This window comes from Miscanthus floridulus, chromosome 8 (genome assembly GCF_019320115.1).
Source record: "Miscanthus floridulus cultivar M001 chromosome 8, ASM1932011v1, whole genome shotgun sequence".
Classification (NCBI taxonomy): domain Eukaryota; kingdom Viridiplantae; phylum Streptophyta; class Magnoliopsida; order Poales; family Poaceae; genus Miscanthus; species Miscanthus floridulus.
This window is the reverse complement of record NC_089587.1, coordinates 63,932,073-64,004,161: the sequence shown is the minus strand read 5'-3', so window position 1 is coordinate 64,004,161 and position 72,089 is coordinate 63,932,073. Positions and strand designations below refer to the sequence as shown.

Genomic DNA, 72,089 nt, shown 5'->3' with positions numbered 1-72,089 from the left:
TGATGGTATCTTTTTATCGAAAACTAAGTCATTTCGTGTTAATCAAATAGACCAAATGATTGTGCTTGCTTCCATACAAACTTGAGGGTGTAAGTTGTGATCTATTTACTGAACCAAGACAAAAAAAATCAGCAGAGCTTGTTGGTGGACGTAAACCAATGAATGCATTGCCTAAGCAATAAAGCTAATTAAAGAGAATACTAGAAAGTAGAGGGAAGTGGAACTAGGCATCTGTTATTCTGTATCCATATTTAGTCTCTCTTCGTCTCTCGGCAGAGACTGAGCTCCTGCTTGGATGGCAAAGGGGTCCATCGAGCTCTCCAAGTTTTGGTAAAAAAACAAAGAGCTCTTCAAGTTGAACCCAAAGTCCACCTCCTTGTGTTGTACTCATTCACTCTCGTCTAAAAAAATAATTCTAGATTTAAACCAAATTAAATTTTCTTAAGTTTAATGAAATTTGTACAAACTGCTATCAATATTTATGTCTTAAAATATATGTGTTAAATAGTTCCTGGAAAGAAATTGCTAAATCAATAAGTTTTCAAGTGGCTAAAAAAATTTGGGATCACAATTATTGGGTTACTTCTACTGTTTTCAAAATCACGCTCCTAAACGATAAAAGATAATTTTGCATCCAAAATCCAGACTATTTACAAATCACATCAACTATTTTTATACATTTTTCTCTCTCATATATTTGCATTGGGATCCATGTCCTTACTCTTTATCTTTATTCTTTCTCGGGTCCCGTCAGTGCAGAAAGTGACCAACTAGTGAATATTTATAGTTTTGTTGTACGTTGTGATCGGATGTGGCCTAGCACTCAATGACACAGGAATTATACTGGTTCAGGCAACGTGCCCTACGTCCAGTCGGGGTCGATCGGTGACTTTATTACTGAGCCCAAGTGCTCAAAGTTTGCAGTGGGGTTACAAACGGGAAGGAGAAAGAGAGGGTGTACAAGAGGTCCGGTCGGCTCCGGTCAGAAGGGCCGAGAGTGACAGGAACTTCGCTACGAGCTAAGTGTTCAAGCGGGTGCTTGAGGTCCGAACCTGGTGGTTCTGTGGTTGTGAGCTATCGATCTAAGGAACTCTGGCCTACTGGAATCGGTCCTCTTTGTCGGAGGAAGCGCATCCCCTTTTATAGATAAAGGGGATGGCTTTACAAGTGAGAGGGTGAGGGTAAGTATGCTGCCGAGCCATGTTGTCCACACCTACCGAGCCTTGTTGCCCACACCGACGGGTACAAGATAGTGGTAGGTGCCTATAACATTGTTGTTGTCACTGTAGAATGTCAGATGCACACGTGAGGTCGTGCTGCCTTTTTCAGGAATGGTGGACGTCGATACCTGCAAATACTGTTTGATGCCTAGAGTCATGTGAGGAGTCTCGCTATATTCACCCGGTACAGTAAATCATGGTGCCCATATCGCTATCGATGTCCAGAGACAAGCAGGGGACCTTATCGTATGGGAGTTTTAGCGGCCCCTATAATACTATAGAGGGAGATGTCGGCGTCTACAATACTGTTTGTGTTAGGGTGGCTGCAGAGTACTATTATGTGCAGGGTATGGTCCTTGGTATAGTGGTTTTGACTTGTGAGCCTTGCCTTGCCTTTCTCCGCACGTCTTCTGGTTCCTACTGAGCGGGCGTCCCCGGTCGGATGGCTCTAGTCGGCTCTGAGTGCGCCGGTCAGAGAAGAGCGATGAGCAGGGTTCTTGCGATCCCCCGGTCGAAGATTCGGGGTTGGAGCCGGAAGTAGTGTTTTGGGCCAGGCCTTTCGATCGGAGAGGCCGTCCGGTGGCGACTGGAGTCGAAGCGAATGCTCCGGTCAGAGAGGTGGGCCGAAGCAGCCGACGGGCAGGCGCTGCTTCTCTTTGGCCAGACCTTCCGGTCGATGACTGGGCCGCCCTTCTGGCCGGTCGCTTCATACTCTTGGGTCGAGCCTTGGAGTGGAAGCCAGTCCCCGAGGGACCCTGGGTTCATGAACCCGACAGGAGCCCCCGAGCCCCCGGGTGATTTGGGTAGAATCGTCCGACAAATTTTTGTCTTGTCGGCGAGTGCGCGCGAGCGCACCCGTGGGTGTAGCCCCGAGCCCCCGGGCGGTTCGGGCAGAACCGTCTGGGGGGTTTCGTGTGTTGTCAATGGGGGAGTTTTTTTATTTTGAGACAGAGTTTTGTCGCCCAAGGCATCGTTGTGCAGTCGAGGTGGTTTTTAGTTGTTCTGAGAGATTGGGCGAGAGGGAGCTTGTGGATCCTGGCGTCGGTTCACGCCGTGGATCGGGCGAGAGAGTCAGTCAAGGGTTTTGGATGAGACAGAGCTTCACTGATCCTGGTGTCGATGCACGCTGTAGGATCGGGTGAAGCAGTTAGTTTTAGACGAGACAGAGCTCACTGATCCTAGCGTCGATGCGCGCCATGGGATCGAGCGAGGGAGTCAGTCTTGGACGAGTCAGAGCTCACTGACCTAGCGTCGGTGCGTGCTGTGGGATCGAGCGAGTCGGAGTTGTGTTTCAGATGAGATAGTGCTCACTGATCCTCGCGTCAGTGCGCGCCGTGGGATCGAGCGAGGGAGTCAGTCTTGGACGAGACGGAGCTCACTAATGCTGGCGTCGATGCGCGCCGTGGGACCGAGCGAGTCGGAGTCGTGTTTTGGATGAGACAGAGCTCACTGATGCTGGCATCGATGCGTGCCGTGGGATCGAGTTAGGAAGTCAGTCTTGGATGAGTCAGAGCTCACTGATGCTGGCGTCGATGCGAGCCGTGGGATCGAGCGAGTCAGAGTCGTGTTTTGGATGAGACAAAGCTCACTAATGCTAGCGTCGATGCGCGCCATGGGATTGAGCGAGTTAGAGTCAGTCTTGGATGAGTCAGAGCTCACTGATGCTGGTGTCGTTGCGCGTCATGGGATCGAGTGAGTCAGAGTCGTGTTTCGGACGAGACAGTGCTCACTGATCCTGGCGTCGATGCGCGCCGTGGGATAGAGCAAGGGAGTCAGTCTTGGATGAGTCAGAGCTCACTGATGCTGACGTTGTTGCGCGCTGTGGGATCGAGTGAGTTAGAGTCGTGTTTTGGACGAGACAGTGCTCACTGATCCTAGAGTCAATACGCGTCGTGGGATCAAGCGAGGGAGTTAGTCTTGGATGAGTTAGAGCTCACTGATCCTGGCGTCGGTGCGCGCTGTGGGATCGAGCGAGTCAGAGTCGTGTTTCGGATAAGACAGTGCTCACTGATCCTGGCGTCGGTGCGCGCGTGGGATCGAGTGAGGGAGTCAGTCTTGGATAAGACAGAGCTCACTGATGCTGGCGTCGATGCACGCCGTGGGATCTAGCGAGTCAAAGTCGCGAGGTGAGATCAGGGTCGTGGACCCAGATGTTTGGAGCACAGTTAGAAGCGTAGCCTGATGACGTGAGTTTGAAGTCGACGCGAGTTTAGAGTCACAGTCCCTGGTTTTTTGGAGCGTAGTCGGAAGTATAGTTAGTTGGTTAGTTTTACAGATCAGACGAGGCGGTGCTCACGGATCCTGGCGTCGGTGCGCACCATGGGACCGGGCGAGTCAGAGTCGTGGATCCTAGCGAGTTCGGGGTCACAGTCCCTAGGGTTTGTCTTGAGCCCCTGAGCCTTGGCGGGCCTTCGTAGGGGTCGATTGTGAGTTGTGTGCGTTACCCTATCCTCGATTCCTCACAACCGGAGGGGTTGAGTCTTGTCGCCTGTCCTGATCGCTCGGGCTCGAACGACGTCGCTCGGTGAGTTCGCTAACAGGTATGATCGACTGGAATTTGGGTCCGTCGTTCGTGACGGGGTCGGCATAGCCCTCTTGTGACATTCCACTACTCCTTTACCTGCAACCCGATAGATGCCTGGGTCGTTCCGGAGACTGACCCGGGTGGCCTAATGGCCTTCCCTCGATGGAGATTCTGTGGGTTTGGCGAGAGGTTCAGGATCGAACAAGAAGGTTGAGATGACCCGGTCTGCCTGACTAGGCGAGGGCCGTACGGGGCTCATCTACATTTTTCTCCCCTAGCTCTGTTGGTTGCTCATGTTGAATGAGGCAACCGCCGCTTTGTGACGCAACACGAAACGTTGTGATGCATTTCGCTGCACGTGCGATGCTTAGTTCCTGAGCCCCCGGGCGGTTCAGGGCCCGAATCATTCGGGAGGTTCGGGCATATGGAATGAATGCGCGTATGGATGTTTGAAATGATTGTAAGGAAATAGAGGGGTTGGTAATGCTGACCTTGATGGCTTTGAGTGACGGGGTTCGGAGAGCTTCAGTCGAAAATGTCCGACCGGGACCTACGCTCGTCAATCGTGGGTGAGTCCTTGTGTGAACAGTTTTTGTATTAATGAACACATGCTCACCTTGATGGCCTGAGTGACGGGGTTTGGAGAGCTTTAGTTAGAAATGGCCGATCGGGACCCGCGCTCGTCGTTCATGGGTGAGCCCCTTGATGGCTTTGAGTGACAGAGTTCGGGGAGCTTTAGTCGGAAATGGCCGACCAGGACCCGCGCTCGTCGTTCGTGGGTGAGCCCAGCGGGGTTTGAGCAGAGAGTTTGCTCAGAAAGAAGCGCAGATGCCGCGTCATCAAAGCCACACATTCTAGAGTTGATGGAGGGCACTCCTCCGATGGGTGCTGTGACGTGAGCCTCCTCGCAAAGATGTAGCACGCCGAGCCGGTCGACGACGAAGTTCAGGCTTTCGAAGAGGAAGGCCTGGGATGGCTCGAAGACAGGTGGAACCCGCATCCCAGCGGGTGAGAGTGCGGGAAACTCCAACGAGCCGAAGCGAATCGTATCGCCCGAGCCCGCCACGGCGAGGGTGGCGGAAAAGTGGGCCATCCGATGACCAAAAAAGTGTTGAACGTATAGCGTCCTCCCCACGGACGGCGCCAACTATCGGTGTAGAAAGTGACCAACTAGTGAATATTTGTAGTTTTGTTGTACGTTGTGATCGGAGGTGGCCTAGCACTCAATGACACAGGATTTATACTGGTTCAGGCAACGTGCCCTACGTCCAGTCGAGGTCGGTCGGTGACTTTATTCCTGAGCCCAAGTGCTCAAAGTTTGTAGTGGGGTTACAAACGGGAAGGAGAAAGAGGGGGTGTACAAGAGGTCCGATCGGCTCCGATCGGAAGGGCCGAGAGTGACAGGAACTTCGCTATGAGCTAAGTGTTCAAGCGGGTGCTTGAGGTCCGAACCTGGTGGTTCTATGGTTGTGAGCTATCGATCTAAGGAACTCTGGCCTACTGGAATTGGTCCTCTTTGTCGGAGTAAGCGCACCCCCTTTTATAGATGAAGAGGATGGCTTTACAAGTGAGAGGGTGAGGGTACGTATGCTGCCGAGCCTTGTTGCCCACACCTACCGAGCCTTGTTGCCCACATCGACGGGTACAAGATAGTGGTAGGCGCCTACAACACTGTTGCTGTCACTGTAGAATGTCAGATGCACACGGGAGGTCGTGCTACCTTTTTCAGGAATGGTGGACGTTGGTACCTGTAAATACTGTTTGATGCCTAGAGTCATGTGAGGAGTCTCGCTATATTCACCCGGTACGGTAAATCCTGGTGCCCATACCGCTATCGATGTCCAGAGACACGCGGGGGGCCTTACCATATGAGAGTTTTAGCGGCCCCTACAATACTGTAGAGGGAGATGTCGGCGCCTACAATACTGTTTGTGTCAGGGTGGCTGCAGAGTACTGTTCTGTGCAGGGTATGGTCCCTGGTACAGTGGTTTTGACTTGTGAGCCTTGCCTTGCCTTTCTCCGCACGTCTTCTGGTTCCTACCAAGCGGGCGTCCCCGGTCGGATGGCTCCAGTCGGCTCTGAGTGCGCCGGTCGGAGAAGAGCGGTGAGCAGGGTTCCTGCGATCCCCCGGTCGGAGATGCGGGGTTGGAGCCGGAAGTAGTGTTTTGGGCCATGCCTTCCGATCGGAGAGGCCGTCCGGTGGCGACTGGAGTCGAAGCGAACGCTCCGGTCGGAGAGGTGGGCCGAAGCAGCCGACGGGCGAGCGCTGCTTCTCTTTGGCCAGACCTTCCGGTCTGTGACTGGGCCGCCCTTCCGTCCTGTCGCTTCATACTCTTAGGATCGAGCCTTGGCGTGGAAGCCGATCCCCGAGGGACCCCGGGTTCATGAACCCGACAGGTCCTTCCACCCCTAGATCGATCAACCAGTTGATACAGGCATATATTTCCACGCGACTGGATCTATTTTGTGCCATAGATGTTATTACTTTTTATATAGATCATCAATTTCAAAAGTATTTAACTTATTAAAAAGTAAGAATTGTATTTTCTTAGAGAGGGTTGGAGTGCTAAAAGGAAAAGAAAGTAGATATGATGCTCTATGTATGAAAATGTGCAAGCAGGCCTAGTTCCACTTTCAGGGCGATATGATCTACGTCGATAGAGAAGGCTAGACCTAATCTCTAAGACCATGCCTGGCCCCACTCTAGGCGCAAAAACAGTTTATAAATAAAAAACAATATAAAAACTTTATGTACGACTGACGCAGTAGCATGGATGGATTGACCTGAGCACGCGCTTTTGGCTTCACCTTTGTCACGGGCTTCTCCAGAGGGTGTGAGTTGACTCCATGGACCTGCAAAACTAAAGCTGCCGATATAATTTGTAGACTCGTTAAGCAATCTTTTTCTTTTGGGTCCAGGGCACCTTTGCTCTGGGTGGATGTGGATGTGGTGCTATTTTTCTTTTCTTTCTTGACTGAAGTTCGATAGGATAGAATGATAGTGCGCATTACTGATAATCTATGGACATGTGGGCCATGTCTTCTTTGCACTCGTGCCTATCCCCTGTTACAAAAGTTTGAAAAAGGGACATGTAAAGTGCTCACGTATAGATATGAAAAAAAGACAATTGGCAGAGAAAGTAGTACTACTATATAGTTTAGTATTTTTGTTTTGTATTTTTTCTAAATTGTAAGTCGTTTTGATTATCTAGATGTATCAATTTTGTTATGAATTTAAATATATTTATGTTATTACTGTATATTTAGAAAATCAAAACGGCTTATAATTTAGAGCGAATAAAGCTAAAATAAATTATAAGAGTAAATTATACGAGCGGTCCTTAAACTATTACGCAATTCTCGTATAGGGTCCCTGGCAAGTCAATGGACGGGACGGGACGCGAGTCTGTGCAGTCTGCAGTCGTCTGTTCGGCTGTAGCGCGCGGCAACGCACGTCGGAGCTGAACCTGACCTCACATACACGGCTGGACGACAGCAACGTCCCTCCCTCCCGCCTCTCGGAGCTTCGTCTTCCGCGGTACCGCGGGGTGGGGTGGGGTGGGGTGTCTTGAGCTCGGTTCCAGCTACCAGGGAGGACCTGCCTGGACTGAGTGAGGCAAACAAACGGAGAAGACACAGCCATGTATGTATGCCTTGTATACTTTATTAAAAGAAAAGGCTCGTAAGGCCTTTTTCGGTTTCAACAATTAATACATTCTCTAGGAATAGTATCAGGATCTATGTGTGTGTGTGTGTATATATATATATATATATATATATATATATATACACGTGTTTTGTTGTACAACCTCCATCCTATAGAAGGAACATAATTCTACCAATGTATAGGGTCAAACTATCTTGGGTTTGATGAAATCTAAATGAAAGAAGTATCAAATATTTAAGATACCAACTCGGACTTATAGTGTATTTTCATACTATACCTATTTGATTTGATGTTATAAATATCAATACCGTTTTTTATATTGACTAAGGATACATCTAGGGCCCTCGGTGGAGGTTTCATGACCTAGTTTCTAAGACTGTCTTGTGTTGGAAACGGTGTACATAAGCTGGATTTCAATGAAACTTATTCATCACATGAAACTTTTATCATCTCTTTTTTTCATTTATATTATACCACGTCCGTTTATTTTAGGCTTAACTTTCATTAAACTTCACTAAGACGGCCGTAAATAGAGTATCGTAGAAGACTTCACTGGTCAGGTCTCCGTGTTTTGGCTGGAGCGGAACGCACGGAAAAGTTGCAGGCCCGGTCTACGACCAGCAGCGGACTGCATGGACGATCCAGACAGCAACTGCCGCTGCCTGCAGAGATGTGAATGTGCGATGGGTGGTGGAGTCTGCAGCGAGTCAATGGACAGTGCCTACTACCACAACACACACACACGTCTTTGTATGCACGCTGGCTCAACAAAACAACGAAAAGTTAGCCTTGCACACCAGGACATTGACCGCCTCCGATCCTGCACACCAGGGCGCATGGGCATTCTCGTAACTTGACTTGACAGCCTTCCAGCAGCCTACTAACTCCTGCTAAGTTTATTTATACTTTACTGACGCCCTTCGGAATGCGGGATTTTTTTTTTCCGTTCCTAGGTTTTCTTCTGCGAAAAATAAACGGAATCCTGTGAAATTCCTACAAAATTCCTGTGAAATTTCTACGTTCCAAAGGGGCCTGAAAGAGTTCTTCCCATTTTTAAGGCACCACCGTTGCCGAAAATGGTTCATTTCAAATCAGAAAATATGGAACTTTGTCTTTGTTTTTTTTAAATAAACTATGGAGTATTAATGCTCTATTTAGAGTTATTTTGACCTTATCTATTTGTGCTGCTGCATTTTTATTACTCATAGTCATAAACTTCAGTTATTTAATGACCTGTTTGACACGGCTCTACTCCGGTTCTAACAATAGTTTCAGCGGAGGAATCATACCAAACACTTTAAAAAGAAGAATTGTTTTCCACTGAATAGTACGGGAGCTGGCTCCGTTCTTTAGGTCTAGAGGAGAAACTGCAATTTGTGACTCCTCTTCAAGTGCTCCGCCTCCTTTGGACAAACACTTGAGGAGAACCCATGCCAAATAAACCCTAAATTATCATTTTGCAATCAATGTCGAAATAAGCTAGCTAGGAGTAATCACCAGAAGTCTGCATGACCCCATTTGTATTTGTACGCCACTCGACACTACTCCACTACGCTGTGCTTCTCACTTCTCTGGGATGACAAAGAGCATAATAATATATTTTATGATCTTCGCAGTTGTCTTCCTTTCGTCGAAAACAAAACGTGCAACTTTTCACACCTTTTCTCCAAAGTAAAAGCAAGCAAAAGAATATTGCCCTATTCACTTGGCTGATAAGCCATGGCTGAAAGTACTGTTGGCTGATTTATTATCAGAGAAAAATACTGTTCGTTGGCTGAAAAAGTACGACTTATAAGCCAAGCGGCGATAATTAAAGGATACATTTGGTTTGCTTTGTGTTAGCAGCAAAGGGGGCATGCAGCGGCGAAGCCACAGTGCATGTGTCGGGGTCATGCGACCCCGATAACTTTGTACGAATCAGTGGAACCCCACGTATTCCGGCCAGCTACGACCTCATTAGATTGAGTTCATGAATCTGTGCGACCCCGGCAGCAGTATAGTCTAGATTCGCCGCTGGGGGCAGGAACGGGAAGAACGGAGCATAGGCGAGGAAGATCAGCAGAGGCAGGATGGAAGACGAATATCAGGTTCAGAGTTTAGGTTTGTTTGATACAATAGTCATACCCATTTATGAGGCAGAGGCCAACACATATATGATAGCAATTCACACACGCCTCTCTAACTGGGCTCACTTGGCGACCCACTCTGACCTAGATACTTTGGTACTCTTTGTCTTGGTTCTCTTCATTCTTCCTTCCGCTTCAGCTCAGCTGAAGTCGACGCGCCCTGTTGCTCATCCGGCGCCGGCCCTGCGGTCGGAATCCTGACACTTTGCTTCAGTCCTTGAGAGATAGGGAGGCAAATCATAGTGTTTGCTTTGTCAGATTCTCGGTTCACATACGCACGCACAGGTAGTCGGCCTTCCGCCCTTCGCGGCCCTCTTCCAGCCCAGTTCTGTGACAAGCTGGGCCATGTAGTACTATATATAGCCCAAATTGTGAAACGGCCAAAATAAGCCCAGTACGCTATACTAGTAAGCCCACTAAGATTAGCCGGAAGGGTCCACACGGGCAGGCCCTGCAACTGCAATCCGTGGTTTCCATTTGCGTTGCTATGGACAAACAAAAATTAGAGAGATGTTAATAATTGTATAACTGATTTTTATTTATTTATTTATTAAGACGACCTATCTCATTCGCCCATTAGTCATCCGAGGGTCAACAATTAGAACACCTTAGAATACAAAATTAAGGCAAGATTTACTTCGAAGATTCACACATAGATATGTCAGTTAAAATAAAACCATGTCAAATCTGGGAGGCAAAATATTTGTGTTTGACTGACTGCTCCGATCCCAAACTGTTGTTTCTATTGGTTTGCTACCTGCTGCATCTAGAATGGACCCCAAATAAAGGATCGGATAGGCGATATCCCCGAACAAACTAGAAAAGCGGGGCGCGGCGTTGCCGCGCCATCCTTAATAGTGGCCAGTGGTAATTATATATAGGGCGCCAAAGATTATCTTTTGTAGCTCATGACTCCTGTTTCATTGTTTGCAATTTACTCCAGCCGCCAACCATGTAAATGGGTATAAACTGGCCCGTCAGAATAGATACACGAGAAAGATTATGTCGGAAGAAGTAGCAGTCACACACTGCAAAAATAGGATATCTATAAGTAGGCCAGAAGCGTACGTTTTTTGTTAGGGTTGGATAGAAATCTGAAAGTTTTAACTGAATAAGATATCTACATAAGTAGGCCAGAAGCTTGCATTTGTTGTTAGGCCATTCGGCACATGCCTCGGTTTGTAGAAGAATCATAGTTACCTCATGAAGTTACAGGATACATGAGGAAATCAGACTTATTGTAGCGTACACTAATGCTAATTCCAAAAAGAGTGAACACACTGACAATCTCATTATAAGACAAATTTAAATGACCCAAACCTGAAATTAGAGATGCATGAATGGTGGAATATTATTCTGGGAACTGTAGTTATAGTGAAATAATTACACAAGATGTAGTTATATCTTGGTCAAGAGTTACAGCATATAGTGCATATTGTAACGAAGCTGCAAGTTCTTGAGCAAACAATTTTATTTTGCTGAAGAAACTGGCTTGAAACCGTACTGACGTTCAGTATATGGCCACCAGGCAATCAGTTTTCTGCAATCGGGAAAGCTGAGCCTGTCTTGTTATTCCCCAACCTGTAGCATTTGATATTCACTGAATATTGGCCAATATCTACATGGTTATTTTCCCCTTCATCCAAGAAGCAGAGTGTGTAGTGCAATTTCAAACTCGAGACTGGCACCAATCAACGTGTTGGATACAAATTTGAACACTCCATCCCAATCAAAGTGAACGATGAGGCGTGGCCTCCTTCACCACCAAATACCAATTGAAGTACTTGATTGGAGCACTTCTTGAGATCTCTTAGGGACGAGCAGGAGTTCATTCTGCACTGAGGATGCTTGGCAGCTACAGTCGCTGTGGACAAGGCGGCGGCGGCGGTCGGAGCGCAGCAGGTCGCACGCCGCCGCCGTGATGCGTCGGTAGAGGACTCAGAGGCGGCGACAAAGGCCTTGGCTGCAGTGGTCAGTGGTGTGGTCCGCATTGGCCTCCAGCATGGCTCCGTAGGGGAACGACAGGTTGAGCTGCAAGGGAAGGCCACGGGATATTGGGCCGTGCTGCGTGGGGGATAGGGATAGGGGAGGATCGGTTGCCATGGGTGGTGAGCGGAGAAAGGCGCTAGCGGCGGAGCAAGCGGAGGGTGGACAATGGGAACCGGGTCGTGGGCAGAGCACGCGGGACCATCGGGAAGCGCGGAACTGAGGGGCGGCGGCGGCGCGGGTGAAGCTCTGCAGGTGGGGATGGGCCGAGCGGCAGAGCCTCGGGCGGTCAGTCGCGGAGGGGTTGACGCCGGCCGGCATCGCGGCCTGAGGTGGAAGGGGTGAGTGCTCAGCCGAGAGGATTCACGAGCATTCACGAATGTCCAGGCTCGCGACTTAATGGGTGAGAGACCCGCTATGGCTCCGATCAAACGGCTCATCAGCGTGGCCAGCCCCTCACATGGACACTATTCATATGAACCAGCTAGTAGTACTTTTCTCTTACATAAATGAATCAGCAACGATACGAATCAGCCAACCAAACAGGCTGCATATTGATTCTTCGCCGGATCCAACGGTTCATGGGTTAACAGGCGATGTGGCCCGATCCGCTGCTCGCGGTTTGGTGCAGGATTCGTTATGTAGAGAGATGAGAATTCCAAGCCTAGTAGATCCAATTTGAGCGGAAGAAAACTGACATGCAACAATATATAGAGCATTATTAGTTAAGAAGACTACTATATAAGAAGGTGCTCAAATGCATTTCTCATAGGGGACAATCTTTAGTAAAAAAAAACTAAATTATTAGTGTGTTTTGACATCCAAACCAAGAAAAAAAAAGGTTTCAAATTTCTTCGGTTTAATTTAAAGAAAGAAAAACGGTTAATTACTTGCAGACAACTTGCCTATTAGGGCAGTCTCAATGGTTGGTTTCATTTTACTGTTTATAAGACTGCCACATCAGCAAGCTTTGCATATTTAGATTGAGAAATGAAACTGACTCTGTCAGTGGATGATTTTATTGTACTGTTTCCAAGACAAGCTGCAGCCGTTAATATATTCATGATATTGGGATCTAATGTGCCATTTGGACTATGTAGCCATTTGAATTTGATAGCCGATAAGTAGGAACCATGTGAAAACACGCAGCGACGAAGCGAACTAACTCCTGGGATTTGCATGTCATACAATTGACATTTTTCATCTAGATGTGCTAGTGGGTTCAATATTCTATTTGCGGCCAACACCATGTAGCATCAACCGACGAGCCACAATAAACAATACAAGAATTTGCCTGAAATAACATTGTAACTTTTTCAGATACATGATTCTTCCTTTTTCAGAGCTTAAAACTTCAATATTTGAGATCCGTAGCCATCAGTTGACTGCTGCTTGTAGATCGATCCCGTCGATGATCAGCTTGTTCTTTTCTGTAGTTGTTTCAGAAGGTCTTTGCCTTGTTGGCATGCTCCTCATGCTCTTCCTGTGAGCCTTGTTGGAATAAAAAATACCATATCTATCACAAGGCTATAGTAGTTGACAATTGAATTGGACAGCAAATAGGAACCATATGAAAACATGAAGTGAACTTGGAATCAAAATGGAGACAGTTTAACTGCAGCCGAGTATTGGCATATCACATTTGCACCTATACACTCTTGGGTCAGACTATATCAAATATACTCTCAGTCAAAATAGACATAGCTTGACTGCAGCCGAGTTCAATCTTTCAGTTCGGTGACATATACCATCAATATACTTTCAGTTTCAGTACACTGGTAAGGTCATATGAATGCAAATGCAGATCTGAAACGAACGATGCTGCCAGACGCCATCAATATTCAACATCGGAGAAATCTGACGCAAAAACAAATCTGATGCTCCCAACCAGCTAGCGCTCATACACATCATCTGAACTACCATCTAATAGGAGAGGAGACGACAACAGAACTTGATGCGAAGATGAGCTTACCACATATTCGCTGATTGTTCTTGTGGGGAGTGGACTGCACCACCACTGCCGCCAGATCTGGACCAAAATCCTTCAATTGGGAAGGGGAATCCCGGCTGAGGCAGCGCAGCAGCCGGTGGTGCAGCCGGCGGTGGCCGTGGAACACGACGCCCACAAGCAGCAGCAGGCATGGAAGGAGGCGTGAGTATAGGATTGGGGAGGGAAGGATTTGGCGTGAACCAGGGAGGCGGGAGGCGGCGCCGGGAAGGAGAATCTCGCGCGTCGCAGGAGATCCGCCCGAGCGCGTTGGAATGAAACTCTCCGTGCTCAGTGGGCGTTTCATCGCCTGGGTTTCATCCGAACAAAACTCTATTCTTCTCTCTCTTCGTCGATATCTTGCAAACTCAGCAGTCTTGGTGACGTGTCACATTATTAAATAGAAATGAAAATCCTGTGAAACTGTCATTAAGACTGGCCTTATGTTTTTTTTTGCTAGTACGTGTAAGCAGATAATTTAATTATGAAGTGTGATATCAATTACCAAAAAAAAAGCCCAAAGAAACTGAGAAACAACAAAGGAAAAGGCCCAGGCACCACAGCTGCAACGCATGAATATCAGGAAGAAAATCACCGTGACAGAAAAAAGGGCATTTTATTCACGATCACATAACAGTAAAAAACATCAACAATTGATTATCCATACTACGACCTGACAAATGGTAGTGTTGATTGCTTTGTTGATTGCAACAATAATAACAAGTTCCGTGTTTCAACACATTATTACAAGAATGAATAGCAAGGAATTTATTCCATGGAGGAACTAATGTCATCGCCTTCAACCTTGCCGCCATCATCATCATCATACATTACATATGCTAACTATTTTTTCTTGGATTTTAACTCTGCCACTTTTTCCTCTGTGGCCTTTAGTGCTTCTCCATATATCACCACTAACTGAAAAGCAGTTTGAGTACATGCATGAGGTACATATATTCAACAATGAGCCATGACATATCAAACGTTTTTTTTCTTCATTTTTGACCATAAAAGAGAGGTATAGGTATCAAGGGTTAATTATATGCTGTGAATTTTGTTCTTACCTTATCAATTTCTTCATGGGAAATTATCAGTGGTGGGGACATTACTATCAAGTCTCCAAGAACCTTAACAATCATACCACGTTTCTTACACTCTGCTCCAAATATTTCACCAACGCCTGGAAATGCCATCAAAATCATTAGAACTTACTTTGTATGAATGTATGTTAACTGACTCCACTAGTGAGAGTTCCATTGGTACATGCACGAGAGAGGGCCCCTTTAGTCACAACTTCTGTTCATGTGTGTTTAGATGAACAAGAAGCTTTTGCTGCTCACCCGGCCCTCGGGGTTGAATCTAGCTATTTTATTATGCATCACATATATGGGACATAAATAAGGTATAAGCCACATTCCTTTCGGCACTTGAGTACTTGACCATCCATAGACATGATATGAGCATGTGCGGGCACACCACAAGATAAATGTAAATGGAAGAACAAAGTGAAAACATATATATTTCACAAATTCGGAGAAGCCTTTAATGAAAAAACCCCTACATGTTCAAAAAAACCAAACTGTACTTGTCAAATATAACTAAACAAAAGTGCAATAATAACCGATCTTTGCAATGGCCAATTTAACTAAAAATCATTCAAACTTCATTTGAACAGTGCTTGGTACGGATGGTCCAGCTAACATAGGACACTAGATTTAGGATGAAGCAACATTAGTCCCTCTCCATATATAGAAAATGCAAGTCGAGTATTTACCCTAGTTCAAAATTTGCCCTCCACAATCAATGGCTTGCTCTCTGTCTAAGAACATGGTATTACGTTTTAATAACTTGGCATATGTCAATATAATAAGATAAAACTTTAGTTTAAATAGGTCACATGTATGAGCCAAAGGTCTATGGTAATACACACAGCATATTTAACCTAATTATGCACAGTCATTCTTAGTTGTGGTCATGCTAATAGAACTCCAAGCAATATTAATGGGGACAAGCTAATAATTTACTAAATAAGAGCATGTGGTCTGTGGTCACTACTATTACTTACCCCACTCAAAAGGGAATAACTTATATGCGCCCTGTTTGTTTGGGCTTATTTGGCTCATAAGTCATGGCTGAAAGTACTGTTGGCTGATTTAGTGTGAGAGACAAATACAGTTCATTGGCTGAAAAAGTACGGCTTATAAGCCAAACAAGCCCAAACGAACAGGGCGATGATGATTTGTTGTCAGTGAACTCAGTTGCTATCAGCAATCCTACACCACGTGTCTGCATATACAGGAGCACAACCAGATAAGCCATGTTGTTTACTTGGTTAGAAAAATTAATCCATGCTTGTGTGGTACATGAGCACCATCAGATACTTGGAAGTGTTTGAAAAATCTGAACATAGAAATGAATACCTCCCCAATAATTGGACTTCTAGTTGCAAAGGCCTTGATTCCCTCCTGGAACCTTTGAGAAACATGTGCCACATGACCCGGAATATCTCTTTCCCTGGTACCAGTAATTTTGTAAAACATTTATCAAAAAATAAATAAAACCTATGCACCTAAAGTGGCCTTATATATATGTTTTGAGAATAGAAAAATGAGTGTACCGATAAATTTTTAGTGCTTCTAAAGCCACAGCACAGGAAACAGGATGGCCAGAGTATGTGAAGCCATGAGCAAATATACTTGTGCCAAAAGGCAAGAGCTCAGAATGTCCTCATTTTTAAGACTACAAACCACAGATGAGATCATATAATGGCATCACGTACCAAGCTTATTGATATGAGAATGAATCACGTCTGCTATTTCCCGGCTAAGAATTATTTCTCCAATAGGGGCATATGCAGAAGAAAGAGCCTATCAACGTGAATTAACAAGAGTCAATATTAGACTAAAAAATGTTTCAATGGTACTAGTAGTTTGGTACTAGAGAACTCACCTTGGCCAAGGATACGAGATGTGGTTTGATGTTATACAAATCAGATCCAAACATAGTTCCCAACCTTCCAAATCCAGTAATTACCTAGAATGGATGATGGTAAGTTCACACCCTTTTGCCAAAAAAAGGTATTATTGTTCTTTCACCTTCTTATATATGTGGATTCAGTAAGAAATAATGTCAACATACCTCATCTACCACAAAAAGAATGTCATGCTTCTTAACCACGGCTTGAATCTATAGAAATTAAGGCAACAAAATAATAGACAATGAACAAGCAGAATACAAATTTTATATGCGGTAAGACACTATTGCTAGCGACTCTGTAAACATCAATAGTTTCGTGGAACCACTAGGGTGCAATGAAGCTCAAAAATAATTCTAGTATGACATTAAATAAATGAATAAGATGGGTTTCTATACTAGTACAGAAAACATCTCTACTAGGCACCTTTTCAATTTCTACTTGTGGTTTTTGTGAACAACTAGTATGAAAGGCAAATGAAAACGGTGACGTTTTACTAGCATCCCTTAAGAACTATCTGTGTAAATACTTACACGGGGAACTGGTTTAAGGCTGCCACCGATATAAATAGAGCATTTATGCTGGTGGTAACCATAGGAAACCCACTAGTAGAGATGTGTCTCCATTGATAGTTCATAGCTATGGGCCCATAGTTTTTTCTACTTGCGCCTATTCTTTATGAACTGCCAGTGGACAAAAAGCCCTAGCATTGACAAAAAACCGTTTGTATACTAGTGCCACTTAGGAAAAAAAATACACCATATAACTTTAAATTATAACATGTGGAACCACCTTCTCAAAATATGTCTTTGGAGGAAGGATGACACCACCAGCACCAATCACTGGCTCAGCAATGAAGTCAGCAATCTAAGGGGAAAATATCGATTAGATCTGTAAAGTCTGGTATTAGTTAAGCTTATTTGAGGCCTATCAAAATAGCTCTACCGTTTCTGGTCCTTCTTTGAGGATAAGATTCTCTAAATTGTTGGCTAATCTACTTGCAAAATCTTCTTCCATCTCACCTATTTGCCACAAAAATCATTTCATCAAAAAAATTGTTGGGATAATCATAAAGCATAATTTTGAGGAGTACCAGGGAGATGGAAACGCCAGTAGTGAGGGCAGTCTGTGTGCAGAACAAAATTTCCTGGTAGATCAAAGTCTTGGTGCATGGCAGGAAGACTAAACATGTAGAAGGAATCAACAAAATGATTTCAAATATGAGGTAGTGATTTCATTAGTGAAATCTCTAATGTTGGATATATTTTGATCTAGCTAATTTTTTAAAAGAAAATAACGCCCACCCAGATAGACTAGCCGATATGAATGTTGTTCCATGATATCTGCAATAAACATTAAGCATGATATTAAAAGCGATTCCGTAAAACTTAAAAATAACATATACAAAATGGGCAATTTAGAGGTGATCAATTAAAATAAATGACACTGGATGTGCTATATAAAAAAGTGTACAAAAAACAAAATATAACAAAGTAAGAATTACATTCTTTGTGTGAGGCACATAAGTGGATAAATAATATATAGCTTACGATTGTGATCGTGCAATGATTTTTTTCTTCTTTGGCCTCCCCAATGCATTGTTATAATACCATACTAGCTTGACCTATAAAAGAATTGAATATAAATATATATAAACCAATATTATGAGAGTAAGAAGATCAATATGTGAAATCAACATTATGAAAGTTACAAATGAAGGAAATGAACAAGATATAAAAGCTAAGAGTATATATGTATCTATTATGTCTATTTCATCCATCGCAGGTATACAAAAGGCATAAACATGATTAAGGAAATAAAACAGATAAGAAATGAGAACCCAGAAAAAGTACAACAAATAAATAAAGTGGTAACATAGTATATGCTCTTCTAATATATGATACAACATGCAATCCTTGCATGAGAGAAATATAGAGATAGTACAAATATTGCAAAAGCATGATGTTTGAACTATGTGCAACCATCATGTAGACAGTATAAATTACAATCTCCATTATCTATTGGTACGTCTAGTCTTTAGATCACAAGGTCTTGCAATATTTACTCTTCACAAGGTCTTGCAACATTTACTCTTTCACGACGCATAAAAAAACAACTTTTAGTGATTTGAATTGAACTTATGTATATGAACATGGTAAGAGATGTACCATCGATAGTAATTTTGAGAGAACTGAATCATGACAATGGTAATATGATGTGTAAACCAACGTGTGGTTCTGCAGGTTATTGATCACATGTAATACTTGTGGGAGGTAGTAAGACTATATGAATACTAACTGGCTAACAATAGTTAGTTTGGCCTAAATTTATGTTTGGTTTTGATCATTTGTTCAGGAATCATCTACATTTCAATCACTACTTCACATGTATTTTAAAACCTAGTTCATTTCTTCCATATTTCATAATATTTATTAATTTTCACACATATTCAAACTTGAACTTGAAATGTTTCAGACTGTAACTCAATAGTTTGTTCTAAATGATACAAATTTTCTAGGTGTAAACTACAAGAATGGTTGATGCTTTAACATCCTTACTTGAGAGTCATTTGCTTCTGAACCACTGCATGTAAAGAATACTTTCGCCATTTCACTAGTTGTAAACATACTAATAAGTTCTTTTGCAAGATCCTGCAAGTAGCAACAAGGTTCTTGTCATAAGTGTTTGCATAATTCTTTGATATTTAAGGCATAGCTAACATTCAATCTTTTATTAATATTTTGAAAAAAATGAATACAAATGAATCAACAATTGATGAAAGATGGTTTTGAAAAAGTGAATGAAAATGAATCAACAATTGATGAAAGATGCAGGATATGTACCAAAGACGGTCTAGTTGTACGGTTCCAAAAGGAATGGTAGAAGGGCAACTTGTTTAATTGATCAGTTGCTGCTTTGACTAATCAAGGCTCGCTACCACCTGTAAAGTAGCATGAATGGTATGTCATATGAAATAATTAGCTTTTGCTTTCACTAATTAAGGTATGATATATGAAACAACCCCAGTTCACCCAATGTAAGGTGCCCATGCCTTCTGAGAACTACTTTTGACAAATAGTTAGTTCAATAACATGTGTATTATATTATATAAGTTAATACTTTGGATTCATACTTAAAAGCATTTTTCTATAGTTGTGATTTCTAACTATAACAAAGTTAACAAAGTTATACTATTAGTTTTTTTGTTTGTCAAAGTTAGACATTTGGAAAGTGCTGGTGCATTACATTGGAAGATCTAAACATTTGATGCATGACATTCAACAATTTATTTTTTTGCTAACGCCATATATGATTATAAAGTAGATAAGCCTATATGAAACACAATTGCAAACTGGTACCCGGGGTAACACAAGTTGTTGAGCTAAACAATTGCAGTTCAAAAAACCATTCAGCTAAGACTCCAAACATATAAGGATGTTCTTCCAATCCCAAACGCAATAAATCCTCATGTCTGACCACATCAAATTTTAATTAACTAGCATGTCAGCTCAAAGTGAATTGCGCCAACATCCACAAGTAACAAAGCTCTGAGTAATTTTTAATTCATCCAAAATTCTAGTTGAGCTAGCATGAATCCTAATTGATCAATTAGATAATAAAAAAATTTCTTTGCATTTTTCCAAAGAGAAGACTAGATATTTTATCCCACTCTTTCTTAAGTCTACACTTCTTTCATGGACTTATCCACGTTAGCGATTCATGAAATTTCTATTGTTGAATTGCGGTCTTTCTGCTTTCAATCCAAAAGTTCGTCAATTCTCAAGTAAAAGAAGTTCTTTTTCAAAAGCACGGACATACCTAAAGCTGTAGAAAACAATCCTGCTAGTGCATCCAAATACCTATTCCCGTTAGCATCATAAACATAACAACCCTGCATACAAATGTTACATATGTGGCATATATATTATAAGACAAAAGAAGGGAGACAAATGAATTTTGAAGACAAATGAATGTTTAAGAATGCTTTTCTAGGTGCACAATTTTATCTTTGCACCTAGATTTATACTATGTCTACATACATAGAAAAACCTATATATCTGAAAAGTTAGAACAGTTTATAATTTGGGATGAATGAAGTACCTTCTTTGTTTCAAGTAAGAGACTTGCCTAAGTAAAATATGATGGTAGCTTTATTCAAATTTAACCATTAATTTATTTTAAAAAGAATTTAGACTACTAAAGTGAAAAATCACATGATGTGCAATGCAAACAAGTTCATAATCATAATTTTATAAATTAGTACATATATTCCTACATCACTAGCTGCCCTCATTTGTCTATGCGCTAGAATAATTTTATCCTAACAAAATATTTATTCCCTTTTGGCAAGACTAGAATCACTTTTGGAAAAATTTGCAAAAAATTAAAAAATTGGGGAAAAATAATTCTTACATTTATATAAATTTGTAAGGGTACATAAAGAAGTGATAAACATATGTGTGACACACCCAAAATCCTAAAATTTATTTTTCCCTCCAATTATAGCTTCCGACCAATAATTTTTGTCATAAAGAAATAGCGCTGCCATTTATTTTGGTTACGAGTGAAGAATAATAGTATAACTGCGCCTCAGTGTTTAGTTGCCCTCAAAATAAAACACCACTAACACATGACCATGCCATGCATCGGTTTTCTTTTCCCTACTACTAGTACAATATTAGTTTTAGTGGCGCGCGTGTTTTTTATTAATAGAGGCGAGCAGACTAACCATCTCTATCAAATAACCTTTGTTCTGTCTAAGTGTCTTTCATGATTCAAACCCACATAACACTTCTCTACAACTGCGCTACATATTTGTGGGTGGGTATATATAGGACACTATTATTTTGTATCAACATTTCAAAATATTGTATTGAATATTTCAGCCTCTAAATGATTTGAAAGGGAAAAGTTTCACTAGAAACTTTTAGATCTTGGTAAGGTCTACAATTTTAATCATCCAAGATAGTTTGAAAAATTCATATATTTAGTTTGAAAAATTCATAAATTTGAATCTCAAAATCTGAGAAATTTAAAATGAATATTTAGAACTCTATTTTTTGAAAAAAAATAAAAAACTGTTTAACAGCAAAAAATTGTAGATTGTGTTGATAATTGCAAATGTGGTAGAGATTATGTCAATGTTTGATGTTGTTTCAAATTCCAAAATTTTAATTTCAACATCTTAGAACAGAATACAAATATTTAGGAATTTAGAGCACTTCAAATAGAAAATTTGCGGACTACAAAGTTGTGTAGACGTATTGAGAGACTTTTGTGCAGACTATGTCAACATATGAGGTTGCTTAAAATTTAGAGGTTTTAAATTTTAAAATCTAAGAGCGTAAAATCAAAATTTGGGATTCTTAATAGTTTCAAATAATTTTTTTTGTCAACTACAAAGTTGTAGATGGCGAGATCTATAATTTTGGTATTAAAATTTGTCTTCTCTGAGTTCATATGTAAGAGCATCTCCTAGAGACTCTTTATATCTTTCCTAATTTACAGGAATAGGGATTTTGATAAAAAAGTCCTCTAACAGTCTCTTCAATTGGATATCCAAATATATACGTCAAAAAAGTCCTCTAACAGTCTCTTCAATTGGATATCCAAATATATACGTCATCTATTCCGGATTTCTCGCTAGCCAAAGATGAAGAGCGAGGATGGCTCTCTTGACTGGGCTCAAGATATGGAAAAGCTATTGGAGATCACAAAGATGTAGAAAGTGATTTTTACTCAAATGACTTTCCAAATGATGATTTAGAGAATCAATTTTAGAAAGACTCTTGGAGAAGCTCTGAAGTTATATTGTTTTGAGATAACCATTTATAGAGGGGGGCCTTAGAATGGCTCCCTCTATTAATCGATTTGAAATATGGATCTATTTTTTGAAAAAATAAAAAACTTTTTAACAGCAAAAAATTGTAGATTGTGTTGATAATTGCAAATGTGGTAGAGATTATGTCAATGTTTGATGTTGTTTCAAATTCCAAAATTTTAATTTCAACATCTTAGAACATAATACAAATATTTAGGAATTTAGAGGACTTCAAATAGAAAATTTGCGGACTACAAAGTTGTGTAGACGTATTGAGAGACTTTTGTGCAGACTATGTCAACATACGAGATTGCTTAAAATTTAGAGGTTTTAAATTTTAAAATCTAAGAGCGTAAAATCAAAATTTGGGATTCTTAACAGTTTCAAATAATTTATTTTGTCAACTACAAAGTTGTAGATGGCGAGATCTATAATTTTGGTATTAAAATTTGTCTTCTCTGAGTTCATATGTAAGAGCATCTCCTAGAGACTCTTTATATCTTTCCTAATTTACAGGAATAGGGATTTTGATAAAAAAAGTCCTCTAACAGTCTCTTCAATTGGATATCCAAATATATACGTCCTCTATTCCGGATTTCTCGCTAGCTAAAGATGAAGAGCCAGGATGGCTCTCTAGACTGGGCTCTAAGATATGGAAAAGCTGTTGGAGATCACAAAGATATAGAAAGTGATTTTTACTCAAATGATTTTCTAAATGATGATTTAGAGAATCAATTTTAGAAAGATTCTTGGAGATGCTCTGAAGTTATATTGTTTTGAGATAACCATTTATAGAGGGGGGCCTTAGAATGGCTCCCTCTATTAATCTATTTTGAAATACGGATCCATAGAATTCTCACCTCTTCTGATAGTCATTTTTGGAATCTATCAACAAGGACATGATGACTTTAGGATGCACGTCTCTAAAAATGATTAAATAGAACAGGTGCTTGCCTCAAGCCTGACCATTTACAGTTGTCTCCTAAAATCCTATAGGTAGTAACCCACTTTTCCATGAAAAAGTTGGTAAGGAAACCGCTGCCTTTTATTGCAAAAAAGGTGTTCGTTAACTATTCCCCCGTGGCTCGTTTTTTTTTAGAAACGTGAGGACGTACTGATGGTAGCCACATAAAAAGGTATACATCGTAAACGTTATCTGTTTGTATATGAACGGAGGTATGATGTTCCAAGAGAAATAAACCAAAGTAGTGCGCTAGCTATATTTATGTGCGAATGAATTATAATATAAATTTAAAACCTCAGATCTCTCGATAATCAACGGAGGCGAGTTTGTAGTCTGCGAACCGGCTGTGAACGGTGCCAGCATGGCATGCTCTTTCTTAACCCTACAAGTCAATAAATAAATAAAATCAGTAAACAAACAACTGGACTTAAATACAGATCATTTGAACGCTGTATGTAAGCCTTTAAAACCTTCTGCTTTCAATACACGTAATAAGCAGGGCAATAGCCTTTCATCCTAAAAAAAGGCCTTTAAAACCAATTCTAGATTTCTGGTGCCATACAAGATACCCATGTTCTTGAGCAGAGTCGTCGGCCGCCGCTTCTGATTTGGGCAGTCGCCATCTTCCCCAATACAAGGTAGCGTTTGGTTGGGAGTTAAGGTGGAGTGGAATGGTTTCGTCTTTGATTTCTGGGATGGGACGTTTGCATTTTCTATTGAGAGAATTCCTTATTTGACACCAGATAAATGACCCGTTCCTTTCTTGTCCTCAAAAAAATTTCGTTCCCTATTTGACACCGAGTTCAACTTTCATTCCTTACATTTCCATCCGGCCACCGTTAACTGCGATGTGAAAAGACGATTTTGCCCCTATGGGCCCCACCACCCTTCTCCCTCCTCTCCTCCGCGCCGCAGCGCTATCCTGGTCGCGCGCCGCGCTGGGGCTCAGCCTCCGCGCCGTGCTCCGCGTCCCCTCCACGGCGGCGTCCGACGACGGCGGCGAGTGCAACGACGAGGAGGCGACGGTGGCCGTGCGCGTGCGGCCGTGGCTGCTGTGGCGGCGGCGCGGGTCCAAGCGCTTCCGCGTGCGGGACCACCGCGTGGTGGACCTGGCCTGGGACCTCTCCCGCGCGCGCTTCCCGCCCTCGGGCGGCTCCCCAGAGCCCTGCTCGGGGTACTTCGTCGCCGTCGTGGTGGACGGCGAGATGGCGGTCATCGCGGGGGACATGGCGGAGGAGGCCTACAGGAAGACCAAGGCGCGACGCCCGCCCGGGCCGGGCCCCGTCCTCGTCTCGCCCCGCGAGCACGTGTCCAAGCGTGACGGCGGAGGACGCGGGCACCGGACCTGGGTCGTCGTGCGTGGCAAGCAACGGGAGATCTTGGTGGATCTCGTCTCGCGCACCGCCGCCCAGGGCGGCCAGGGGCGAGAGCGGGACAGGGCCGAGGTCGGCATGTCCATCTCCGTCAACGGCGATCGCGTGCTCCACGTCCGCCGCCTGCGCTGGAAGTTCTGCGGCACCGAGAAGGTGGACCTCGGTGGCGGCGACCGCGTCCTCGTCTCCTGGGGGAGGACGCGGCGGCCTAGAGGAGGAGAGGAGGGAGAAGGGTGGTGGGGCCCACAGGGGCAAAATCGTCTTTTCACAGCGTAGTTAACGGTGGCCGGATGGAAAATGCAACGGAGTGTCATGTAAGGAATGAAAGTTGAACTCGGTGTCAAATAGGGAATAAATTTTTTAAGGGCCAAGAAAGGAACGGACCATTTGTCTGGTGTCAAATAAGGAAGCTCGGTGGCTAGCTTCTCCGGTGTGAGAGCTGCCCGCCCGAGTTCGATCCCTGGGATCGCAACTCTGGTGTCTCACTAGGGCAGTTGCCTCCTCACGTGGTGCTAACGTGGTCAGAACGACGTGCCCGTCATCTACGAAGCCCTCGGTGGCTCTGTCGATCTCATAATGGACGTGTGTAGTTGTAGGTCGGGTTGCGGGTGTTCACACATGTTCAGACAGCTGTGCCCAGTTAAGAGGCTAAAAAAACTAGGAGCAACTTGCACGACACCTCAGCCTGAGATATCGTCCTAGCGTTTACATACACGTAGGTACGGCGCGCCTGCCGCCGTTTGACGTCTTCGATCTCATCTTGTTGCTGGTGGTCTAGCTTCGTCCTCCTCACCATATATCTTCCAGCTTGACAAGGGGAGAAATTGTAAAGCCGTCGGTAGGCCTAATATATAACTAGCCACTGCTGCTTGTGCTTCGCTGCGGGTGATGTGTTTGGTATGGAAAAATCTTAGGAAATATGGCTCATATGTCTAATATGTTTTCTCAACACGTTGCTATGAAAGGTTAGTCTATTTGGTACATTAAATGGGAAAATATGGGAAGAAAAGGTAACATGTCTTTTTTCATTACAATGTTGTAAACCAACACAGAGGTTGGTTGTCATTACATGGTGCCTATTCTAGGCCAGCAAATCAATGACATGTTAGTGGAAAGAAGTATTTGATGGAGTTGGGCTCAAACAACTAACACACTTAGATTCAAAGCACAACATTGGCTAGGATTACATTATAGGTGGAAAGAGCAAAAACCACAACACAAGTACATCTCCTAACGCGAGGGTTTACAAAAGAGTGAATTAGGATCCACTCCCCTTAGGTGAAACTACAACACATTTCGTAAATCTGGAATTACACGAAAGATTACACGGCGTCGAACACTAAATTACACCAGGATTTAAAGTTACATGGTTAAGAGCAACCTAGTACAACCAAGGCTTACTGCAGAAGTCGGGATAGACGAGGGCAATGGAGAAACAACAAGATAATGATTATCCAAAACATGGCGTAAGACCAACAAATCTAGAAATAGGAGACTGAGAAGTTAAACATCGTGAACCCTAAGACCAAACTAACCAACAGTAGACTTGAACTTCTTCGAAAATCAAATCCCTTCTTCTCAGATTACACCATCACCTCTGTCAGACGAACCTAGTTTTACAATGACGACTGGATCTCATAGCTCTGCTTCGGATTCGAGAGGGATGGGGATGAAGAAGAAGAGCAAGGACCAAGGGCATCTTATAGTGGCGAATGGAGATGGGGCAAAGCGAACGGAGATGGAGACGGCATGGATGGGATACACTGCCGGTTCACACTGTGGGGATAAAGTCGGCCATGGCGCACTCCCTGCGCAAGCGAGCGGAGGGGGGAATAAAGGAGAGGAGAGAGGGTTCGCTCGGTTTTGTCGCCATGTGGCAGCTGTTCCATAGGAGCCCTCGGTTTTGTCGCGACACCATAAGCTATTAACGAAGCAACTACTACCAACTTACACGCAATGAAGACAGTGGGGTCATAGACCATAGAATCAGAGGAGTATTGCAAGGGAAGATTCAAACAACAAGGGTTTCTTTCGCAACAAGGGACACAGACTTCAAATCCTACAATGGATCTGATTTAAAGAGATTCAAGTGTTCTACTGGGACATCCACAATTAGTTGATACAGTGTCCTATGTTTTCCAATCACGGCTGGTCTGCTGGCATCCGAATGATAATTTCTCTTGTAACCCACTTAACATCGCCCTTGAAAACCCTAAGTACGTCTAACAAGACTTATGGTAGATGGACACAATAACACAGCGAAATAAATAAAATGCATATTCTGAACGTCCTTATGCTGGTACAACATACAAGCACTCACTCTCCTATTCTCGACACATCATTCACCTTTCCTAAGATCGGACTACCTCAACAACTATGGATGAAATACAACAGAAAGATTACAATACCGGTGGACAGCGACAAAAGAGACTACTAACTACAGGTACATCATCCCAAGGCAACTAATCTACTTTGGACCATTCATCTTTATTCCTAGGCTCGGTGGATTCTCCTACCGCCCTGGCTATGGATCTGCCTCCTCTCTTGGCAATGGCTGAGTGAGAGGAATCAAGGCTTCTACTTCTGACACTTTCGAGGGTGGAGGTGCTGGCGGTACTACAACACCAGTTCTCCTTCTTTCTGGTGGGTGGACAAGGATCCCCTCCACGATTAAGGGATCTTGCCGTTCAGCAGCCAGCGTCCTTCGCTTGGTCCTGGTGACAAGGTAGGCCTCTCCCAACTGATGGGCATGTCGATCTTCAGCCTCCTTTAGAGCTTCCAACATGGAAGTCTCCTGACTCTTAGCGGCTGTCGCACTGGCACGCGCTTCGGCAAGCTGCACCTGGAGCATCCTAGAGAAGATCTTGGCTTCCTTGGCTCGCCGAAGGCACTTCCTCAGCTCCGAGGCTTGCTAGTCATAATGCTCATCTAGAGCAAGCAGGTACGTGGTCAAGTGCACCACAGTAGGACTATCTTCTTACGCATCCTGCCCTTGCAAATCCTTCATGCGAGCCCTCCATGCCCGTCAATTCTTTTCCAAAGGTGGAAATAACCTCATGGGGGTACGGGCAATGGGCTCTTCATAGATATAGCAAAGGTAACACAAGGCTTTGTGGGCCACAACCTGGTGGGTGTCGACGAAGCGAAACTCGGTTGCGGTCACATTCCAGGCTTTAGTGATGTCGGGGAACTCTTCATTCTTCCCATTGTAGACGGTAACTTCACACCGCTCAGTGCCATACTTTTCATACTCACGGCCCTCATACTCAGGATGATCTTTGACTCCGAGCTTTTGTAGAGTGGCATACATGATCTTGGGAAAACCCTCAGTGTTTAGGCATTAATTACTAACCTAGGCTCCTGCCATCGTTGGCGATGGTTGTAAGGAAGGCCTGAGCGAAAAGCTGGCTCAAAAGGAAAAGCTAGGCGAGCTAAAGTGCACCGAGTGGTGGTACCAACGACTAAGCCAGACCCTGCTTATAAAGGCAGAGCAGTCAGTGGTCCTGGCGTGGTCCACCAAGGTTCCAGCATGAAATCACTATAAATGAATCGACCGAATTTTTCGCGCATTCGAGGCAAGCGATGTCTGAGGCCATTAATGACTAATACGACTACAGGACAAGGTTTCGACAAGAGCACATAAAAGAGTACGGGGAGACGCAGGTCACGACAGGCGTGAACCACAAGCGACGCGAAGCACAAAGCCATAGTTTAGCATTAACTCCAAAATAGGAACGAGTCAGTCGTGCACCATACGACACGCGTGACACCTATGGATGGCATATCTGCAAGCAATACATGCACTACAATGCACAAACAAGATCTATCAAAATACTATCGAACGACTTTTATTTATCGAAACAAAAGTTGCATTTTCATCTATTAAACCTGCGCTCCAAATTTTATTCAAGTACTAAATACAAGTTATATTTTATTTGGTTTATAAAAATTGCTTCCGTGCCAATGTTTAGAACTACTTATTCTACTTTCCACGTTAGGATTTTTTCATTAACACATATAGGCATTTACGTAACTAACTCACTATATTAATAGATCTATCCCTCAGGTCATAATCTCAGTGCTTAGTGAGCTCGTAACACCAGAGGTGTTACACCTTCACTCCTGACGCAAGGGTACTTCTGTTATTTATTTGACATATTACATTAGCTTTGTTCTAAGTCAAATATTATGATCCTTTACCATCATTAAATATTTTTTGTTTCACAATACATGAATTATATATTATGAAATCATTTCTCATAGTGAATTTAAAAATATATTACCTCCATTGTATAATAATAAAATCAATTTCTAGAATCACCAAATAAATAGTGGCATGAATCTATATAATTTTGATGGAGATCAATGGTTTAAAATATACAAATGTTTGACTAACAAAGCTAGGGGTGCATATACATACAGCTATGATTGGGTACTCTCGACCATATCCAACATCTTTAGAAAAAATTTAGCACGTATACACATATATGGTATTTTAGAGCAAAGTTCTTTTTTATCCTGAAAAGACTCTAGACGTAAGATTCTACACTGCTGCCATCGTACTCATAAAAATAGCCCACAGATGGACGCAGTTTATTCCCATCCGGCCCACCAGCAACTCGCGAAGGCCCAACGCGTCAGCGCATCACCAAATCCCACGACATCCTTTCTCAAACGAACAAAAACCGCATTCCCACCGCCACAATCCCGTCGTTGACCTCCCGTCCCCGACACTGCTGTACGCCGAAGCGCCGTTGCGCCCTGCGCCCGTGCGTCGGGAACCCTAGCGTTGCTCGGCTCCGGTGGTCCGATGGTCCTCCATCCGGCCTGGGCCTGCACTAGCACCGCCAGGCCCCTGGCCTCGGTTGCTTGCCCACGACCGCTCGTAGTCCGTCCGGCGCATGGCCTACAGCGGCACGGCGACACCCAGCGCGGCAACATGCTGGCGCCCTACCTCTCTACCCTGAAGGCGAGGTCGCCACGCTTGGCGGCGGTGGCTCCACACGAAGGCGAGATATGAAGGCACCTATAGTTTATATTGTCCTTACATGCATGGTCATGCATGGAGGTATGACTTCATGTGGGTCATGGACGCACTACATCATCTGGGTCGTGGAATTTCTATCTAACGCACCAACTAATTGGAACATACATGGACACCCTGGGAGGCCACCTTGATGGCGTGCCTTCATATTGAGGCCGCACCGCCTAGGCGGTCTCCGAGCGTGTCCACGTAAGCTTCATTTGAGTGGTACGTTGGATAGAAACTGCACCGCCTAGATGAATCACTCTGTTGTCCTTGCATGCATTCAGCCATTCACGTTGGTAGATGAACCAACAACTCATCCAAGTGGACGCATGCGCATTGAATGCAGCAGGTGTGAAAGGATCAAGATGCCCAAGAGGGGGGGGGGTGAATTGGGCTAATTCGAAATTCTCTTGCAATAATCAAATCCTACGGATAGCCCAATTAACCCCTTGTGCCTAGAAAAGTGTTTCTATTAAACTAATGCACAATGAACTCACAACCTATGTTCCAAACTTACTCTAGCAAGCAATTCTATGGATGTAAAACAAGTATTGAATTGCTCAAAGTAAATACTCAAGGTAAGTGCTCAAAGTAAATAGAGAGAGAAAGGAACGCGGCGATGTTTTGCCGAGGTATCGGAGAGTCGCCACTCCCCACTAGTCCTCGTTGGAGCACCCGCGCAAGGGTGTAGCTCCCCCTTGATCCGCGCAAGGATCAAGTGCTCTCTACGGATTGATTCTTCGACACTCCGTCGCGGCGAATCACCCAAAGCCGCTCACAACTTGAGCTGGGTCACCCACAAGCTCCGCCGGGTGAACACCAAACTCCCAATCACCACCAAGCCGTCTAGGTGATGGCGATCACCAAGAGTAACAAGCACGAACTCTCACTTGACCACGCGAAGCCTAATGAGAAGATGGATGCACACTTTGCTACTCTTGATTTGCTAGTGAGGCTACTCTCTTGGATTCTCAAATCACAAACACATCACTAGGACCTTGCTCTTCTTAGCACTCACAAACGTGTTTCTCAGCTGTTGGAATGAGCAAAAGTAACTCCACTCACGAGTGGAGCTTCTATTTATAAGGCAGCCTGAAAAACGAACCGTTATGAGCTTCTGCGGGATGACCGGACGCTCCGGTCGTGATGACCGGACGCTCCGGTCAGTTCAACCTGCAAACCAGTAGTAAAGAGTCGACCGGACGCTGGCAGGGTCCGGTCAGCACTGATCGGACGCGTCCGGTCGCATAAAACCCTTACTGGAACCTTACTGGACTCGACCGGACGCTGAACCCTCAGGGTCCGGTCAGTATCGATCGGACGCGTCCGGTCGCACTTTCTCAAGTCTTGACCCTTACTGGAGTCGACCGGACACTGGCCCTCAGCGTCCGGTCACATGACCTCCCAGCGTCCGGTCACACCAGACTTGTTCTTCACGGTCAAATGAACTGACCGGACCCTGCAGCCAGCGTCCGGTCGCACCGGAGCCAGCGTCCGGTCAGTGTTTGACCCTCCATTCACTTCCAACTTTCGAACATATGTGAATGAAGTTTGCTCCATAGGATCTTAGGCATTCATAGGAGCTACCTAGAGCTAGTTTTAACAAGTGTGCACCACACCTAACTCACTAGACTCAACTAGGTCAAGCTACCCGTTCATACCCCCCTTAATAGTACGGCCAAAGGAAAAACAAAGTCCTAAACTACTCTAAGTGTCTCTCCAACTCCAATCGACACTTAGAACTAGTTATCCTTAACCTTGTCGTCCATCCTTTGAAAACCAAAATGATTTCCATCGTAGGGGCATGACAGCCTCGATTGCCCAATCGATCTCAATTACCATGACCTAACTTAATTGCCTCTACAAAACACACGTTAGTCATAGTAATCTTGTATTGACATTAATCACCGAAATCCAACTAGGGGCCTAGATGCTTTCAATCTCCCCCTTTTTGGTGATTGATGACAATACCACCTCGAGTATGTTATGGAGTGAGGTTTTTGACGGGCTTGGTTCATATAAGCTTTTGTCGATAAGAACAAAAGTGTTAGGTAAGCTTATATGACCCAAGTCAACACAATGTACTCAAAGGATATGAATTAAGCATGAGTACAAATAACAAAGCTCATCTGCTTCGAAGTATAAACGCGGAAGCAAAAGCAAATGAGCATAACACAAGTGATATGACATATAGAAAATGCAAAGTAGAAATCACACATGTCAAATATCACAATCACGTAGATAGCACTATCACATATATATAATAGAATGCATGAAAGTAAACACACGAATGCATAAGTAATAGTGTATCACACAAATAAAACTCCAAAGTATATAATAAGCTAATACTAGATAACTAGCTCCCCCTGAAACTCGCTCCCCCTAAGTCTACATACTCAAACCCTCTCCCCCTTTGGCGTCAAACACCAAAACCTAAGGGTCGGTCGGCGGGGCTGCAGCGGATGAGTCGGGCGCTGAGGTACGTGGAGCAAGATGGAACTGGGCGCCATCATCATCTGACCCTAAGCTCTGAACTGACTGACCCTCTGTGGCAGGAAGTGTCGCTGAAGCGGTCTGGGTCTGAGCTGGGGCTGGTGCTACCTGTGAAGCTGCAAGTATGTCTATCGTAGGATCTGATGAGGCGACAGACGAGGGGAGCCTCTGAGTAGTCATGATAGCTGGAGCTGCCGTAGACAGACCGGCAGTATGCATGTGAGGTGGAGTAGGCATGCCGGTCAACTCGCTGAATGATGCTCCAAGACTCCTGGAGACTGACGTCTCAGGCATGAATAGCGAGGAAGTCTGCTCTGGTGAGAAACCCGTGTGATAAGGAGTGAACTGCGGGGCTACACCAGGTGAGGCTAACCACTGGGACACCTGTACAGGAGGTGAAGTAAACTGAGCTGGAGGCTATCCCTAACTCTGAAGCCCGATGGGCTGTACTGCTGGAGTCATCGAAGTGGTAGGAGGCTGTGCAAGCTGGGGCGAAGGCTGTGGCAGTGGGACCCCAATAGCTATCACTACATGCTGCATGAATCCCATGAGCTGCTGCTGCATAAGTAACTGTTGGTGCTGAAGGAGCTGCTGCTGCCACTGGAACTCGTCCTGACGAGCCTAAAACTGTGCGAAGTTGGCAGCTGTCTCCTGTGCCTGTCGTGTCTGATCCTGCTGCATCCGCTCAAGAATAGCTATGAGAGCAGGGTCTGTTTGCGGAGCAGGTGGAGCAGAACTGGAGCTACCGGCCTCTGCATCATGTCTGCGTGGAGGCATCTGAGGTATAGGCTGGTAGTCGTCGTCGGAGCTATCACTATACTCGCTCACCTCCTGCTGTGCCTCTAGCTCCTCCTCCTCAGTGGCTGCAATCCCTCTGATGATCTCATCCTGCTGAGCTACGGACTCTGGCACGTCGGGACGATGGCTAGGCTGTCTAGGTGCCTGAGGAGTGGTGTGTCTGATCCTCTGTGACAGGTTGTAGGCTGGGAACTCTGTGGTGGCACCTGTATACTCATCCATCATACCAGGGGGCTTATCAAGCACTATTCTGCAGATGAGGAACGTGATCCAGTGAGCATAGGGAAGCTGCCTGCGACCCTTGAATCCCTCAGCTATAGTATCCTCCATCTCTGAAAGAAGGAGGTCCCAGATGTCAAATACTGTCCTCTGCATGATGGCATTGAGAAGCCAGAGCTGTAAGCGAGTCAGGCCCTCCCTGTATCCCAACCTAGGAAGCAGTGTCCTCCTGATGATGGCCTCTAGTACCCTCGCTATAGGAGTCAAGTCACTAGGGTTCCTGCTCGACCCCTCACCAAAAGGCTCCTTGAAGCAATGCCGCACTAAATCTGTAGGGGGCACCTGCCCTCCATGAGGATGCCTGGGAGGCTCCTGCTGTCCATAGCAAACCTCATGCATCTTAACAGGCTGCTCCTATAGCCTCAGTATCTCTCTGGCTCTGCCACTCGTCACTCTGTAGTCTTTGCCTTTGAAAGCAAAGTGAATGAATCTGTGATGAGGATCTATGTAGAGTGAGGCATAAAACTGACGGACCCAAGATGGTACATATATGCCCGTCCGTCCAATCAAATCTGTCAGTCCTGGCAAATATGACAAGTATGGCCGAATGCTCTCTCCGGCTGCTGCCACAATAGACTCTATCTGACAGACCCTCTGAGATCTAAACACTGCCCCACTGTTAAGATATGCATTGTAGAAATCCTCCTGCAGTGGCGTGTAGAACCCCTCAGCTGCTCTCTCATCCCTCCTCGGAGGAAACCAAACCTCAAACTCAACAAAATGCAGCTGCTGAACCTGCCTGGCTGTAGCGGCCCTCAAGTCGAGGTGTACCACTGGAGGCAGACCCTGATGTCTGGGTGGAGGGCGTGAACCCCTGCGCTGTGTAACTGGCCTCGGTGGAACTATAGCACTGGTACGACTCGAGCGGCGTAGCTGAGGTGCCGGCTCGGTCTGCTCGGTCTGCTGGGTCTGCTGAGCCTGCTCGCTGTCCTGAGTCTCTACTGGTGGGGGCTGCTGCTGTGCTTCCTGCTGGGACTACCCCTGAGGACGAGGCTCCTCAATAGGCAGACAACGACCTGCCATCATGACAGTCCCAGGTGGACCACCATGACGTCGCTCAGCCTCCTCAACTGCTGCCCTCTGTGCTGGTGTGAGCTGTGGATCTGCTATGACCACGCCGCTACGGGCACCTCCTCTCTCAGCACGCTCTGCGGCCTCTGCAATAGCTGCTGCTCTCGCTGTCTCGGCGTCGGGGTACTTGCGCTTCTTGGATGTCAGCTGCTTGGTTGACTTGCCCTTAGATCTGGCTGGCTGGCGAGGCGGGGGCCTCCGATCATCATCACCTGGGCCACCACCAACATTCTTGGTGCGAGCCATCTGAACTGACAAGATGGTGAACTGCCGCTTTCGAGGCTTGGCCTCGATCCTTACTCGCGAGCTGGGCTCCGAGTTGACTGCCAACTGCCAGACGAAACACAACGGAACCGACTCGCTGCACGATAGAATAGATGGATATACAAATAAATACCATATGTCTAATAGATGCGAAATCCTAATAGAGAAAGCAATGTAGATGCGAACTTGAATCGAGTGGCTTTCTACTTGACGATCAGCGATCCGAGAAGAGATAAGATGTCACGCGGGGGATCTCGGAACCGGCTAGGGTTAGGTCAAACGCCCTGAATGCAATGGGGAATCAGTGCATTGAGAATTTGATCTAGGTCACAATTGTGGAGATCAAGATTGAAAAATAAAACTTGCCTTACCAATCAAGGGGATGGTAGGGCTAGGGCACTTCGGCGTGATGACCGGTAGCCTTGGCAACGGTGGAGCGGCGAGCTTGGGCGCGAGGAGGCTGGAGCACGGCGGCGCTGCAGAGGCGCGGCAGGCTGGAGCACGGCAGCGCTGCAGAGGCGTGGCAGGCTGGAGCACGACGGCGCTGCGAGATGTGCTGGCGCGGGTGAGCAATGGCGGCTAGGGAGGCTCGGTGGCTGCGACGGGCCGGCGTTGGCGCGGTGGCGCGCGAGCTGGCGAGCGGAGGAGGCATAGGGTTGCGGTGGCGCATGGCTAGGCTGTGGCGGCGTGACTCGGCGGCGGTTTGGGCTAGGTCACGGCGGGATGAGGTCGAACAGGGGTACGGCTTGCGGTGGTACGGTTAAATATCCCCCAAAACGCGACAGAAAAGGAATCGGAGAAAGGAGTCCTGAAACCACGCGAGATCCACTGACCGGACGCTCCGGTGGTAGCGACCGGACGCTACCACCCAGCGTCCGGTCGATTCCAGAGAGGTCCAAAACCTCTGGAATCAGGACCGGACGCGTCCGGTGGTCCATGACCGAACGCAGGCAGGGTTCGGTCAGTACTGCTTGTCCTTCCTTGATCGACCGGACGCTGAACCCTTCCTGACCGGACGCACAGACGCAGCGTCCGGTCACTCCTTCATCAGCAGTTCACCTCCTGTGAACTGACCGGACGCTGGACAGCAGCGTCCGGTGCACCTTTTCCAGCAAATCTTCAACTTCCTTCGCGCTGCCTGTTCCCAATCAAGTCCCAACTTGAATAAGATCCAAATAAACACTAATTGGGACTGATGTGAGTGACCTCTCTCAAACCCTCATATTTTTCAAAATATTTTGCCTTAGGCTATAATTCTTTTTAAGAAAATAGGCAACAAGAGGGCAAATGGAACAAAACGACAAAACAACATTCATGCATATGTAATACTTGTAAGTAAATCTAGTTGCTTGTCAAGTTTGATCCAAGGTTAAGCTTCTTCACACGCTTTTCGGCGGTTATCTTAACCATGTTAGACAAGCCCTATATGCATTGCCACAAATTAAACATGTTGTATATTACAATGAATGCAATGGACAACACAAGCTCAATTTTTAGTGAAGTTACTAAAATCAAGTACATTGAGCTCATTCCGCAATCTACAAAATGTAGCCTCATCTAGCGGTTTAGTAAAGATATCCGCTAATTGATCTTTGGATCTTACACCTTCTAGTGATATATCATTTTTAGCCACATGATCTCTTAGAAAGTGATGGCGGATATCTATATGCTTGGTGCGAGAGTGTTGAACTGGATTATTTGCAAGTTTTACCGCACTTTCATTATCGCACAAAAGAGGTACTTTCTCTAGAACTACTCCATAGTCTAGCAAAGTTTGTTTCATGTATAATATTTGTGCACAACAAGCACCCGCGGCAATGTATTCCGCTTCGGCGGTGGACAAAGCCACACTATTTTGTTTCTTGGAGGACCAAGACACGAGTGATCTACCAAGCAAATGGCACCCTCCGGATGTGCTCTTTCTATCAACTTTGCATCCGGCGTAGTCCGAATCGGAATAGCCAATTAATTCAAATAAAGCTCCTTTGGGGTACCAAAGGCCAATGCTTGGTGTGTGCTTAAGATACCTAAGGATTCTTTTTACGGCAATTAAATGTGTTTCCTTAGGACTAGCTTGAAATCTAGCACACATACACACACTAAACATGATGTCGGGCCTAGATGCGGTTAAATATAACAAGCTACCAATCATAGAACGGTAGAGAGTTTGATCAACCGAGTTACCTCCCTCATCTAGGTCGAGATGTCCATTGGTAGGCATTGGGGTCTTGATTGGCTTACATTTATCCATCTTGAATCTCTTGAGAAGATCTTTTGTGTATTTCTCTTGAGAGATGAAGATGCCTTCTTTCATTTGCTTGACTTGAAAACCAAGAAAGAATGTAAGCTCACCAATCATTGACATCTCAAACTCCTTAGACATCAATTCACCAAATTCTTTGCATGAGTCTTCATTTGATGATCCAAAGATGATATCATCAACATATACTTGACAAATAAAGATATGCCCATCAAGCTTCTTGGTGAATAGTGTGGTGTCGACCTTCCCAATGGTGAAGCCCTTCTCAATAAGGAAATCCCGAAGGCGCTCATACCAAGCTCTTGGGGCTTGCTTAAGCCCATATAGTGCCTTGGACAACCTATAAACATGATTAGGATATCTAGGGTCTTCAAACCTAGGAGGTTGATCAACATAGACTAGTTCATTAATAAAGCCATTTAAGAATGCACTTTTCACATCCATTTGATATAGTTTCATTTCATGATGTGATGCATATGCAAGAAGGATACGGATGGCTTCTAATCTTGCAACCGGTGCAAAGGTTTCTCCAAAATCTAAACCTTCAACTTGAGAGAACCCCTTTGCAACTAGTCTTGCCTTGTTCCTCACAACAACACCTTGATCATCTTGCTTGTTGCGGAACACCCACTTTGTTCCAATGACTCTTGCACCTTTTGGTCGCTCTTCAAGATTCCAAACTTCATTGCGAGTGAAGTTGTTCAACTCTTCATGCATGGCATTGATCCAATCCGGATCTTTAAGAGCTTCTTCTACCTTGGTAGGCTCATAGCAAGAGACAAAAGAGTGATGAGCAATAAATGAAGTAAGTTTTTGAGATCGAGTCATTACACCCTTTGATGGACTCCCTATGATGAGATCTTGTGGATGATCTTGTAGGAGAGGTGTATTTCTTCTATTGACCTCTTGAGGAGGAGGTTGTGGAGCATCAACATCTTGTGCTTGTACCACCATTTGCTCATGGGAGATATGAGTATCTTCATTTTCTACTCTCCCATCTTTTTCACCATCTTGTGGTACACTTGATGAAGAAGGTTGGTTAATGATTTGTACATCATCTTCATCATCTTTTGGCTTGATGTCTCCCACCAGAATATTCTTCATAGCCTCCCTCAATGGTTCATCACCTACATCATCAAGATTCTCATGTGCTCCTTGGGAGCCGTTAGATTCATCAAATTCCACATCATATGTTTCTTCAACCAAGCCGGTGGCATGATTAAATACTCTATATGCTTTGGACTTCAATGAGTAACCAACAAGAAAACCTATATCACAACGTCTTTGAAACTTCCCTAGGTGTTGCCGCTTCTTGTAGATGTAGCACTTGCAACCAAACACCCTAAAGAAGGAGACGTCCGGCTTCTTCCCATTGAGCAACTCATACGGTGTCTTGACAAGGAACTTTTGAAGAAATAGGCGGTTGGATGCATAACATGCGGTGTTGATTGCTTCCGCCCATAGAGCTTCGGGGGTGTTGTACTCATCTAGCATTGTCCTTGCAAGAGTGATCAAAGTCCGGTTCTTCCTCTCAACTACACCATTTTGTTGAGGAGTATAGGTTGCGGAGACTTCATGTTTGATTCCAACTTCATCACAATAAGCTTCTATGTTTGTGTTGTCAAACTCTTTGCCATTGTCACTTCTTATCTTCTTGAGCTTCACTTCAAATTCATTTTGAGCTCTCTTGGCAAACTTCTTGAAACAAGATGCAACTTCGGATTTGTCATGAAGGAAGAACACCCATGTATATCTTGAATAGTCATCCACAATCACAAGACAATAGAGATTTCCTCCCAAACTCTTGTATGTTGTTGGTCCAAATAAATCTATGTGTAGGAGTTCTAGCACTCTTGTGGTTGACATGAAAGCTTTGGTTGGATGAGTGTTTGCAACTTGCTTGCCGGCTTGACATGCACTACAAAGCTTGTCCTTCTCAAACTTCACATCCTTCAACCCTCTCACCAAATCATTCTTCATAAGCTTCTTGAGTGAGCTCATCCCAACATGAGCAAGTCTTCTATGCCATAGCCACCCAAGTGTTGTTTTGGTGAATAGGCAAGTCTTCAAGTTTGCATCTTCGGAGGTGAAGTCAACTAGATATAAGTTGTTGTATCTAAATCCATTGAATATCACTTGATTGTCATCTACCTTGGATACAACAACCTCCTTCTCGGTGAATAAGCATTGAAAGCCAAGATCACACAATTGCCCAACGGATAGCAAGTTGAAGCTCAATGAAGCAACATAGAGCACATTGGAGATGGAATGATCATTTGAGATTGCCACTTTGCCCAATCCTTTAACCTTGCCCTTTGAATTATCTCCAAATGTTATTTTCTTTTGTCCATCTACCTCTTCATCTAGTGAGGTGTACATACGAGGATCACCGGTCATATGTTGAGTACAGCCACTATCAATAACCCAATGACTTCCACTGGTCTTGTAGTTCACCTACACACAAGAGATTCAAGCTTTAGGGATCCAAGCTTGTTGAGGGCCCTTCACCTTCTCAACAAGTGACTTAGCCACCCAAATTTTCTTAGGCCTACTCTTGTTGGGGGGACCTAAGAACATGACTTTCATCTTTCCACTCGAATCTTTTCTAAGCATGTAGTGAGCATTGAAAGCAAAGGGTCTAGCATGCTTGGGCAAGGGTTGTGGTGGTGGAGTTTGACACTCATGAGCAAAGTGGCCTTCTTGTCCACACTCAAAACATCTCTTTGGCTTTGGCTTTGGCTTTGATTGTTGGTGTTGAGCTTAAGCCTTCTTCTTCTCTACACTTGCCATATATCCAATGCCACTTCTATCCATCTTCATGACGGTATTCATGAGTAGCTCACTTTGGAGATGCTTGCCTCTAGCAAACTTGCTCAATCCCACCTTGAGATGCTCTTTCTCCATCTTGAGCTTCTTGTTCTCTTCCTTGAGAATATCATTGTTCTTCTCCTCCTTGAGTTTCTTGATTTCTTCTTTTAGCTTCTCATTCTCAAGGATCACCTCTTTGTCATGATCAAGAGTTTCTAGCACAATGGTGTTGTGACTTTTCATCTCTTCAAGATCTTTCATGAGCTTCTCATTGTCACTCTTGAGCTTGACATACTCATCATAGTCATTGCACTCAACCACTTGCTTGCCCTTGCTACTAGATCCATGCTCAAAGCTTTCATCAATTAAATCATCACATGAGGTAGCTATATCAATCTTAACAACATGGTTAGTAGCATCATGTGGCTCATTTGGTAAGAATTCTTGTGCAATAATAAGGGTATCATAATTGATCTTTAGAGTTGTATATTCATCTTTTAGCTTATTGTGACTAGTGATAAGCTCATTGTGCACCCACTCAAGTTTGTCATTTTTATCTTTAAGCTCTTTCTTAGAAGATTTGAGCTCCTTGAGTTTGGATGATATAGAATCATTTGTTTCTTTGAGCTCATCATTAGCCTTTTCTAATATATCACACTTAGCTAAGAGTGAATCATTTTTAGCATCAAGTTTTTCATTTGTAGCTCTACTCTTTCTAATGATCTTAGTATATTTTCTTAGTATTTTGACAAGATCATCATATGTAGGTGAGTCATCATCATCGCTATCACTATCATCATCACTAGCATGTTCATCATCACTACTATCATCACTCTTAGTTACCTTGCGTTCACCTTTGGCCATAAGGCATAGGTGTGTAGAGGATGATGGCGATGGTGGCGGTGAAGATGCAAGATCAATAGCAATGGCGGCCACCTTTTCATCGTCACTATCATCATCGGATGATCCACTTGATGAATCAATGTCCGTGAGCCAATCACCGACAATGTAGGCCTTGCCACTCTTCTTCTTCTTGTAGAAGTCCCTCTTTTTGCCATCTCTCTTCTTGTATGGCTTGTTCTTTTTCTTTTCATCTTCATCGCTTGAATCATCTTTCTTGCCCTTGTTCTTGAACTTGTCTTTCTTGGGCTTTGTGCATTGATGAGCTAGGTGGCCAAGTTCGCCACAATTGTAGCAATCCATCTCGGAGATTGGCTTTCTTCTTGAGCTAGTGAAGAACTTCTTCTTCTTGCCATCAAACTTGATGCCACTCTTGTTTAGCCTTTTTAGCATCTTGGTGGTCTTCTTCACCATGAGGGCAAGGCTTTCTTCATCATCTTCATCACTTGAGCTCTCATACTCAAGTCTTGCTTTGCCCTTGTCTTGGCTAGCTTTGAATGCTAAGTCCTTCTCTTTCTTCTTTGTAGAGGATGAGCCATCTTGTGGTGTGATGTGCATGTACATCTCATGAGCATTGATCTTTCCCAAGATTTGTGTCGGTGTAGCGGCGGAAAGATCACCTTGATGTAGCACGGTCACAATGTGCCCATATTTATCAATGGGGAGGACACTCAAGATTTTTCTCACAACGTTGGATGGTGACATTTGAGTAAGTCCAAGCCCATTGACTTCCTCTACAAGAACATTTAATCGAGAATACATCTCATTAGCACTTTCTTTGGGAAACATCTCAAAAGAATTTAGCTTTTTAATCACAAGATGATAGCGTTCCTCACGCTCACTCTTGGTTCCCTCATGGAGCACACAAACGTCCGACCATAGTGCATGGGCGTCTTTGTGGTTCCTTACACGATTGAACACATCTTTGCAAAGGCCTCTAAAGATGGTGTTGCGAGCCTTTGCATTCCATTTTTCATAATTCACTTCATCGCCTTGAAGTTGTGCGGTATTCCTAGGTGTTGGGAACCCTTGAGAGGCGGCTCTAAGAATTCCAACATCTAGAGCTTCTAAGTATGCCTCCATGCGGATTTTCCAATATGGAAAATCATCTCCCTCAAAGATAGGAGGAGGTCCATCCCCGTGAGACATCTTGCTCTAAGCGATTAAGCTTAAAAACATGAGCACGAGGCTCTGATACCAATTGAAAGGATCAAGATGCCCAAGAGGGGGGGGGGGTGAATTGGGCTAATTCGAAATTCTCTTGCAATAATCAAATCCTACGGATAGCCCAATTAACCCCTTGTGCCTAGAAAAGTGTTTCTATTAAACTAATGCACAATGAACTCGCAACCTATGTTCCAAACTTACTCTAGCAAGCAATTCTATGGATGTAAAACAAGTATTGAATTGCTCAAAGTAAATACTCAAGGTAAGTGCTCAAAGTAAATAGAGAGAGAAAGGAACGCGGCAATGTTTTGCCGAGGTATCGGAGAGTCGCCACTCCCCACTAGTCCTCGTTGGAGCACCCGCGCAAGGGTGTAGCTCCCCCAAGGATCAAGTGCTCTCTACGGGTTGATTCTTCGACACTCCGTCGCGGTGAATCACCCAAAGCCGCTCACAACTTGAGTTGGGTCACCCACAAGCTCCGCTGGGTGAACACCAAACTCCCAATCACCACCAAGCCGTCTAGGTGACGGCGATCACCAAGAGTAACAAGCACGAACTCTCACTTGACCACGTGAAGCCTAATGAGAAGATAGATGCACACTTTGCTACTCTTGATTTGCTAGTGAGGCTACTCTCTTGGATTCTCAAATCACAAACACCTCACTAGGACCTTGCTCTTCTTAGCACTCACAAACGTGTTTCTCAGCTGTTGGAATGAGCAAAAGTAACTCCACTCACGAGTGGAGCTTCTATTTATAAGGCAGCCTGAAAAACGAATCGTTATGAGCTTCTGCGGGATGACCGGACGCTCCGGTCGTGATGACCGGACGCTCCGGTCAGTTCAACCCACGAACTAGTAGTAAAGAGTCGACCGGACGCTGGCAGGGTTTGGTCAGCACTGACCGGACGCATCCGGTCGCATAAAACCCTTACTGGAACCTTACTGGACTCGATCGGACGTTGAACCCTCAGGGTCCGGTCAGTATCGACCGGACGCGTCCGGTCGCACTTTCTCAAGTCTTGACCCTTACTGGAGTCGACCGGACACTGGCCCTCAGCGTCCGGTCACATGACCTCCCAGCGTCCGGTCACACCAGACTTGTTCTTCACGGTCAAATGAACTGACCGGACCCTGCGGCCAGCGTCCGGTCGCACCGGAGCCAGCGTCCGGTCAGTGTTTGACCCTCCATTCACTTCCAACTTTCGAACATATGTGAATGAAGTTTGCTCCATAGGATCTTAGGCATTCATAGGAGCTACCTAGAGCTAGTTTTAACAAGTGTGCACCACACCTAACTCACTAGACTCAACTAGGTCAAGCTACCCGTTCATACCCCCCTTAATAGTACGGCCAAAGGAAAAACAAAGTCCTAAACTACTCTAAGTGTCTCTCCAACTCCAATCGACACTTAGAACTAGTTATCCTTAACCTTGTCGTCCATCCTTTGAAAACCGAAACGATTTCCATCGTAGGGGCATGACAGCCTCGATTGCCCAATCGATCTCAATTACCATGACCTAACTTAATTGCCTCTGCAAAACACACGTTAGTCATAGTAATCTTGTATTGACATTAATCACCGAAATCCAACTAGGGGCCTAGATGCTTTCAAGGTGGATAAACGAGAAGAACATGTACTGCAGGTCATCTACCGCCACCGTCCACCACTTTGGTGTAAGCAGGTGGACAAACATTTAATGCTTGTTGTCCTGCACAAATAGAAATTTACTATCAGTAAGTTCAAAAAAAATGTATTATTAGTAAGTAAAAAATAGGTCGTGACTTTTAGGATCATAGTATTACCACACATCTCTCCAGCTAAATTCACGAGAGACATATATTGTGTAACTAAACTAACAGTACTTACTTTACACCCTGCATGGCAATATTTTTTTTTATGTTCGGAGAAGGTCGAAAGAAGGTGGGCACATTCAATGCCATCCTTTACATGCAGAGATTTTTTACACGCGCGAAGTAGGTCGAAAGCAGGTGAACACATTTAATGCCTCTCCTTTACATGCAGAGACTTTTCACATGCGTAGAGACGCCCGCTCCTCCTACAACCTCGCATGCCTACCGAGGCTTATCTTGCCAAGCACAACCAGCAGACACATTATATATGTCCCGTGGTTGCCTGCTTTTATGTTATGAGTAGACTACTGTTTACCTAGTCGTGTCATTGAAACACCATCGAAAACATAATCTAAGAGCAACCACAATGTTGCAGAAAAGTAGTCCATAGGCATTAGAATAGTCTACCAGCTAGCTGAAACATTGTAGACTTTGTATGTATCAGTATGTCTTTGGTTACATGACACACGACAGGTAAGTTAATGCACTTATAGAATGTCCCTAGCTGCAAGCAAGGTGCAGACTCCATATTTGCACTGATCGCTTGGGAGTTATGGAAGGAAAGAAATGCAAGATGCTTCCGAGGTGCAGCTACGCAATTGCCAGAGTTGCTGGCGTTGATCAGGCACCAAGCCGGGGCTAAAGGCCTGGGTTGCTTAATCCAGCAAGTAGTTAGCTAGCTGATTCAGGGTAGTGGGGAGGGACAAATGCTTTGTTGATCATCTGTAGAGCCCACCCATTGTACTAAACATTGCTTTCTCTTCTTAATACAAAAAATGCGCAAATCTTTCGCGTGATCGAGACAAAAAAATCATTCTTGCAATGCATCCAGGTCCAGTTGCTAGCAAAAAAAATTTGCATTCCAGTTGAATGGACACCGGTTGTAAAATATATATATATATATATATATATATTGAACTCAAAACTGTGAAGTACAGTCAAATCAGCAAGGAGACACAGTTAATATCAATAATCACGTTACACAGACCAACTGCTTCTCCTTAACCTACTATAGTCTACAGAGTGTCCACGATGATCTCCCGCAGCACGCGCCTTGACGCCTCCACGTCGCGCCGCGCAACGAGCGGATGTGAGAGCAGCTGTGCCACCGTGGCATGCCGCGCTGGCTCCTTGTGCAGGCATGCCGCCACGAACCCACGTAGCTCTGCCGATGCCTCTGCATCCTCCGGCACGGACGAGGGCTCCCCGTCGTAGATGGCCTGCTTCAGCTCCTCAGCAGATGACTTCTGTACTCTAGGCAAGAGGGAGAGTCGCCCTAAGAAGAGCTCCAGGACGGTGACGCCGAGGCCCCAGACATCTGCCGCCATGGCGCCGTGCGGCTTGGCGTGGGCATTGGGCGCGAACCGCTTGGGGCTCAAGTACATCCAAGTGCCGCCGGTGATGGGGACCTAGAGGCGCTCGCCGGAGCCACCGTAGAGGATCCTAGAAAGGTTGAAATCGCTGATCTTGATTTCCTCGCGGGTGTTGGCAAGGAGGTTGTCGGGCTTCACGTCGAGGCGCGCGATGCCGTGGGAGTGGAGCTAGGCCAGCCGCACGACGTAGTGCGCGGCCACCTCGACGACGGCTGCCTCCGGGATTCCCAGCCCCCTGCGTCGCCGTAGGAGATCGTCGAGAAACCCGACATCCATGTACTCCAGCACGAAAGCGCCCTTGCCGCCGGACCCACGGAGCAGGGCGTGGAAGTCGACGATGTGCGGCGCCCCAGCAGCGCGGCGGAGCACCTCGGCCTCCTCCTCCACGATGAGTGGGTCCGGGTCAAACGACAGCTTGAGCGCGAAGACCGCGCTGGTGCGCCAGTGGCGTGCCTTGTAGACTCTGGCTAAGCCGCCCTTGACGAGGTCGCCGATCCAATCGAGGTCCGACAGCCGCAGCTCCTCTGGTGCCGGCGCTGGAGCTACCACCAGCACGAAGGCCGTCATCCTCAGCTGGTGCGGCGGAGCGACACTGACCCAACAGAGTACAAATGTTCCAGGTGAATTGTTTTTATCTGACGGTAAGGAGGAAAGGCATTAAATGTGTCCACCTGCCCGACTTGTTTTTATCTGATGGTAGCATGGAGGGGAGGCATTAAATGTGTCCACTTGCTTTCGGCCCACCCTGCATAGGTGAAGATATCGAGTGCTTTTAAATTTACTGAGTGAATTTCTGAATAGTTTAGGGAGGCACTCGTGCATGCATGGAAATTTACTGCCTAGTATCTATTGATAGTAAATTCATTAATGTAAAAGAAGAAGGCACATGTGATGCAAATTCCTCCTGTCGTAGTAATTTTTTTATGTAAAAGACACGTGAAAGCACAGTGATGTAAATCCCCCTACCGTAATAACTTTTTGCATGCAAAGTACACCTATAGTTTATATTGTCCTGATATGCATGGTCATTCAATTTTTCATCTACTTCATTGATTGCGTCCACTTGCTTCATCTATCCACTACCGAATGCATGGAGAAAGGCTGGTTGTGACGCGCTTCATCTGATTCGTGGAATTTCTATCTAACGCACAAATGAAATAGAACATACGTGGACACCTTAGGAGGCCGCCTAGACGGCATGCCTTCATATCTCTAATATGACGCCATTGCTGTGTCGTGCCTCATATCAACGTGCCTCTTCGTTGTTTTACGTCTCTAGTGTTAGTTCTTAGTATTAGCATAAACAACGCTAATCTGGCTAACACATAAACATGATATTCGCTTAGTCTAAACATGATCACTAACATATGCTCAGTGAAGAAATTAGATGATGCATATATATAGGTGAGCCTATATATAGATGCAGTATACATGCCTCAGTGAAAAAATAAAATTTTGTGAGATCATGTGTGTGATGAAAAATTGGTGTTCGTTTGCTATTTATAGTGTGGTAATCATTTACTTTTTATTTAGTGTTCGTTTAAAAGGACATCTTTTGGTCTTCCCTCAAGTAATTTCGACAAGAGACTACCAAGCGCCTACACTGGAGACCATAAAATGGACCACCACGTGTCTTTTTTGGTAGTTCTTATGAACAATTTCTTTTTCTCTTTTAAATCTGCAGTTAAAATTTTGAGTTAGAGTCTTTCTCCCTCATGCTATACCTCCAAATGACTTGATTCTCTTTTTCCTCAATTTTTTCTAAAACGAAGCTCTAGCATTTCATGACTTTATTTATATATCTTTATTGATGTCTTTAGTTTTCTAGCATTCCATATTTTTGTCTATGTAAATGATTTAATTTACTTTTTTTGTCCTTTTTCAGTACTTAAATGTACTTTTTATCCGTTTATGAAAAATGCTTATACATCCTTTTTCAGGAGAGTGTCTTGTTCCAAACTCTTGTTGCTTATAGATCGTGACTACTCAGTAGGGCGCCAATAATGAATGATGGTGTTTTTCTTGCCCAGGTGAGATTTACCACGTTTTGCTGCCCCATTGGCCGTGCTCTGCTTTAACCCTAGATGTCTTTTTGAACAGCGCATGCATGCTGCATGAGAGCAACATGAAAATTCTGAAATCTAGATAAGGACGAATGAAGAACAGTACATGCATGCAGCATGAGGGCAACATGAAAATTCTGAAATCCAGAACTTAAAAAGAGTATTAATTTGGTTTTGTGTTTAAGGTGAAGTCTTAAAATTATTTTTCTAGCTTTTGCAGTCATTCACCCCCTCTGATTGTTTATATCTACTATACCTAAATAAGAGTTCTCCTGTGATTTCGTGAAGCCACATCATGCAGGTCCCACCACCACAAGTAGCATCAGAGCAAGTATAATAGCAGGCTGTAAGTCGACTAAATGCTGAGGTGGAGGAGAGAGAGGAGGAGAGAGAGGAGAAGCGGGCTGTAAGCTTACAGCCGGCTTGGGCACAAGAACCAAGAAAGTCTATGAGAGAGACAAGTGGGCCATGTATTAACAGTAAAGAGCTAACTACTGTATGAGTGGGCTAAGAGAAGGCTACAAGAAACCTTACAGCCAGCAAGCCGACTGTATTATTAGCCTTGCTCTCAGCTAGACCCACTTCTCTCCTCATCTGCCCACTCACGAGCGCACTTCTGCCTGTTTGCCTAATTGCCTTCACGCCATCCTTGCTGCGCACTACGTATGTGCTTGTCACACCCAATTTTAAGGATAAAATTGAATGCACAAAACTCGTGTGTGCCCAGGGATCAATCACACACACAAGCTGACAAATTACATAAAGTATCATCACGTGTCCTTACATCAGATTCATAATATAACATAGTCTTACATCACACAGCGGAAAATAAAAAGGATAACTCTCTCGGGGGCTTCATCACAGGGAAGGTCAACTGGTTGACCACAAGCCTAAAAATCCTCAGAAAATTCCTCATACCCGTTGTCATCTGTTACCCATCCGGGATTTTTATCCAAATAAAGAAATAAACAAGTGTAAGTACATCCCGTACTCAACAAGTTAACATAGGGTTATGAAGCTCAAAAAGGTTGACACTGGTTTACTGCAGTTAGCATTTTTAATAAGACAAGCTTTTATTATCAGGTATTAGCAAATTATGCTTAAGCTCCCATTTAATCCCATATGAACAGATATCAGGGTCAAGTGTATCATATATCATCATAGAACATCTTAAATGATCATCAACAAGTAACCAGTTATTCTGTGAGTTTTCCGGGCCGCTCGTGACCGTGAGCACGGCTGTTATAACAGTTTGTAACCCTCTGCAGAGGTGGTGCACATTCACCGCGAGTCGTGATTCCCATATGCCCGGGTTAATTACTCCCATGTCACTGCCAAGGTGAGCGGGTAGGGTACACTATGAAGCCATTTCATAGGTTTCTCTAACAAGTTAGGGCCGCTAGGTTTCCTCGGCAGGCAGATGTAGGAACCCCCCTTTCCTATGGCACATATCCATCACGGCTATACACATATGAACAGAGGCAGCCCTATACCCAACGTGGCAAGCTTCTTTTGCGCCATAAAGGTAACCTCTAACTAGCTAGAAAAGGTCCTATTACTGAGCTAAAGTCAGAGCCATATGACTCTCCCGGTTGCACTGTCAGTCCCAGCTTTTGCCGACAGATAAGTCCTTATAGAGGGCCGGGAGCAACATGATCAAAAGTTATTGGCACCTTCGCCCTATGGAACAGTTGTTATAAATCATGTTATACTTTTAGTTCCATAGAATCATTCATCATCGTATAGATCATGTTCAGTTAGAGCACTAGCAATCTACCCATATGCAAATAACCCATAGGAGACAAGGAACAGGATAATCATTCACTAGGATGTCCTTACGGGTATCAAAATTAGACACATGCAAATGAGTAATTAATAATGGTGAATAGGCATCAAGGTAAATCCCATGCTATACTTGCCTTGGTTCACAAACTCTTGCTGGTCCTGCTGGTCATCGAAGAATTCTTGGTCTCCAACGTTCTCCTCACCGTCTGAACGCGACCAACACGGCAACATACAACAATCCAAAGGCATTCATGCAAAGCAAACATTCCTATGATTAGAACAGTACACCAACAGTATAGAAAACAAGATAAAATGTTTGTGAAAATAATCTACGCTACGATCACGTCAACGCGAAGTTCACGAAAAACAGAGCTAAAATGCGAAAGTTATGATTTAAACCGGATTTCCTATAGCAATATATTTAATTAAATCTAACCATGAAATTTAAAAGTTGCAAACTTGATTAACAGTGGTACTAACATGTAGATTATGAAATTACAAAGCTAACGCAATTTGAACGGTTCAATGCGGAGCTAAAACGACGATTTTATAAGCAAAACAGTTCAAATGGCATTTATGTAAATACTGAAAACGTACTTTGAACTAAAACAGTTAACTTTACGCTTTCAAAACGAGAATGCGTACTCGGGGAAATACGCTAAGGACGGCGGGTTCAATTCATCCGAAACCGAGGGACTCTTTAGCATATTTACACGCGAATGGGTAACTTCTAATCCTGGCCGCAGATCTAAAAAAGGACGGCTAGAATTAAATCTGGGGGAGAGAGAAGAAGGGGTGGCCGGAACAGTAGCTTCTGTGGTGGGGCTGCCATTGCCAGCGATGTGGAGCTCGCCGGTGTGCGGGAAACTCGGCCTACGTACGGGCCACGGTGTGCCCAACCGAGGCCACGAGGAAGATGCGGGGACGATGGCGAGTTCACCCCGGGACAAAACACGACCGGGGGATGGCTCGCACGGCGCCCGCCATGACCGGCAGCGAGGAGGAGCTCGCCGGCGCACCCGAAAACGGCCATACAAGGCACCAATTGCCAAAGGAAACGGTCGGGGAAGGAGAGGAGGGCACGGCGAATCTCACCACAGGAAAAATGGAGGCGGGGAAGACTCGGGGACGGCGGACCACGCGAAGGGGAGGACGACGAACCACGGAAATCTTCGGCGCGGCGGTTTTCAGCTTCCATGGCTTGAGCGAGTGTGAAATGGGAGCGGGGAAGCAGCAGGGGTGCAGTGACGGGCTCGGGACCGCCTTTTGAAGATGCCGGGCGCGGGGGAGGACGCTCCCACGACTGAAGACGTGGGCGCTGAGCGGTTGGGGTCTTGACCGGCGCGGGTGCTGGAGGTTGGGGAAGGCACTGACGTGCGGGCCCAGGCGTCAGCGGCTGAAGAAGGAGGAAGGGGCACGGCAGCGGCCGCCTGGCCGAGCTGGGCCGCGCGAGGCTGGGCTTGGGGCGGAGGGAAAAGGCCAGCGGGCCGAGGAAGCAGGCCATCGCGTGAGCAAGGGAGAAGGCCGTCCTGGGCTGGCGCGGAGGAGTTTGGCCAGCAGCCAACTGGGCCAGCGGAAGGGAGAAGCCGAGTGGGCCAAAAGCAAGGGAAGAGAAGAAAAAGAAAAATTATTTCTTTTCAATTTTTCCAAAGCAGTTCTAAATACAATTTCAACTCAATTCGAAATCCGACTTCAAATCAAGCAATACAAAATATTATGCGACAGCATGAATGCACACTCATTGTTGTTAACCTTATAGTTGGTTTTATTTTTAATAAAATTATTATTTCCTAAATTCAAATTCCCACAAAATGCAGAATTAATCACTTTCTCCTATTTCCAAAAATATGAAAAATTTAGGGTGTTACAGTGCTCCTTTACTGCTGCAACCTACAGAGGCCATAAATATACATCTGGGCATCTGGCTGAAGCATCAAAAAAAAAAAAAAAACCCGAACAGTCATGTCTGCCTGTCGGTTTCCCTCGGTCTGCCCAGCTTCCTCACCTATATATATGAATCTTCTCTACACGGCAAATCGGCAAGATGCTCATTAGGCAGCCATCCTGATTCTGATTCCTGAAGCCCGAAGGCTAGCTCACTAGCCGCAACAAGCGTACTACAATGATAGACTTCACGGCCTCCTACTCAGTGAAGTCCGGCTAGCAGGTTTACATAGAGGTCATTGTCATTAGCTTAATCAAATTAGTAATTAGTAGTTTAGAATTCTATACTTCTTGCTTTCAAATTTAGGTAGTATAATAATTTTTCTTCTCATTCTTCTCATCAGGTCAGTTTGTATTTTTCTGACCTCAATGGTTCCTCAAAAGAAGTTCACAGCACATTCTGATATTATTTACGTGTGCTTACCATAGTCTTGTGCGACTACTTTTTGCTTCTTGCTACCAGATAAGCTTAATCTGGTGATGCCGACTATTCTGCTTCTTGCTACTAGGTAAGCTCCAGCAGGTGATGCTGACCAATGAAAATAATTTCATACACTACTTTTTCCACACCTCCTACTTTCAGAAAGAATGATTTATATTGCTTCATTAATTATTCAATATTCATAATGGATTGCTGCGGGAATTATAGCTTGCTCAAGGGTATTTGGATGCTGTTCTCTTATGTCTCATGCATCTTTTTCTATCAAGAGATAAATACTTTTAATTGAAAATGTTTTGTCAGGTTCCTCAGTTAGTGAAGATGGATCATCGCCTTCCATGAATGGAGATTTCAAGACAAGATCAGAAAGATCCATTACTTATTGAAGATGCCACTACAAATTACCTTGCACCAACTTCAATATTTTAGCGTTGGCAGCATAGACATTCATAATTTCCAAATAGTTAGTATATACCTCACAAGCTGTCACAATTAATTATCCTGTGAATGCAACCATGTGTGATGATATCGCTGCCACATGCGCCGAATTTCCGAAGAATAACACCTTTTGTTTTGTAATTGAACCGGGATGAAGTTTCTATAGCTGTTTTTTTTTAAACAGTGAACCACGATTATCTGTAATTTTCACTCAATGCCGCTGCTACTCTCCATGCTATCATGGTGGATGCTACATATGAATTTTCAAATTCCATGAATCCCCTTCCCCTTAGACAACACTATAAATTCCCGTAGCAACGTGCGGGATATCATCTAGTTAGTACGAATGAATCGATCCTTAGTCAGTCTAGGTTGAATACTAACTTCAAATATAGTAATGGTTGAATAGTCATAAACGATATCACTTTTCGAAAAACATTTCTTCCATAGGATGTTCCATCTTTGTCTTCAACCCTACTTGTATCTCAGGTCTCGTAAAATTTTATTTGGTCTTTGAGTGCTCGGTAGATTGGTATAAAATAAAGAGTAAATCGAAAAGGATTATGTGGTCTGTAATTGGTGACTCCTTCACAGTAATTTATGTATATAATAAGAGAATAATATTGGAAACTACCAACATGGTACCAACAACTGTGATCGCCCAAGTGGTTACTCTACTCAGCTGGGCTGAAGGCCTTTGTTGCTTCACGTTGTTATATTTAAGTTCGATTCGAATTCGAATCTCTTGGGAGGCTACTTGTTCTGTTTTCTTTTTCCTGTTTTCCCTTGTTTTTCAATAATAAAAGTGCCTGTTGGGCTGCATCGGCCCAGATCAAAGGAATGGTGTTGGGCTGTGTCTGCCAAGAGCAAAGGAATGGAGGTGTTGGGCTGCGTCGGCCCAGAGTAAAGGAATGGAGGTGTTGGGCTGTATCACCAAAGGAATGGTGTTGCAGTGGTGGGCTATATAGATTCAATTACATGCAAATTCAATAAGCCAACTTTACAACAAAATCCATAGTTACGAACCTACCATCTGTGGAAAAAAACATTATTTGTGTTCATCTCAGTCTCAACTAATTGGGCTAGAATCCTTTTAGTCTCAATCTGCATAAGTGCACCGACAAACAATCCAAGATCAACCAGAAGCATCAATTCAAATATCTAGATTGGTGGTTTACATATAGTATATGCTCTATTGTACCTGAGAAAGTTGAGCTGAATACGTGTCCTGTCATCTAATTGAGGGTAGACATTTGATGGAGGTACTGACCAAATTTGAGTGAAACGTGAGCGGCATCAGCTTGCTAACCCAAGTGTGAAGTGTAACAACTTGAGGTCAGATGGTGGAGGCACATTGTGGTGATGGCACCATATAGATTTTAGAATATCTGAGTACATGAAAAAAACAACAACCATTGAACTTAGCTGGTTTTTATTTGAATCCTTCGTTCTGCTATCAAAGCAGAAACGAAACTGAAAAGGCATAAATATTCAGAGATGCATTGAGTGTGCGTGTAAGATGTACCAAGAGAAAATTGTGCATCGACCGATTCATTCTCAGCTAGACATATATATCATTTGATCACAAAAGATCAATTCTCATATCTAATGCATATGCCATATATTTCACCTAGACCCATTGTTTGACATTGTTTTTCACGGCAAGATTTCATAAGCACATATCATATATGCATATACTACTTAGGCCCTGTTTGGTTAGGCTTTTGAATCTGTTTTTGCTTTTACAAAAGTCAAAAGCCAACTAAAGGGCCCAGAAGCCTCAGTTGCTTTAGGTCAAAAGTAGCTTTTGCTTAGTACAAAACTGAAAGCAACTTTTCTCCTGCTTTTAGCTGTTTTTGGGTTAAAATTACCCACCTACCCCTGGTTAGGCACGTACCGGTTCGTTTTTCCCCCTTCTTTCTTGGGTTAATTTGAACGGTGCCATTACAATTCAGTGAATTTAGAGAAGTATCATTACTATTCGTGATATTAAAAGCGCACCATTATAATTTTTACAGGTCTTCGAAATATACCACTACTTACCCATTCGACTCCTTTATCTGAATTTTTAGACCAAATTGCCCTCTTCTTCCTCCTTGCTCCCTCTCTTTTACAAGCTGGACACATGGCCGGGGGCGTGCAGCGCCACACCTCGCTCGTGTGTGCCAGCCTCGCTGCACCTTGCTTGTCGGCCCACCATTGCGGCCGCGTCGGCACACCAGCCCCGCGCCTCCCACTGCTCACCGGTTCACCACCATGGCACATCCACGACATGTCGGCACGTCGGCACCGATGCATTGCGAGCTGGCACCACGGCCACGCGGCCACGCAGGCAAGCTGGAGAGCCGCCGCCACAGCCACCCGGGCTCCCGTTCGAGCAGCAGCCACCGCCGCTACGTACCGTGCAGGCTGTGCTCGCCGCGCCAGCCATGGCCCTCGGAGCTTTTCCACGGACGCACGCCGGCGTGCCACCTAGCGTTCGCCTCGGCTCGCGCCTGCCGCACACGTGCACCAGAGGGCGGACCCCCGCGCCTCGCTGCTCGCCTAGGCCGCCATACTGCTGGCTGCGTCGACCTGCAGCTCGACCACGCCGGTGTCTACCACCTGTGTCCGTCTCGCACACGCTGACTGCGCAGGCTATGCTTGTCGACCCACAAATCTTGAATGCTGGTTCAGCTTGAATGCGTTCCTGATGATGAAACTGATGGCCTCAAAACCTTACTAAAAAAATCCACATGGCCACAGCGACCACGCGCTGGTCAGCTCGTACCAAATGGAAGAGGGAGCAAGGAGGAAGAAGAGGGCAATTTGGTATAAACATTCGGATAAATGAGTCGAAAGGGTAAATAGTGGTATATTTCAAAAACTTTTGAAATTATAATGGTATGTTTCTGATATAAGAATAGTAATGATATTTCTCCAAACTCATAGAATTGTAATGGCACCGTTCAAATTAACCTTTTTTTTCTTTCGGGTCCACGTGAGAAACAGAGCTCGCAACCGTCGAGCGCGGGCGAACCTGCCGTCGACCGCGACTCCGGCCTCTCCGGCGCTCCTCCGTGCTGCCTCCGTGGGCGCCCTCTCCCTCCACTGCACGGACGCCCTCTCCCTCAACTTTGGCAGCGACTCCGGCCTCTCTGGCGGCGCCCTCTCCCTCCTCTCCGGTCGTTGAGCACATCTTCTCCGGCGGTGGCCTTCTTCCTCCACTTTGGTGGCATCGTCGCTCTCCCCCTCGTGCATATCTAGGCCGGCGGTGGCCCTCTTCCTCCACTCCGGTAGCGCCGTCGCGCTCCCTCTCGTGCATTCCACTTCTCTAGGGTGGCGGTGGTGGCGGCGGGCTGCTCCCACCAGCGGCCCTGGCAGGAGCTCTGGCGCGCGGCCCTGCCCGGCGAGCCACGGTGTGGGCGTAGGTCCGGCAGGAGCCCCAGCGGCGGGTGAGGCCGCCACCGCAGGATCAGCCGCCCACGCAGGCCTACGCGGGCGTGGCCACCACAGCGAGCTGCGAGCCTCGTGGCTGCCATGGGTGAGCGTAGGATCCTACACGCTGTCTTCCAGAGCCAGAGCTGCCCACCAGCGCGATGGTCATCCCCGCCTCCCCCTTCTTCTCTGAGCCAAGTGGGCAGCTCCAGCGGAGCTCCTCTGCCATCACCGCTGTTCGCCGTGAACCACCCTCCACCGCTCCTCTATCCCTTCCTACTGCACGGTAATGCTTGCTCTGCTTCCTGTGTGCTCTATGCCTGCCGTGCTGTGTAATGGACCAGCAAGGCCGCACCCATGTCACCTCACCGTTTTCATATAGAAAAAATAATGAGTTAAATAGACTAGCAATCCTTAAACTTGTAGCGTTGTTCCACTTAGGTCCACGAACTCTCAAACTCAAAATTCGACCATCCGAACTTATTAAGTGATGCACCAAAGGTCCATACCCCTTCGGATGATCTTTTTTACAAAAAGCCCCCCTGTTGTAGACATGTTCTACCTCCGGCCGGCCTTAGCATCTGCAGCTGCCAGTCTCCCTTGTGCGCGGTGGCGTCCATGGCTGGCCGTCTCTTGTGCGCGGCGGCATCCGTGGCCGTCTGTCTCCCTCGCGCGCGGCGTCCGTGGCCGTCCGTCTACCTCGCGACGGCGTCCATAGGAGCTAGAGGCTCTGTTGGCGGAGGCGACGGCACCGGCATGAGCCAAGTCATGGCGGGAGGCATCGAACGCGTAGGGGCGGTGTAAGGAAAATGAACCCTATGCCTATTTACTTTGGATTTTGGTGTTTGATGACCAACACAACCAAATTGGACTAATGAATTTGCAAGTGATTGTTTTGTAGTTCAATAGGATGCAAGACGTGACTTGGACGAAGGCAACGTGATGATCCGATGATCAACACCATAAGCAAGACCCTAGGAGCACAAGAGAAGACCCAAGATATGAAGCAAAGTCCAAGCACGAAGATAGGAACCAAGCCGGACGCAAGATCGCGAAGAAACGAGCTCACAGAGGTGACCAGACGCTGGACCGAACACTGGCGGAAAGCCACCGGACGCTCCGATCAAGAGGCTCGACAGCAGCAGACGATCGAACGCAGGAGACAAACCTATCGGACACAGAACTACAGCATCCGGTCAAGTACAAAAAGGTTCTAGAGCGGCGAAATTATGACCGAACATGTCCGGTGGCATGTGACCGGACGCTGGCAGCGTCCGATCAGTTAATTGTAGCTCTAATGGTCGGGACGACCGGACGCGTCCGGTCAGGACGTGATCAGCGTCCGGTCAGTAGCAGAAAAGCGGGATTTCGTCCCTAACGGCTACTTTCTCAGTGGGGCTTATAAATAGACCCCCAACCGGCCATTTGAAAGGTGTGGAGCTAAGGAAACATACCAAGGGTGTAGATACACCATTTTAGTGATCTCCACTTGCATAGTGCTTAGTGATTCATTAGGTGATTAGCGTAGCTGCTTTGCGAAGTGCTTAGGTTGATTAGACCCCTGCTTATGCGCTTGCTCTAGGTTTAGGCCTAGTGTTTAGTGAGGTTAGCATACCTCTTACCACTTGGTGCTTGCGAGCACTATTGTTGTACATTGGAGGGGCTTGTAGTCTTGCGAGATCACCCCAACTGCGTTTGTGGTGTGGCTGCCACCGTGTACCGGAGGGACCAAGGCCCGCGACGTTTTGGTCGGAAGCTTGATAGTGAAGACGATGGGGAGCATCTAGGAGAGGCTTACCGGAAGGCACGTCAGAGACCCACTTGCACATGGGGAAGGCTTGAGGCTATCCACGGAGTTACCCGACCGGGAGCTTGGCCCTTGCGAGGGATTCCTTACGAGGGGCTCCAACGAGGACTAGGGGGAAGCTTGCGCGCTTCTCGATACCTCGGTAAAAATACCAGAGTTGTCGACGGGAGTTTGCATATCTCTACCTTGCTCTTTAGCTTCCGCATTTACATTGATTGTATTACTCCTTTTGCGGTAGAGATAGCAACACACTAGCAAAACTGTAGTTGCACATCTAGATAGTTTATCTTTTGCATATATAGGTTTTGCTAACGTTAGATAAAGAGGCCATAGTTTAGAGTTAGAATTTTAAGGTGTCTAATTCACCCCCCTCTTAGGCGTCACGGTCCCCTATAAGTGGTATCAGAGCCGGTTGGCTCAATTTGGACATTTGGCTTAACCGCCGTTGAGCCGACGTTATTTAGAGTGTTTAGGATGGATACCTCTAGGCCTCCGCACTTTGACGGCACTAACTTCCCTTACTATAAAGCTAGAATGGCTTGTCACCTTGAGGCGGTTGATTTGGGTGTTTGGAGAGTCACTCATGGTGGGATGAAACCCATTAAGAATCCCGATAAACCCACCAAGAGTGAAGAAAAGGAAATTCATTTCAATGCTAGAGCTAAAAATTGCTTGTTTGAATCATTTAGTATGGATGTGTTTAACCAAGTGTTCACTTTAAATACGGCACATGAAATTTGGTTAAAACTTCAAGAGCTCCATGATGGCACATCTAATATCCATGAGCAAAAACATTGTCTAGCTAAACAAAATTATGATTCTTTTACAATGAATGATGATGAGCTTGTTCGTGATATGTATTCTCGTTTGAATCTAATTATCAATGATCTCCATTCAATAGGATTAACAAAGCTAGATGATGCGGACATCATAAGGAAGATCATCTCCGTGTGTCGACACAGAATTTTGTCCGGTGCCGAGGACACACGTAGCAAGCCAGAAGGGTCCGCTTGATGAAGCAGATCCGTCTAGCTTCAGCGTAGGGGTGGTCGATCCTGCGCAATGCTCCCAAGGCGTGCCAGTCAATTTGACCCTGCAATTGACAAGGAGAGAAAGTTCATCAGTAATTAAGGGCGAAACTTGCCGGTGTTGCCAAACAGTCCCGAATGTACGGCTGTGAGAGCCGATATGGAAGGAAATTGGCTAAATAGCCGATCCCAGTATATTCATGAGAATAAGTCAGTCAGAGCTCATGGGGTCGTGTGAAGAGAATCGGTTATTATTCAGGATAAACATCATTTAAACAAATATTAATCAATGGCAATAAGATATCAATGATGATCAGTCCATACTGAGCCAATGATTACGAATAACCGAACTCCTTTTTATATAAAGAAACAATTCAACATCACTTAACCATTTAATAAAGATAAATCTAATGAATATGTTAGATCTCATCTATCGCCATGACCAGTGGGGCATGAGGCAGAATCATGCAGGCCGTAGAAACAACAATAGACTCGACGACCCTAACTCATTACTAATATCAGTGGGGCATGAGGCAGAATCATGCAGGCCGTAATACAATAACAAGATCATGGGGCTAACACATCTTTCAACTTATCTCTACTTCAATGATCTCGTGATGTGAACTATTCATGAAAGCATTCGATATCGGCTAAACAGCCGATTCAGGCATAGCGCACAGTTAAGGTCATGTCTTCTCAGGAACAGGTCTACCAACCAACGATCCCCACTCCACGATGCCAACAATGGGGTGAGAGGCAGAATCCCATAGGCCATGATGACGGGCCATGAAACAGTTCTCACTAACCGATAGATCTACTCAAGATCGAACATGCCTTAACCGCACGCTATGCACGATTAAGATTGACGCAAAACAGCCGATAAAAACATAACTCATCGCTTAAGATGTGGATTAGATCAGTTTTAGATTAGCAAACGATGAGTTAAACAAGATATAAGGCCGATCCAGATCAATCTCAATCGGGCAGAGTGATATTGCTGTAATTAGATAAACAATGAAAGTAATAAGCAATATCGGTAACTTAATGAATCTACCAAAGACTGCCACTCTAATATAGAGCTGATAACTTGACCTTGATCTAATTCAAGCAGTGGGGTGTGAGGCAGAATCACACAGGCCATACTTGAATTAGGCAAGAGTCGATAACTAGCTTATACTAGAGCCACAGTGGGGGTCGACCAGATCGATGCAGCCTTACGAACAGAGGTATAAACCATGACAGTACTTACAACAAGCAGTGGAGGTCGACTGGATCAATGCAGCCGTACTTGCTAAAGAACTCACCGAGATCTATTCTACTCCTACTCCTAAGGGGTGGTCGGAGCCGAAAAAAGTAATTGACTTGTATTTGATTGATTGTTGTCCCTTACAATAGCCGGGGTTTGGTATTTATACCCGGAGCCTAAACATGAATCCTACTCGAGCACGATTTGTTACAAACTTTGGCATAAAAATGAAAACATTCCTAATTTAAGATAACTTGGACTCTAATCTTTCCCTTTTTGTAGAGTCCAACATGTTTTCATCCTGGCATCGAGCGTAGCCTCTGTCGTCATCTGCTAGCGCTGTCCGAAGAAAGCCGATTCCTAGATTTTGCATCTGAATCAGCTATTTCTAATCTGCCGGCAACTGATCCCTTGATGATACGATCCTGGGAGCTTCTGGGTCCCTGTGACTCTCCTTCTAAATTCTGGTGTAAACACATGCCCCCCAATTTTGGGACAAAAGAAATTTTGTTCCAAAATTACCATGTCCGTGCTCCCGATAGGCCCGTAGCCACGGGCAAGGAATCTTGATCTGGGGTCTACTATTCACCGCCGTTCATATCGACTCATGAGCCCATGCTCCAAAACTTTTTCAGAGCATTATTGCTTCACGGGCGTTTTGGATTTATCCTTCCAAGCCGGCTATAAAAATGGCTATCCGACCTTGGTGAGAGCAAACTCAATGATTCAGCCATGTTCCACTTCTATCTGTCTCCTCGGGTGTTTCTGATCCTGCTGAATCCTCCGTGGTTTATCCTTTGGCTATGTAGATCTTGAGGGGTTAGGAAAATTCTTGTGCATAGGGTGATTGTGTCGCTCATTCTAGCGTCCTGTCGAGCAAGAGGATCAGCTATTGCAGTTAGGAGAATTCTTGTGATATCACCTGAGTCTTCTCTCCATGCTCGCAAAGCTGTCCTAGTGTTTGCAAGGGCTAAAATGTGTGGACACCTTCCCCTTGTTTACTTCACTGAATGCCCACTAGGAAAGCCACATGCTTCTCCCCCATGGTTTTCCGATTTATCGAAAATCGGTTGAATCTATGTTTAGGCGGGCGATTTCCTCTCTCCTTGGGCATAATGTTAGCAATAGGCCAACGTCAACTCGCCCTGCGACAGATTTTGGCCTTGTTGGGGCCTGGACTCCCTTCAATCCAAAATAAACTGGATAGGCTGATCTCTGGTAAAATCTCTGAATCTTTTTCAGATCTTTTGTAATTTGAGGAAGCAATCAATCCGAATCTGTTATGACTTCATTTTCCGCCTCCTGAACTTTCGGAGTGCTGTTCTGCTTCCGTTTCTGATTCCAAACTCACACCCCTAGCGAAATCTATCTTCTCGCCTTCCTGGGCTATATAAACGGGCCTTGGCAGTTGATCTAATGATAACTCACTTTGCCTCAAACCTTCTGCACCCTTAGCATAGTTCCTGCTTTCCCGTAGGTCAAAGATCATGGAGAACAGCAAGAGGTTTCCTAAGAAGGTCTTCATCGGATCTGCATCATCGCGTCAGCGCCTTCGTCGTTAGGAGGGTATATCCTGTGATGCCTCCGCTGCCTCGGGGAACAGGGCTGGCTCCGTTCGGCCTTCAAGGCCTTCCTCATCGATGACTTGTCGCCAGCCCCCTTGCCATCAGATGAGGTGAATTGATAATGACGATCTGCTTGCCTCCCTTGATCGACATGGCCAGAGTCTCGCTGAGTGTCTATCTCTCACAGAATTGGCCCTGGCCATGGTTCGATGCCAATCACCTCCTGTGGTCGATTTAGTGGAGGATAGGTTGGCCAAGGCCGAGGCTAGAATTGTGGGTGGGATACCTGTCGTAAACTCTGCTTCTTTTCAATTTTGTCTCCGAGACTCTGATCACCTCCCCTTTAAATTTTTTAGATCTATCTGCTCAACCAGAGAGCCTTCGATCAGTTGCGGATCATGTAGCGGGATTTGTCAATGCCAGGGGCGCCGTTCTGGTGGTTCATTTGCATGACATCCCGAATCATGTCAGGGAGGTTGCTCTCCATGGCGTTCCTCATGGCACTGCCATGGCGTTGGTTGCCGCCCAAGCCCGTTCGGGCCAAAATCTTCAGCTTCTTCCCCATGGTTTTCCAGACGCAACATACCCTGGGGAGAAGGAGCGCTTGGTTGAGGATTTCATGAGTGCCGCCAATTCTATAGCTTTTAATACCTTGGCCGATGACATAGTTGGCAAGGTTTTCCTTGGCCCGTAGTTTGTAATAGGCGATATTTAGCAGATAATTTTCCTGTCTTGGCACTATGCGCATTATTTTTGTTTATGCTTGCTTTTTCGGCTAAAGAGCCGATTTGATATAGCCGATCCAGGCCCTTGGTTTAACCAAGTCTGAAAACACGGCTTTTATTAAGAGAACCCTTTGATTTCCTACCTTTCAGTTGCTCAGTGCTGTATTTCCATCGGCATTAGTGAAGTGGTGCTTCGCCTTCCATTAATTGCTGTTGCCTTTTACACGTCCTGAGGCGCCCGTCCTTTTGCTTCAGGTCTTCAAATACCGGTTGGTGGTTTCGGCCTCGAATATATCCTTACTCGCAACTGTTTCTCCACTCTTCTCCGCTTGTCGAAACCCTGTAGCGGTTCTCTTTTTCCCTTTCGTAGATCCAATCGTTCTTCCATGACCGGCAAAGATAACTGAGGCAAGCGCGCGGCGGAGGAAATTCCGAAGGAGAGTATGCCAATGAACTAGTGTCTCCAACGCATGAGGTGAGGTCAACATTTCTTGTTCATGATGATGAATAGTTCTGACTCGCTTGTAGGTTTGTTGTGAATGACAGCCTTCGTCCTCTCTCAAGGGCCGACGTGCCTTCTGACGCTGTATCTTCTGTCCTGGCTTCGTCGTCGGATTCCTCTGACTCCTATAATGGAGACGACGCCTGGCGCTACCTTCATGAGTGGAGGATGGCCCAGAATTGTTATTCTGAGGTGACTTGGGAGAACGACCAATTAGAGATTCGCCTCGGGGTTTCTCTGGCCGCCCTTCATGCGGCCGAGGAGGAGGCCAGCACCGTCCGAGCGCGACTGGCCAAATCAGACGCCATGGTGGTGGGTAAGATGAATTCTATGAAGGCCTCTTACTCTGATTTTTATTACTCTTATTTTGATATTTTCCTTGTTTCGTGATTGTTAGCCCTGACAGCACAGTTGAAATCTCTCCAACTGGCGGCGAACGCAGCCGTGGACGCCGTCAATGCCCGGGGTTCCTCTACCAACATTCGTCTCCAAGATATCCCGGCCCGTGTCTAGGAGATTGCCCTTCATGGCGCTCGCCACAGGCGCATCAGTGGCTCTAACTGCAGCGCAAGTCCAGACCGGGCACGATCTTCATACTATGGAGGTTGGTTTCCCGATTAGTGATGGCCCTGAGGAGCACGAATACCTGCTCGAAGAATTCATCATGGCAGCGGAGGCCATAGTGGACATCACATCCGCGTGGGATGTGGTGAACAAGGTCTTTGAATAACTTGTATTTAGGGTAACCCTGATGAACAAAGACTCTTGTTCTTTCCATGGATGAACCTCGATACAATGCTCTTGTGTATGACTGTTTCTATCGTTTGTTTTTTGCTCTATAGGCTGATACATATCGTATCGGCTTTTATTGCCTTTGAAGATTTTCATTTTGAACTAGAGGCGATACCCTTACGGTACCGGCTATTAGAGCAAGAATGAATCGGCTATCGAAATGTTGCCCAGACGCCAGGATAACGTCCTAGTAGAACTTTCAATATCAAAGATTAGATGAGTAATCAACCCAGGTCAAGTGCCCTATTAAGCGAAACAGAACTTCTCTTAAGAAATCCATTAACTCTGAATCGCACTTACACTTTAACTAGCATTCACATACGTCGTCCTAAACCCATCTCCAAGACTTAATGCTCATTTTTCCTTCGATCCAACGGCCGATGTGAAGCTGTGACTTTTCTACTAAAACAAACTTTCAGAGCCGATCGCTTGCATTGGCTGTTGGCTTTCATTGCTGATTTTAATGAAGCCTCCTTCCCATGACTTGCCAGAAAAACACTCGAAATCTCCTAGTTCCCAAAAGACTGGATCGGCTGTTGCGATGCTTACGGACTCATCAGCACGAACCAGTTCGACATCATCTCCATGCCATTGAATCAAACACTGATGCATGGTCAACGGTATGCAACAATTCACATGAATCCAATCATAACCGAGGAGTAAACTATATGATCCTTTCCCATCAATGATAAAGAACGTGGCGAGCAGAGTTTTACTCCCGATTGTTAGTTCGACGTTTATTGCCCCCTAGGCCTTGGATGTATTTCCTCCGAAGTCTCTAAGCATCATGTCGGTCTCAAGCAAATCTCCAGGTCCCTTGCCAAGCTTACGGAAAGTGGTGTATGGCATAAGATTGACAGAAGCACCTCCGTCCACCAACATCTTGTTCATCGGCTTCCCATCAACAAAACCTTTCATGTATAAAGCCTTTAAGTGCTGATGCTTGACTGGCTTATCAAATATTGCTTGCTGCATAACCGTTAACTTTGCAACCATCTCTTCATACTCTGACTCATCGAAGTCTGAATAAACTTCCTGATCTGCCGGAGCTCTGAATTCTGATGGTAATAGAAAAGCCATTTGGATATTAGCCGATGGTTGCCTCTTATTAGCTATCTGCTTGGTACGCCATACTTGAGTTTTACCGGGTGCCTGAGCCTGTTCCATCTCTCTGTTCCTTAGGCGCTACACCCTTCTCTTTTGGCTTCTCGTCAAATCTCCTGGGCGCCACTGGCCTTCCTGCCATGTGTATATTCTTTCAGTGCCTTCCTCTTCATGATCAGCCCAGTTCTGTCCAATGACTCTTTTTCCCAACTGATCATGAACGCTTTTGTTTTTTAAGCGCCGATCCATGTTGTTATAATGATATGCATCTTGAGCATGGATAGACCGGCGGTTGGTTCGAGATTGCCTATACTCCCGATATTGATTGCTACATTCTGGACAGTCGTGTCTGGTGGGCAACTTCAAACCTCATTCTAGCAATGTCTAAAGAAGAGACAATTCCAATGTAATTCAGCTTGTTCCCTTTCATACTTCTCTTCTTCTAATTGATGCTGGTATGCTTGATCTTTTAACCAACGCTGATAATCCTTTTCCTTCTGCCACAACCATTTATTCAACAAAATCCAAGATGTGACCCGTGGCTTTGACGTCTCTGCTTTCGACGTCTTCCCTGCTCGTATCGGCTCTTTTGTTCGGCACAACGTCTTCTAAGCCCTCTATACTCATCAGCCGATATTTGCATTTCGGGATTGACTGTTCCAGCTTCTCTTGATTTGGTCGATGTTAGGACCTTGGTTTCTCCTTTGAACAGCCCAGCATTAACCATGTTCTGATCTCTTGGGAAAGGATTATCATCGACTTTCATCTTCCGAGGTGTATCGAATTTGAGCCTCCCTTGCTGAATAGCTCTCTGTATATGCTGCCTGAAGATTCTGCATTCATTAGTGGAATGAGAAGTAGAGTTATGGAATTTGTAGAACTTCTTGTTCTTCAACTGATCAGGGGGCAACATGACATGTCCATCGGGCAACTTGATCTGCCCCTTCTCAAGCAAGAAATCGAAGAGCTTGTCCAATTTGGTAACATCAAAGTCATAACTCTCCTCAACTCCTCTTCCCCAAGGATTTGGCACCATCACTGTCTTCTTGCCCCAATTCCATTCAGCTGCAGCAACCTCTTCTTCTTCATTTTCATAGCCGTCATCGACTAAATATGGATCGTACGCTTCGGCCACTGAGGTACTCTTCTGGAATCGGGTGTCTCTGCGTATGCTCTGGAATTCGCTATTAAGTGCTGCCACTCGTTGAGCCAATTGACCCAAGTTGTCAAATTCCTATCCCAGCAGTTTCTCTTTCCACATCGGCAGCATTCCTTGGATGGCTAAAGCAGCTAACTGATCATCGGCCAAGCTCAACGAGAAACATAGATTCTTAGTCTCTCGGAATCTCTGAAGAAACTCAGTGCCCGATTCATTAGTACTCTATCTCATGGTTGTCAAATCAGTTATTTTCTTCTCTTCAGTCCTAGTGTAAAATATGTATGAAACTTCTTCTCTAGGTCAGCCCAATTGGCAATGGAGTTGACTAGTAGTGATGAGAACCAAGTGAAGGCCAGCCCTAATAGGGACAAGGAGAAGAAATAAACTCGATGGGCATCCTCAACTGATGCTTTGCCTAATTATGTAAGATATCGACTGGCATGTTCTATTGTGCTTGTACCATCTTGACTAGTGAACTTGGCGAATTTCGGGAGCCTATAATTTGTAGGGAGGGTGACCAAATCATACCATTCTGGATATGGGCGTTTGTACAAAAAAGTCATTCCTTTTGGCTTCAGACCGAACTAATTCTTCATCATTTTGGTCACCTTGAGCAGCAACTCATCAGCTTGCGGATTCAGATTTCTCGGTACTTGCTGACCCATCTATGGATTGAAATCCCGCGTGCCTTGATATCCTGGATTTGGTATCATGTGGAGGGTGTTATAATCCATGACATAATGATAGCCTTATGGAATCTCAATCTATTGGGTCCTTTGCTGGCTTGCTGCTTGAAGTCTCTGATTATAGACATATGGATCTATATCTCTACGGATCCTCTGAACGGATGGTGCAATCTTCTGAGCCGACGATGGTATGTGGCCTGATGTGCCAAAATTGATCATCTGGTTTTGACTTTGCCCCGCTGGCTGCTGCACACGCTGTACTGACGATCCAGGATTGTACTGTATCTAATTTGTAGCAGTACCCGGAGTTTGTTCAGATGAACCTTGTAGTGTCTGGATGTCACCATTACCAGTTGGTGCTGCTTCTTGATGGCTGGTACTGACTTGATTAATCCCTTGAGTCGATGGATCTAGAATATTATAACAAGACGATCCAACCTGACCAACTGGAATTCCATGAATCGCCTCTTTCATGGCATTGTGAAATGCGTCAATGGAAGCTTCATTGTGGCTTGATAGAGCATCACGAACAGACTTGTCTATGGCTTCCGTAAAGAAACACCTTTCTTCAACTTCGACTGTATCTGTCTGTCCGTGTAGTAGAACTCTTGGTAGTGGAAATTTTTGAATAATTATGCTGTCACACATTTTGGTGTAGGACAGCAAACACTTCTTCTAAAATTCTTCTGTAGCTTTGTTGATGGTATCTTTATCTTCGTCAGGTAGGTCTTCATAATGTACCATAAGGATGTTGTCGTTGTTGTGAACCGCCATGACGATTGTGGTGTCCCACCGAGCATGCCAGAAACGTGTGTCGACACAGAATTTTGTCCTATGCCGAGGACACACGCAGCAAGCCAGAAGGGTCCGCTCGAAGGAGCAGATCCGCCAAGCTTCAGCGTAGGGGTGGTCGATCCGATGCAATCCTCCCGAGGCGTGCTAGTCAATTTGACCCTGCAATTGAAAAGGAGAGAAAGTTCATCAGTAATTAAGGGTGGAACTTGCCGATGTTGCCAGACAGTCCCGAATGTACGGCTGTGAGAGCCGATATGGAAGGAAATCGGCTAAATAGCCGATCCCAGTATATTCATGAGAATAAGTCAGTCAGAGCTCATGGGGTTGTGTGAAGAGAATCGGTTATCATTCAGGATAAACATAATTTAAACAAATATTAATCAATGGCAATAAGATATCAATGATGATCAGTCCATACTGAGCCAATGATTACGAATAACCGAACTCCTTTTTATATAAAGAAACAATTCAACATCACTTAACCATTTAATAAAGATAAATCTAATGAATATGTTAGATCTCATCTATCGCCATGACCAGAGGGGCATGAGGCAGAATCATGCAGGCCGTAGAAACAACAATAGACTCGACGACCCTAACTCATTACTAATATCAGTGGGGCATGATGCAGAATCATGCAGGCCGTAATACAATAACAAGATCATGGGGCTAACACATCTTTCAACTTATCTCTACTTCAACGATCTTGTGATGTGAACTGTTCGTGAAAGCATTCGATATCGGCTAAACAGCCGATTCAGGCATAGCGCACAGTTAAGGTCATGTCTTCTCAGGAACAGGTCTACCAACCAACGATCCCCACTCCACAGTGCCAATAGTGGGGTGAGAGGCAGAATCCCACAGGCCATGATGACGGGCCATGAAACGGTTCTCACTAACCGATAGATCTACTCAAGATCGAACATGCCTTAACCGCACGCTATGCACGATTAAGATTGACACAAAACAGCCGATAAAAACATAACTCATCGCTTAAGATGTGGATTAGATCAGTTTTAGATTAGCAAACGATGAGTTAAACAAGATATAAGGCTGATCTAGATCAATCTCAATCGAGCAGAGTGATATTGCTGTAATTAGATAAACAATGAAAGCAATAAGCAATATCGGTAACTTAATGAATTTACCAAAGACTGCCACTCTAAGATAGAGCTGATAACTTGACCTTGATCTAATTGAAGCAGTGGGGTGTGAGGTAGAATCACATAGGCCATACTTGAATTAGGCAAGAGTCGATAACTAGCTTATACCAGAGCCACAGTTGGGGTCAACCGGATCTATGCAGCCATACGAACAGAGGAATAAACCATGACGGTACTTACAATAAGCAGTGGAGGTCGACCGGATCGATGCAGCCGTACTTGCTGAAGAACTCACCGAGATCTATTCTACTCCTACTCCTAAGGGGTGGTCGGAGCCGAAAAAAGTAATTGACTTGTATTTGATTGATTGTTATCCCTTACAATAGCCGGGGTTTGGTATTTATACCGGAGCCTAAACATGAATCCTACTCGAGCACGATTTGTTACAAACTTTGGCATAAAAATGAAAACATTCCTAATTTGAGATAACTTGGACTCTAATCTTTCCCTTTTTGTAGAGTCCAACATGTTTTCGTCCTGGTGTCGAGCGTAGCCTCTGTCGTCATCTGCTGGCGCTGTCCGAAGAAAGCCGATTCCTAGATTTTGCATCTGAATCAGCTATTTCTAATCTGCCCGCAACTGATCCCTTGATGATACGATCCTGGGAGCTTCTGGGTCCCTGTGACTCTCCTTCCAAACTCTAGTGTAAACACCGTGCTATCACAAAAGAAATACGCAAGCATCATCACCATCCTTCACAACATGGAGAAGTTGAGCACCATGACCCCGGGCATAGTTATTGGCAAGATAGTGACATTTGAAATGTCACGTAAGATAGGTCAAGACGAAGCCTCTTCATCAAGCAAAGGCAAAGCTCTCGCATGTAGCGAGAAAAAGAAGATGAAGGGCAAGCAAGTTGAGACAAGCTCAAGCTCAAGCTCCTCAAGTGAAGAAGAAGAAGAAGATGAGGATGATGATGATGAAGATTCAAGTGAAGATGATCAATCTTCCTCCTTCACCTCCGACCTTGATGAAGAATCAATCAAACTAATCAACAAGGTAGAGAAGATGATCCAAAGGCTCAATGTCAAGGGTGTGCCCTTCCAAATCCAAGATTTCATTTTCACCAATCAAAGAAATGAGCAAAGAAAGAGAGGATGATATGGATGCGGCGAGTTGGGGCACTTTGTGGAAGTTTGTCCAAACAAGCCCACACCCAAGACAAAGAAGAAGGCATGCAAGAACCAAGCCCTCATATCAATAAGGTCATGGGATGATTCTTCAAGTGAAGAAGAACACCATCACAAGAGGCGAGGGCGCAAGCACTCATCATCAAGCTCTTCTCATAAGTGCCTTATGGCACGAGGTAACGAAAGCCCATCCTCTAGTGAGAGTAATAGTGATGATGAAATGCCTTCTTATGATAAAATTGTGCAACAAAATCTTAATTATGCTAAAGTTTGCACTAGTCAACAAAAGAAGCTCAAAAAATTAAAAGAAAAGCTAGATAGTTCACAAGAAGCATACAAAACTTTGCTTGAACAATATGAGAACTTTGCTAATCTCAATGTTGAACTATCTACTAAAATTGAGCAACTTGAGGCTAGTGCAACAACAAATGCATGCACAATCAATGATGAGCAACTTGTAAAGAAAAATGAAAAGTTAAAAGAAAAGTTAGCTAGATCACAAGATGCTTATAAAAGTTGGCTTGCTAAAATGGAAACCATGTGCAAACATTGTGATGAGCTAACTAATAAAGTTGCTAATCTTCAAGCCATTAGTACAACCCCCACCAAGGCATCTAAAAGAAAAAGTTATATCTTTAACATGTCTAAAAAGGATGCCTCTACTTCTTGTAATGATTTATGTTTAGACTCATCTTTGTGCAACCAAGTTTGTGTTGAGAAAGTTGTTGTAGATACATGCACACAAGAGGTTGCAAAGGAGAATGAGCGACTCAAGCAAGAAGTAGCTTGCGTCACTAAGGACTTGACTCAAGTGAAAGGCAAGGCGTAGCAAGCCCAACTTCATCAAGATAACACCATCAAGGGAGTGAAGAAGCTTGATGAAGGACAAACCGTGGTTTGCTATGTGTGCCACAAGGAAGGTCACAAGTCCTATGAGTGCAAGGTGAAGAATGGGGGAGGAGCAAAGAAGAAAGAGAAGAAGCAAACAAGCAAGCTCTCCAACACATACACCAACAAGGTGGACAAGAAGGCCTCCACACCTTATCTCTTGAAGAAGAAGAAAAATGATAAGGTGGTGGCCATCAAGGTGAACAAGCAAGCCAACAATGGGGTCTAACGCTTTTGGGTGCCAAAAGAGATCATTACCAATATGAAGAGCACCAAGAAGGTTTGGACCCCGAAAGGGAAGTAAGAAGTCCAATGGACTACGGGGAATTTGGAGACTTGGCAAAGTATGGGTGCATTACATGGGGTGCATCATGATGGACAAGATCATTGCCATGTGGGTTAGTAAATACTATGGACCCAAATTCCCCTTCCCATGTTAGGTAACTAGATTCAATTTGCTTCAAGTGGTCCTAGATTTAATTTCCTACTAGTGGCATCTTTAAGCATCTAGTTACTTTTCATGCCTAGGTTTGCATTTGCTTGCTTATAACTTTTGTCATGCATACACTAGGTATATCTTATGGTAGGCTTGCTCGGTTTCATTCTTAACCCTTGGAGCAAACCTACATGGTTTAAAATTGTTTAGGAGCACGACACATAGCTTGTCTTTCGATTGTTCATCTAATATGTGCCAAAGTCCAAAATTGTAGATAATTTCTCCCGAATATCACCTTCGAAAATGACTCACATTCATGTGATGTCATCTTTCAAGTGGTATTTTTTATTCTAAAATCAATGTGCATGTTTCCTACAAGTATTCCATACTTGTGCGCACAAATTTAGGGGGAGGTTACTCTATAAGTTGGATACTTTGAGACTAACACCTTTTTTAAGCTTATCATGTGTGTAGTAGTCTCATTGCAAGGAAAATAGAGTCCCCAGAGTTAAGCATCATACTTCAAATATCCACCACCAATTGCAAGTGGTAGAAATCAAATTGATTTCCACATGTGGTATTTCTAAATCGATATCATCATGTTAATTTCACTTTGATATTTATATGCTTTCTCCATGCATTATATAGATTAAATTCCCTTGAGCAATAATTTACCAATTATGCATATGCTTTGCCTTCTACCATATGTATGCATATATTTAGGGGGAGCTTAATCTATATAATGTGAGAGTCAAATTTTGTGACCTATTCCATTCTACATACAAAGGATCACAAAGTTTGACCCTCCCTTGTGCTACTAATGTCCTCCTTTTCGGTGTTTAATTCCAAAGGGGGAAAATTTAGAGGACCAAAAGCAAGCATTAATTTGGAGGACCAAAAGCTAGATCATAATAATTTACAAGTGGTAATGGTCTACAAGTGGTAATGGTCCGAGAAAAGGAGGATAGTGGATTATGGATTAGCCTATGTAATGGGGAGAATTTGTAGGAAGCAAGGCTTATATCCATAATGCCACATGGGGACATTTGCAAGGGCAAGATAAGTTTTTAGGAAGTATCTTTTAATCTTACAAGTAGTATCTTTTAGCATCATATAACCTTGCCCCTTGCATTGCATCGTAGCAAGTAGATAGTTTTTAAATTCCAAATTTTTATTATTTGCTTGCTTTGGCCGTGTTGTCATCAATCACAAAAAAAGGGGAGATTGTAAGGAAAATGGACCCTAGGCCCATTTACTTTGGATTTTGGTGCTTGATGACCAACACAACCAAATTGGACTAATGAATTTGCAAGTGATTATTTTGTAGTTCAATAGGGTGCAAGACGTGACTTGGACGAAAGTGACGTGATGATCTGATGATCAACACCATAAGCAAGACCCTAGGAGCACAAGAGAAGACCCAAGATATCAAGCAAAGTCTAAGCATGAAGATAGGAACCAAGCCGGACGCAAGATCGTGAAGAAACGAGCTCACAGAGGTGACCGGACGCTGGCAGAAAGCCACCGGACGCTCCGATCAAGAGGCTCGGCAGCAACAGACGATCGAACGCAGGAGACAAACCGATCAGACATAGAACTGCAGTGTCCTGTCAAGTACAGAAAGGTTCCAGAGTGGCGAAATTATGACCAGACGCGTCCGGTGGCATGTGACCGGACGCTGGTAGCGTTCGATTAGTTGATTGTAGCTCTAACGGTCAGGACCTGATCAGCGTCTGATCAGTAGCAGAAAAGCAGGATTTCGTCCCCAACGGCTACTTTCTCTACGGGGCTTATAAATAGACCCCCAACCGGGCATTTGAAAGGTGTGGAGCTGAGGAAACATATCAAGGGTGTTGATACACCATTTTAGTGATCTCCACTTGTATAGTGCTTAGTGATTCATTAGGTGATTAGCGTAGGTGCTTTGCGAAGTGCTTAGGTTGATTAGACCACCGCTTATGCGCTTGCTCTAGGTTTAGGCCTAGTGTTTAGTGAGGTTAGCATACCTCTTACCACTCGGTGCTTGCGAGCACCATTGTTG

General features: G+C 44.9%; 1 protein-coding gene and 2 pseudogenes across 1 annotated transcript; 1 reads left to right on the top strand and 2 right to left on the bottom strand.

Moving 5' to 3' along the window:
• Nucleotides 1–14,353: 14,353 nt before the first annotated feature.
• On the bottom strand, nucleotides 14,354–24,098 carry LOC136469226 (probable gamma-aminobutyrate transaminase 4; annotated as a pseudogene).
• Nucleotides 24,099–24,141: 43 nt separating this feature from the next.
• Nucleotides 24,142–24,918, top strand: LOC136469225 (uncharacterized). The gene has a single exon (XM_066467510.1). The coding sequence runs from the start codon at nucleotides 24,142–24,144 to the stop codon at nucleotides 24,916–24,918; it is 777 nt and encodes a 258-aa protein (XP_066323607.1).
• A 19,661-nt stretch (nucleotides 24,919–44,579) lies between these two features.
• LOC136469224 (mitogen-activated protein kinase kinase 9-like) lies at nucleotides 44,580–50,288 on the bottom strand (annotated as a pseudogene).
• Nucleotides 50,289–72,089: the final 21,801 nt, after the last annotated feature.

What these genes read in the sequence shown, in the direction of transcription:
- LOC136469225 (XM_066467510.1), top strand. Translation starts at nt 24,142, where the DNA reads ATGGGCCCCACCACCCTTCTCCCTCCTCTCCTCCGCGCCGCAGCGCTA.